Below are 70,500 nucleotides of genomic sequence, written 5' to 3'. Positions count from 1 at the left end.
TGTAATGCTGTATAAAGTCTGTCGTCTTAGTAATGGCTTGATCGTATAGTTTACGCTATGACTCAGGCGTTGGTCTAATCCACGATGATAAGCAACTTTTCTAAAGTCCCGGACGTGATAATCACTCGTGCACACGTGCGTGGACTTAAAAATATTATTTCCCACAATACCGAAATACTATGCATGAATACCACGTTTGTAAATGCCAATTGTTCAATATTCGATCCTACGAAATCCTGGCCGCAAGGGAATTAATTAATTTTCAATGACAGCCACGATGAGTATAATTTATATACACAACTACTGAATACGTAGGTATAATAAATTGGCTTGACTTATAGTAAGTTTACCTGTATAATAATATGTTACATAATTATACATACAGTCTGCTTAATGTATATTCTATATTATATTATAAGTAGAAACACACAAACCTTATAATTATAATTTTGTAAATTGTATGAGGACTGTCGACAGTAAGTTGCGCTCACATCGTATTTAGTGAATACTCCAAATTAATAGAACTATCGATCTGTAATAGAATATTATATTCATATACCATTTAAGGCTACTATTTTGATACCTTAAAAGTTGTACAAAATGCAATATAAGTGTAAAAAATGTGACCGAAAATGTGCCCTAAAATCTCAATAAATTCACTAGATAGATAAGGGTAAAAAGTATTTATATTAATAGTTGTTACATTATCTAATTTTCAGCTAAATTGATATCATGACACATAAGTGACACTATGTACAGTTTATTACCATTCGACGTCAATAAACAACTTAAATTACTATTTATTTTTATCTTCGAAATGTAATATTAATATGGAACTTTATTAAAAAAAAAATTAAGAAATAGGTTTACCTATCTTAAATGGTTTGATATATCTTTATTGTGAAAAAATATATCATTTTAAATATTCCTAGTTCATTTATATTATAGAAGGTAATGGGAAAAATAAATTGGTTACTTTAGCAACAAATCAAACCTTTTAGTTATTTTGAAATGTTATATTTTTTAAATACCCAAGTGAAATGTGATAACTAATAAGAAATAATAAAGCTTTTTTACCGAAAAAAAGTCACATGATATTATTCACTTGATGTATTACTACGATACCATTATTTAGATATCAAGTGAACGTATACCTCAAAACACATTTTTAAGAATATAAGTGTCCGGTATTATGCACTGTTTATAGTATTACCCTATCATGGCCTGTATTCCCTTAATTTTCTTCAATATATATTATACTAAACATTTTTACGCACCATTAAAAAAAGAGTAATAAAAATCTTGCATTTTATTCATATTAGAGTAGGTTAGGTACTTATATTTTATAAAACAACCTATATATTTTAACTTTACGATTGTAAAAATCACGATAAGTTTTTAATTCAATCAATCATCGTTAGGTACCTATTATTATTATTATTAATTATTATAATATAAGTTTTATCAGTACTTGAATATTTTAATTTTATTGAAAAATGCTTTATTGCTTTACAAACTTTAAAAACTGCCTAAATTAAATCACTTACCAATTTAAAAGATACTGTTAAACTAAAAAAAATATGGAATTTATAGAGACCCAATAGAAAAATTAGTAAAATAGAAAATTACTAACCATATTTTTGTTAAAAGTACCTCTATGTATTAAACGCGAGAAATATTATGTACATATATAATTCATTTAATGTATAAATAACTATTGTACAATGACACTAAATAATATGAAGAAAGAGACTATGAATATCGCGATAAAATAATGGCAAAAATTCTTCATTAAGTTCTGATGAAACTAAGAACAGTAATAAAAATGTTTTTAACATGTTTCAGACATTCCAAACCCGAACAAAATAAATTAAAACTCGATACACCAATCTGTCGAAATCATAATATCCAATGTCTGTAATACTAATTCTTTTTCTTTTATATAAAAAATTGATTAATCTAATGGTTCAAAAAATTTAATGAACCAATCGTGGGATAATAAATCATGTTTAAGAGACCATTAGCTCACTATTGATTCATTAAATGTTTAATGATTGTTCATGCAACTTGGGTGTAGAGTATATTAATACAAATATATTAATAAATACTTACCTAATAGCTTTAAAGTTTAAATTTAAGTATTTTTAGGTTTTGAACGAATTTATAAATATATGAATTTTACAATGATGTGTATGTTTTTTTTTGGGATTGTGTACACGATTTATGATAGAAAAAATATTTTGATTGGTCATTATTGAAAGTTCATAGAAGGTTTTAAAATAATCAGGAAAAACAAAAAATACAGTTAAGGAAAAACCACAAAACTAATTAAAATGTCTACTTCTTTTGGTGACTAAGTATAATTTTTACTTGAGAGATATTATAATTTTATGATTGAATTTAATGTATTATTTAAATGAGAATAAAAAAAAATACTTAATAATATACTATACCTATTATGTTTATGAGCATTGTACAAAATGTTATTATAGACTAGGTACTCGTATATAAAATTATAATACTATAAATGTATACTCATGTGAATAGTTTCCATGAATAAAATTGTATAATTTTTAAACATTTGTAATGCATACCAAAAAATAATTTATTTTATATACATTTAAATTTAAACTGATTTAGTGTGGAAAAATTTGTTTTTTTTAACAGTAAAAATAGAGTACTATTATAACATATAAAAGGCAAAAAAAAAAAAATAATTATCATTTATCATCAATATTTTCTTTTAAAAGTATTATAGATATTCAGTAAATATAGAATTTAAAAATCTAAAAATTGACTGTCATTTTATTTTTATTATTACAATTTAAAATGGATTTTTTTTTACATTAAAATAATTTATGAAAATTCATTTTGTGGAAACTTTTAATAGCTGTGTGCATTGGTAGGTCTAGCTAAAATATTAATGTAAAATACAAAAGAATGAATTAACAATAATTACATCATACATTTAATTTTAAAAATTAAACTATATTATAACAACTAACAACTATATAATTATTAATTTAAAGTTAATATAGATGTAAATTAAATATAACACGTGAATATTTGATTTGAATTTATAGATACCTAGGTATGTACTTACTACCTACTTCATATCTTAATAATAATTATTAATATTGTGTGTTATTTAAGATTGATTTGACTTGTCAAAGTCATTAATTAAATGCATTTAGTATTTATCCTATTTATCTTTATATGTATTTATTTCCAAAAAAATGTATTAATGCCATTTTATATAAGCTTAAATTATGTCTAGGTACTTTTACAGATTTTTACTTTTAATTTTTACGGCTACAAGTAAATATTAAAATCAAGTGGCCAGTGGCCACTTGATTATTGAACATTACTTTTACTGATAAGCAAACTTTCATATAAGTACTATTGGAAATTCCAAAAATAAAATAAAACATTTTAATGTGCTTAATATTTTTAACATTATTATCTATATAATAGATGATAGTACTTACTAATTGTAATATAAATAAAATGTATATTGTTCTGGAGTATAAGTATTCTAGAAGTCTAGGTATTACGCTTTCTTTGATCGATGTATATATAAAATAATTAAAAAAATCAAATACTTATATTAAAGAAATACATTTTTTTTTTTAGATAGTTGGAGTAGAGTAGACATAATGATTCAATCAAAATCCATATTTATTTTTTAGAAAGTATATTATACTGTGCTGTGTAAATGCTTCTATTAAGTTTAACTTATGTCTTATACTATGTATTTAAAACACTGAGTTAATATGTTAACTTTAAAAAGTTTTGATTATAAGCCTATATAAACTCTAAATTTAATTTATTGTTTTTAAGTCCCAATTATAAGAGTTAAATCAGAAAAGCAAAATTTATAAATGATCAATTACAAACAAAGAAAATTATATTTAGTTAATAAAACACATAATTTTGAGTATTGTCTGTAATTCATGTATTGCGCTTCTATTTTATTTAATAATTTTGAAAGTTATTAAGTGTTAGTTTTATGGTTTTAAGTTGTATCTATTTTTAAATATCTCTAAATAACAATTCATTTTTTTTTAAAATTATTAATTGAATATTGAATCAATTTGTGTTGACAATAATTATTTATTAATTTATTATATTTTATACTAAGTACCATCATTTTTGTTTATTATTTATTTTTCAAATAATTTTTTTAGTCATTACTCATTATATACCGTCAGTCAATTCTTCATAATATCATAATCTATCCCTTATCTGCCACGAGAATTTTATTTTTACGCTACTGTATCTACTTATATATATATAATATATATAGAAATATTTTACGATCATGAAGTTGACCCACCAATCTTAATATATAAAATTCAAACCAACATAATACATTGCAGACATTTTTTTGTAGGTATTTAAAATTGAGTTTTTAAAATTTACAAGTCAAAACATACCAACTTTCCATAGTATGAATAATTTATATGATGGGTTAAATCCAGGTAATCCACCAATGTTACACTATTGACTCAAAATCAGTATTAAACAAGTTTTTGTAATTCTTAAGTATGGTAAACCAACTTAAGAAATTGAGAATCACTCAGACTATTCAAAAAAAAAAAAAAAAATGTAAAAATTTTAATATTAGTTCATCCAACAGTAAAACTAAAAAACATAGAGACTTGTTGTATTTGCACCAGATAGTTGTATTATTTGTATTTATAACTTTAACCACACTTGAATATTTAAAATAATGTATATTAACCGGTTTCAAATTGAATTCAAAATCAGTAATTATATAGTATGACTACTCAAGTAATATATAAAACGTAACACATACAATTATACAAATCTATATTTATATTATATTTTATAATAAAATAGGTACAATTATTTTAAAGCATGGTAAATGTTTCCCAATCATTGTATTCAACTGTATCACGATTCAGAGAGATTGCAGTTCATGACGTCCCGGATGCTGTGCATTGATCTAGATTGCATTTAAATAGATTTATATTTATTATTAACATAAATTGTCTTTACTTTTTTGGAGGACTCATATTATAACAGACTGTTATTCGCTATATTTACAATAACTTAATATCTGCGAATATTTTTATGTATATAATTCTACTGTACGTGTGTTTGTCACTGAACTCCTCTTAAACGGCTGGACCGATTTTAATGAATTTTTTGTATGCGTAGGGTAACGCCCTGGATGGTTTAGATTCGTAACTATATAAAATAGAGCCCCCTGCTGAAAAGGTCTAAACTCAAGGATTATTATAAGGATTATTATTTTTAAGGATTATACCGGTAACCATGGTAACAATTTTGTTTGTAGAAACATAATAACCGAGTTATTTTAATACATATAGATAACGAAATATTTATCGTTGTCGATGCGTATGGTGCTAGGAACTGCTGTGCGTATGTTTGGACTTTGAACGACGTATAGTAGTGTTATACTGAACAGGCGCATCCAAGCGAAAAGTAGACTGTCACGTTTAGTTTTTGAAGTTGTAGTTACTGTACGTTTGCATATAAATCATGCCTAAGCGAAGGTCTACTATAGGACGTAGTACGGCAAATGCTAAAAGAGTGCACTTAGACGCTTAGTACGTAGCAATGAAAATTCTGTTGAACAAAACAATAGACTTTTACAAAATCGTGAAAGAAATATAAATTTAAGAAATGTTAATACATGGTTTAATAAAGAATTCTCTGAAATGAATTACGATTTTACTATTAATTACAAAAATGATCCAATGGTTTTATTAAATGCAATTTGTATTCTTTGTCAATATTGTTTAGCTCTAAAATGGAATGATGAATCTAAAGGAATGTGTTGTTTAGATGGAAAAATTTAATTAGAAGAGATTTGTCCCCCCCCCTTGAACCATTAAAGTTCTCCATAAGTTTACTCCTTATAGGCGATCATTCTAAATGAGTGTAACATACGTCGTTATAATAATGCTTTTCAAATGATATCATTTAAAAGTCGTAAAATAGTTGAAAGTAATTTTATGCCAACTTTTAAAGTCCAAGGCCAGGTATATTATTTGGCGGCAGTCTACTACCAAATCGATCTGACGAATACAAACTTTTGAAGATTTACTTCAGGGTAAACTCTGAAACAACTTATCAGATCTTCTTGATTTTTCACGAAAGTGTATATCACGGAGAAGGTCTCTATTGCAATATCTTGGAGAAAACCCCAATTTTTATAGGTGTTAAAAGCCTAAAACGAGGTTTTGAGATTTAAGATGGACATTTTTGCTTATAAATTATTACTATCGGTTTTTATAAACCACGTGGTCTTAAAACCACGAAATGGCATATAATTGCATCTAATCCACTGTAGTAAAAAAAAAAAATGATAGAACTTTGAAACATAAGGGTTAGAAATTATAAACTTACGTATACATCTCGCAGAGTCCGCAATCCATAGCAGGTGGATTGCCTACTTGATAATATATTGATTGCGTAATCATAAGAAAGTCTTACGGGCAACGCCAAACGGAATGACTATAATAATATAACCAGACTAACTCACTGACTGATATACTATAAAGCCTGAACAATGATAAATGGAGCTTTGCAATTTACTCGGTACATTCATACCACAAATTAAGTGTGCAATAAGAAAGCATTTTAAAGTGGTGCTTGCTTGCGTTTTTGAGGTTTAAAATGGTTAATTTTTTACCATAATATCAATATGATGTAAGTAGGTAATTAAAATATCTATACTGTTCAATTTTAATATCTGTATCTATCAGTTACATATAGTCGTACTTAATATATTTTTATATTTTATAAGATGTTCAAGTCATTACTCTTCATTAAATTAAAGAAAATTATGTTTTATGGTGCATTGATACATACAATTATTATACTCAAAATTAAAATAATTTTATCTACAAAATCTTTATTCATAATAATTAATACATGCAATATAGACCTGCATAAAGTTACCAAAATATCATAACATAGGTATTTAAATAATAATTTAAGTTTAATTTTTAAATAGTTATAAGATAACTGGTTAATTAATTTTTAATTCTTTCCACATTTCATGTTTATCTATACGTCATTATTAGCAATCAACAAAGAATTATTACTTTAAGCTTAAGGTCTCGGAACTGTACATTTTGGAACTTTGGTATACATTTTGAATAGTTATTTAAATAGTATGGTTGATTCAGAATTGGCTTGATTTCAGAATTTTTTTCTTTTTTATTCATGACCAGTACTTAAATTAGAACCAGTACCTATATAATTTATGGTATTCACATTTGTGACAGAATTGTTATAATGGCTTAATGAACAGTAATTTATTAAATCGATCACTGTGACATTTATAATTAGATATACTTATTCACTCCTGACTATTTTTTTTTAAATTTAGAAAATTATTTATTTTTGTTATAATAGGTTAAAAAGCTGGCACAATTCAACAAATATATCTCAAAACATTTTGTTCTTTAGTTGAACAATTTTACAGACGAGTATATTATGAATATTATCGCATAGGTGATAGGTACATATTACAACAAATTACACAATTATTTGATCACGTTTTAACACATTTTTACACATGTTTAGTTCTGCATACATGATAGTATTATTTTTATAAATAACGTTTAAATTTAAAATACTTTTGTTTGAACATGGACGCTCACAACTTATTTTCTCCGAGCGGCGTGTTGGACGGACAAGTTCATAAAGTTGCTTACGCCCTCTTCTGACGTCCAGCACCAGACTGTTGGCCATTGGCTACTTGCCGCCTTTGATTTTCTTTTCCAAGCGATCGAGCTATACGCACCGTTGCCTTTACCCGCCACCTCGCGCTGTGTTGCGCCTAGACCTCAGGTGCAGACAACGCGTTTTTTAATTGTTAAGTCGTTGTGCCGCCTTCACGTCTTTACATCTCGTGTTTTTTTAACTGTCAGTTGGTTCGTTGTGCATGCCCTGAGTGCCGCCTGTTTCCGTTTTGGCATGCGAATCTGTGCGCCGCACATATACAAAAATGTATAAATTGTATAAATTGCGTGGTCTAAAGCCCTTTTTACCGTATCTACTGTGCGTGGCCGTTGGGTCATCCGCGTTGTCACCTGGAGCGGCTGGAGCTGTTCGTTGAATCTTCCTAGCTATAGCAACGAGGCTGCTGCAGCCAGGTTGTATCATTATTAGTATTATTATTTTGTTTATACGAATTGTTTTATTATATTACGTGTACTTGTGTCACCAATATTTATATCTATGTACATTATTAGATTTAAATTTTTATTGGGCACCCGTATAATTATTATGTTATATCCATTAATCAATATCCATGTATTGATTATTCGTCCAGTTGGCGTTTTATTATATAATTACATGTGGGTACCTTGTACACCACAACTTGTAACTTAATATATAGTCTATGTCTATCATTTTATTATATCTATAAACATATCGGGTAACCTTCCCATCCCCATCATCCTACAAGTCGTTGCCGCTAACCACACCAACCATAGGAGCTTCTTTGGTGCATAAAATTTCATATAAATATATAATCGATGTACATTTTTCAAATTTCTAAAAATATATTTGATATGGAAAAAATATGTTACTTAAAATTAATTATTCATATGTACACAATATTAGCTGACTTATAATAATTCTGCATGATTTATTGTAAATGTTGTAATAATACATTACATTTTTAATCGTTATTCTAATTCATACAGTTTTGAAAAATGAATAGTATATACAGGGTGTTTTAAAAGTTTTCATCCGATTACAAACAGACATAGTTCGGCAACGGTTTATCGCAGGTTAATGAATAATGTTGATAAATTTGGCATCGTAATGGCAATGGAGTGGGCGTAAATGTATGCTGGGGCCATACTAGAAAAGATGCTGATCATATCTGGTGTCATGACATTAACAGCATCTTTAATTATGTTTTTAAGCTCTTCTAAGTTTTTAGGTAATTATGTTACAAACACTTTCTCTTTTACGTAGCTCCATAAAAAAAATCACACACTGTGAGGTCAGGAGAATGTGGGGGCTAGGGATGAATCGTCAAATTTTCATTTTCTTTACGCTTAATCAACCACTATTACGGTGTCAAATTTATTAGCCGTAACCATTTTCCTCCAAAAAACGAAATACCGCTTTCCCTCACTGTCCATTTTCCTACAAAAAAATAAAAAATAATTTTTTGACTTTTTTTTCAAAAATTGTTTCAAATGAACCAATCCAATTTATCAACTAGATAATTTAAAATAAATTTGGTTTATTAACCTTTCCATTAATACATTGGTCATGAACCTGCGATAAACAGTTGACGAACCATATCAGTTCGTTATCGGATGAAGACTTTTGAAACACCCTGTATAATAATATATAATATATTATATTCTGATTTCTTTAATACCTATATACATATTTTTTAAATTCTTCATAAAGTATTGACAAATCCAAATTATTACGTTCGTAGAGAGATGATACATATTATGTTCAATCAATTAAATATACTTAACTGCTTAAGACACGATAGGTCATTTTAATGTTTAACAAAATACAAAATATACAATATAATACAAGTATAACATTATGCTAATGACATACTGACATAACGTGTCAACTAGTGACACTACACGAGATATATTAAGGTTAGGTACACTCAAATATTTACAGCCATGTCTAGCTGTTCATAGAAAAACACTAAAAACACTACAAAGATTAGTATTGAAGTGTATTTTAAGAAAATACTTAAATTTAATTTTGTGTTTTATTTGTTATTATTTTATAACTACTTTATTTCTAATTTATAGAAAGGCAGGATTTATAGGTAAGCACAATTTTAACATTAATATTAGTGATATTACTAATAATTATTATTTTCAATAACTTGTGTGAGCTTAGGACTTTGAAATTTCAAAGGTGGTTTTGGAATGAATAAAATCAAAATAAGGACATGTAATTATATTAAATACTTATAGTAGAATATATAAGTTTTAAGTTTTCTAGTATACTTTTAAGTGTTCAAAATTTAAAACTTTAAATAGTTATTCGTGATTCCTTAGTTGTTCTGACATCTTCCCACCTAACTTCTTGTAGGGCTACGCATTTATTTATATATTTTTCCATTTCTCTTACTAGGTCCAAAGCCTAAATATATACCACAAAACATTTAAAATTTCCGATTTCTAGTCATTTTTCCATTTTTTCCAGTCCAACCTTAGTGTGCGAGTTCTGAACTTATATTTTTTTACAAGACAGAGTTGTTATCCTTATGCTTAACCACCAATCTGGAGGGCCAGGCTACCCCAATAACTTAAGGTCAAGGAAGAGCTATTACAATGTATTTTGGGTACATTAGACGACGGGGGTGCTACTTTCCCGACGCCGAAAGCATTTTAGTACTTAATATTATTTATAGAATACTATTTTTGTACTTTTTTTTCATTTATTACAATAAGTAGTTTAATTATTTATTTAATTCATCACATAGAATTATTAATACTATAAATAAGTAGTAAATATTGTATAAATATAAATAAAGTTGAATATTTTAATGATGTTTTGTTTAGTCTGATAAACTAAGAAGTACAGCTGTAGCTCGTTTAATCCAATAATCTGGGGATTCCGTTCCGCTATCAAGATACATCATGATTATAAAAGATTCTTTTCCTTCACCACATCGTAAGGGATAATAATATATTGGACATTGGTAGAAATCTAAAAATGGGTAAATATATTAAGTAAATTATGTACATTAAAAGAATATGAATACTTAATCATTAGATACTTTTTGATATTCTTGCATTTTCTATGGGTTTAAAATGTATAACTGGCAAATTGGATATAAACTTTAATGGTACTGATTCACACAAACACGATTTTTTAAAATTCCAATCAGCCCCTTCTAAATAAAGATTTCGTACGTAAGCTCCTTCCTAGAATAGTTTTAAATATCATAATTGTGTAAAATAGTTGTTGAAATAATACAATAATACAAATGTATTATTTTATATCTATATTTACTTTTGGAGGTAGTGATTCTTTTTCTGGTTGTATTGGAATAAATTCCCAATTTAGTAAATCTATTGCTATATTTGAACTTCGTGAATGAATCTAAATTATTTTTTATACATACATAAATAATAATTATTGTTAATAATAATAAAAACAATAAATAGTTACCTGCAATACAGCTGTCAAAAAAGTAATTGGGTAAGTATAAGCTCCCAGCCAAAATAAAATAGGTGGATGAGTTTTGTTTGCCCAAGTTTTAAAATGATTGATTCTTTCTATTAAATCTTCAGTCCAGGGTCCCAGAGACAATAAAGACGGATATGCTAAAAGTGCATTTTTTTAATGTTTATAGTAATAAACAATATATTAATTGTAAGTATCGTCATTTTTCATTACTTTTGAGCCATTGACCAGGAACTCTACCTTCGTTTATACACTGGAATATCTTTTCAAGGTCAGATGACATTATTGCTAGCCCCTTGATGCCTTTCATTAGGCCGATTAATGATATTTTAATATCACTTAATAAACTATTATAACGTTGTACCTAAAAGAACAATAATATTAAGTATATAATATAATTTCATTTATTACTTGATTCAATTGAAATCTGTCGTACATAAAAACATAACATTTTTTTATTTTGATTAATAGTTATAATTTTAAGAGGACATTTTATTACAACATGTTGTCACCATCATAAGGTAGCGGTTAACAATGGACATCATTATGAAAATTTTAAATTTATCTACATAATATATATGTATATATATTTATTTATTTAAATACGACGTCCTCTTAATTTAATTTGCGTTTATCTTTTTGTTAACAAATAATGATTTATTATGACTAAAACGAATACCTCTTGTAACAGTACAATATCCAAGGGATTTCTTTTAATGTTTTTCGCGGTAGTAGCATAATCAATCAGATCAGGTAGTTTTTTTAGAATTTTGGAAGATAAATCTAAAACTTTGCCTTCTATATTTTCTTCAGCTACTGTTGATGATTGTCCTTGTAAAATCATGAGGGCATCGCATATTGAACGATTTTCTCCCATCAAAGAAGCCATTTCAGCATTACCATGTTGTCCAAATATTTCGGGACTATCTACAATTGGCAATGTATCAATGTAACTCCTGTACATTTGTAAATCACCATCTCTTGGGATATAATAACTTGATAATGAAGATAACCTTAATAAACCATAAGAATAATTGATTACAATTTTTATTTATAGTTTAAAAAGGATGTCATGACTTCTTAAGTATTTTTTAAGTTTTAGAATTAAATGTTCTTTAATGATATTATGTAAGCATCATCTATTTTTAAGAAATGTTTTAAAATAATGGACAGGTATTCTGAACATATTATTTTATATATCGGATAACTATTTTTTTTTTCTAATAACCTCATAATTAGGAGAGAATATAATTTAGAATTTGTCCACTGTCAAATCATGTCAGTTGTTATTTAAATTTAAAACACGATTAATAAAAAAAAATATAGGTGTACATGAAAAGTTGTTGTTTATCATTCAAAAAACAAATAAACTAAAAAATTGACATAGTTTCAATAATTAAAATTATAACATATAATGTAATGAAAATTATAGGTTTGAAAATATTGAATAAAAGTTCATAATCAAAAAGTTTTTGAATAAATTTCAACTTATAAAAAATGTAATAATAATAAATAAAAAAATTAAATATATATTACAACAGCGATGTTTTAATAGTTAATAGTGTTTATTATTTACATATTATTACATTTTTGGTTTATAATTTTGTAGTTTTATCACCATTTCTAAGCGAGTTTTTTTAAAATTATAATTCATGTAGAATGTACATATTATATAAATTCAAAGTAGCATATGACTGCCAAAATAATTATGGAACATAGGTATTTACAGATAAAACGTTTATGATAGAATGCTAAACATTGTTTTTAATAACTAATAATATTTTTTCGGTATGTATTCATTGAAAATAATGATCATATCTTTATAATTAATATTTATTTGAATGTATTTGTTTATACTTGGAAAAATAAAATAAAATTATTGGTGTACTATACTTGAAATGGGGTATGTTGATTGCATCTTCATTAAAATATTGAGCAATGTAAGTATCTAAAAGTCTTCTGTCCATGTTATCAGTGACATGACCACCATAACAAATTCCAGCAATCAAATATTTTAAAGCTTTCCAAGGAGTTTCTTCATATTCATCTAAATATATGGATAGTAAATTTTCTGATACCTGTAAAAAATTTTTTTTTAAATATACTTAATTACATTAATGTTATTTATAAGTCAATAAAATATTAAAAATATATAAGTATTATTATAAAATTTAGTATAAATTATTTACTTCAAAATCGGAATCACTGAAGCTATAAATCACGTTCCATCCAAGATTCTGAAATTTTTTTCTTTCAATTAATATTGAATGAAAAAAGCAAAGGGAAAATATTAATTTTTTGTATTTTTCTTGTGAATTGCATTTTTCAAATTGTTCATCAGTTAAATTCTGGTATAAACGTTTCATATTTGCTTTTAATCCCTGAGTATAATATATATTTAATATGAAATTATTATAATTATTATTGTTATTTTGAAATTGATATCAATTACTTTTGGTGGTTCGGTTGTCATTTTTATTGCGCTTTGTAGTAGCGCTATAGGAAAATCGGGATTAGGATTTGAACTTAGCCACAGTCTGAAATCTGGGTGAGATTTACCATCTTGCATTACATCAACTATTTTATCTAACTGTGGCATCCATGACAGAGAAAGATGACAATTGGCGAGAAATATCCACTTACCGAATTCTTGACCTTCTTCAATTAATCTATTAAAAAATACAGAAATTATTACAAATTAAGTTTTGATTCTAAGTCATATTACTGTGTTGCAACTAATGATTGTCCTTGACCCAGAGATAGAGATTCATAAGTTACTTTGCTACTTGTAGCCAAAGCAACTAATGTGTTAGTTGGATCTACACCGGGAGATAACAAAAATATCAATGGTGTTTTGCAACTCGAATCTTCCAGTGCACTCTTAACATCCATAACTGGTGGTTCTATGAACCTAGTACCAAGTTTACTAGCAATAAAATTTGTTATTGCAAATGATAATCTGTCTAATCTCAAAGATCTCACGAATAACATTTTTTGAAATGAATTAGTGTTGTCATTCCAATTCCCTATTGGATATAATATTAGTTTTGACTGATACATCTACATTTAATTAATATTTACGAATAAGATTTAATGATTCCGGATTCGAAGACATATACCATTGTTTCCATTCTCGAGAGAACTGTTCAAAAGATTTTTCTACTCCAAGAAAACCCGGTAATTTATTTAATTCGGAAATATTATCCCAATTGGTTGATGACAACCAAGCTTAAAAATAAAATAAAAATATATTTTGTTTTTGTTTTTAAGTTTACATAATTTTAGACATACATGGACAAGGATTTTCTGCCTGTTCTACTTTATTAACTACTATACCACCCTTTAAAAGAAATTCCATTTCATATGTAGGTATTAAGTCATCTGCCATTAATAAGCTTATAATTATTTGAAATGAAAATAATAGTTTGTGAACTTCAAACAGTCCTCGACAAGTATTCTTATAAACGGCATATGTGTGGTAAGAATTCAGATGATTTAATCTTTCAAAGAGTCTTTCACTTTTTTCACTTTTTCTTATGGAATTCTCAAATAGATTCATATATGCATCTAATGAAAATTGATACATAGGATCAATTTGATTGAGTTCGTTAAGAACAAAAAATAAAATAGATGCTCGTTTAGCGCAACTTCTATAACCCTATAAAATAAACATAAACTAAAATTAATTTTTAAGTCAATAAGATTTTAAATAATATGAATAACTACTAACTAGTTATTACTTATATGACTTATTTTATTTTATTCAGTTTAAAATAAGTTTTAAATTATACCTCTCGAGCAACATCAATATCAATCTGAGTTGAAAATGAGGTTTCAAGTTGTTCATTGACTGTTACTGATGTAATTTTTGAAGAAGCCAATGTATGGAAAAGTTCATCGTTTTCTAATAGTGATCCTTCAATCTCATTTAGAAGTCTAAGTAATTCATCTTCCAGTTCAACCAGTGTCTTTTTACCTTTATCAATATTGATTATCAAATTATCTTTAAGTATTTTTAATTCTGGTTTTTCCATTCTGATCACAACATCTAAAAGTTGGTCTTCAAGACCTTCTTCTTTAATTGCAAAATTAACCACCGTGGTTCGTGTAAAAATTTCAGGGGGATAATACGGATTTCTTAATTTTGTTGTTATAAAAAATCTAAAATTATCGTTATATGGTAACATATTATCACCCATTTTAATATAAAGTTGATTTCCTAAAAAAATTAAAAGATAAGTTAATTTATTATTATTTATACTTTTAAAATATATCAGAGACAGTAATTCGATAATTGATTTACCTTTTTCTATAATCGACTTTGATAAAACTGGCATCACTGAAGGATCTAGATGTTCAGAAGCTATTTGCAATAATGTTGGATTTCCATTTTCTAATGCCATTTCTAAAATATTCATAAAATTTGGTAAACAAAAATCAATGGTTTTCAAATCATTTTCAGTTTCCATGCTCTTTATCCATTTCAAAGCTTGACATTGTGGATCTATAATCAATGGCCATCTCGAGCTACGGCTGATAATGATCCCATTTTCTGTACTTAAGTCATCGTTGGGCAAACCATGAATATTCCAGTGTCTTATAGTAGCCGGATCAGATAAAAAATCTTTATTGTCATATGCTGGATTATATGGAATTTTCATATCTTTCACAGAATTTATCCATAATTTCAAAAGTATATCTCTATACTTAAATAAAAATGGACCCATATACGAAACAAATGCTATACTCAGTAGACAATCACCTGGTAAGTAATCAAAATATATATCTAATTGTTTTACAGTTTCCGTCCATCGTATTTTTTCGTCAGATAGTCCTTCAATTAATGAAGCTGCTCTATCAAGATTCCTTTTTAACGTATCTGCCTTTAAATTAATATTAATTATTTATTTATATTAATATTTAGTTTCTTATTAATATATGCGTTTTAATCAAAAATAAATTTACCTTTTTAACCAATTGTTCTTTTTCTTCCATTTTTTTGTCAAAATCAGTTTTTAATTTCAATAAAAGTTTTTGAATCTCTGATAATTTCTGCTGTGCAGTAAGTAATTCAGTTTCCTTTTGCTTAAGATCAGACAATGCAGCATCGGCAGATTCTTTTTTAGGAGCTACAATTCTGATATACGAAAAAAATATAGACAATATTTCTATTTTTTAATATAACACATACATATAATATAATATTGTATATTATATGACATACTTGTAAATGATAGCATATTTTTCTATTGCAATGACCCACTGAGCAAGGGATTTAGCAGCTATTGATTGAGCTCCTACTTTATCAGGTTCAAACTCTGGATTTGATGTAAATGCATTTATTTTTTTTAACACTTTTGGTGTCACATGATCTTTATCAAAATCTTTCAACTAAAAATTTCATTTAATACAATATAATTCTAATAACATTATTTAATTTAGAAACAAACCTGAGTTAAGAAATTTGGATCTCCTAATTGTCTTTTGGCTTCAGTCCAACTAGGTTCAGATTGTTTTAATATCATTACAGCTTCTAAAACTAATTTTACTCTATGTGGAGGTTTTGAAAAAGATTTTACTTCAGCAAGATCTTTTTTATTAAGAGCATTCAAAGCCTAAATAATTGGTACATATTAATAATATTTATTTTAATAAATAACAATTATAATAATTTAGTGTTATTTATTAAACTATTATTTACTTCCATAGCTTCTTCTAGTGCAGGTAAAGCTTTTTCTAGATCAATCATTGCTAATCTATACAATTCTTGGCACACAATCTCTTCTTCTTTGATTGTAATATTTTTTTCGTCAACTTCAGTTTTTTGTTGATCAGCTATTGATGTTTGCTTTAAAATAACTGCTAAAAATTCATCACATTCCATGGTATATGCCTGAACAATTTTTGTAGCTTTTTCTAAATCTACAGTCATTCCAGCTACTTTTTTACTAGTATCATCTATTTTGAACAAACCATTTCTTAATTTATTTGCTTTACTTGCAAGCTCAATTCGTTTGGTACGCAACGTGCTGTTTAAAATAACTTAATTAATTAATACATAAAATATAGATTTATTTTTTTTTAAGTTACTCTTTATATCCAGTTACTAATTCTAAATAATTTGTAGGTGTAACGTAAGTATATCGCTTTAATTCTAAAATCATCAGTCTAGAATATTCTACTACAGAATGGTGAATAGTAGCGAATAAATTTGCTATACTCATTTTCAACTCAACCTATGAAATAAAAATACATAAGAAATTATCTGTGGAAATAATATTTAGTTTGGTATGAATATTACCTCTGATAAAGATATTGAATCCACGTTAAATACCTGAAAAATAAATTTAAATTAAAAATTTTACAACTGATAAAATAAACAAGTTTTATAGACATATCATTTGTATATCCAGAAGTTGTTAATTATTGTTATCTTAGTTAGGTTTATTAATTTATTTCATTGTTAATTTATGTTGGATGGTTTCCCTCTCTACTTATAATGTTAAGTATAAAAAAAAAATTTTGTCCTTTTCACCCAATAATTTAAAAAGTGCATTGCTACTATATTATGTTTATTCGTGTTTATTAGCGTTAAAAAGCTTTTAGAACTAGGTACACACTACACATTAAGTATAAAATTGGCTTTTTGAATTCTCCGTAAAATATTTGTGTTTAAATAAATTTCAATAACAATATTTAGTAAAAAAATGTATGTACCAATCGTTTTTTATTTTTAAATGAAAGATAGAAAAATTTAAAGACAAGTTTTGATTAATAATTTACTTTTTCTTATTTTTAGTAGTTTTGTTCATTATTGATTTTCTTGAAAAATTCTAGTAATTTTTACTTTTGATTTTTGAAAATATACCAACTAATTTTGAGCAATGTAGGTATACTAATTTAAAATTTAAAGTTTTTATTTTTTTTTATAAATATTGTTGAAATTAATTATCGATAATACGAAATTAAAATGTAATGATGTACTTAAATGTAGGTTTTATAATCGTAATAATTATTTATACAGACTTAAAAATTATGAAAAATGTATATTATCATGTATAATACATATACATATACAAGTAAGAATTTGTATTTCAAGTTGTATTTTATAATTGGTTGAACGTGGAATTGAAATATAATTTATTATGCATTTTTAATGGTCTACTTTAGATGGTAGTAGCTTAACAAAAAGCTATATTAATATTTTTTTTATAAGAAATTATTTTCTATTCATGATCCATACTTATGATCAATATTATATATTTTTATTCTTACTCTGGGTGCGCCAGTTATAGTTTCCAAGACCTCTATTGTACTAAGAGAGTTAAATGCCACCTCTAGTAAAGCTTCCTTAGGCCAATCCAAAAACCAGTCAATTGTAGTACAGTTTACCAATGAAGGATACTGACGTAACTGTGTTCTAAGTTTTACAATTAAAAATCAATAGTCAGTAAAATTATTTAACTTAGACTACTTATAAATATTTAACTTAAAATAAAAATAAAAATATCAATAAAGATATTAATTTCGATTACCTATATGGTTATTAATGGCTGTTCATGATTTGGTACTAAACATTTATAAGGTAAAAATAAGTACTACAGAAACAAGAAAATGTTACACTATGTATATCTTGTACCTATCAAATCACACACTAAAGAACGCAGACGGCTTTTATTTCGAAAATATATACGAAATTATGTTCAAATAGTGAATTACAAATATGTTTTACATTTTATAATTGATATAAAAATGAACATGTACATATGTAACAATAATAAAATAATTTTTATCAAACTTTTTATTTATTTAAATTATATGAATATTAGAAGTAAATAATTATAAGAGTTTTAAACTGTATTTAGTACCTAGTGCCTATAATCATCGAATATTTTCAATATTATGTATTATATAAATTAGGTACACGGAGTATTGTATAGAATAATTATATAATATATTTTAATCGTCTTTATTTTTATCTCGTCTAATCTGTAGAATCCATTGGCCCTAGTGTTTAGTAGTGACTCATAAACTCATTAACTAAAAATGGATCTCAGCAAAGCACAAAGATAATCCTAACATTTACATCGGGTTTGGAAAACAATATTTATTTTTTATTTTTGGATAAAGTGATCACGTTATATCATCTAAGCAAGACGCTCACGTTTTCCATTAATAACAATAAACGATACTTGTATGTATGTAAAAGTATTGTATACAATGTATATGTATTGCATTTCGGTATGGAATCTTGATTATTATTTTTAATTAACTTAAAACTAAATTAAACGTACCTAAACTTGACTCCAATTGGACTAAGACATAAAATAACGTGAAGATTGCCCCTAACGCGATCTAAAAAGAATAAATAAATTTCATCTGTTGTTTCTGGAATACCTTCTTTTTTAGCAGCATTCGATAATTGTTCTTTAATCTAAAGAAAGTAAAAATAAATTTAAAATGTACTTTGACTTAAATCAAGTATTCTAACCTCATCAAACTCTTCTTCCTTGTAGAGTTGCGGCACTTCACCAGTACTTAATATGTTATTTATAATCTCCAGAAACATTTCATTTACAATTTGTGTGTCATTAAATAAAAACGATGTTGGTTGATCCCTTACTCCTGTTTGAAAATACAGGCGTTTCAAGTCTTCTCTGAAATCTCCTATCGCATACGTTTTATTTATTTCAATTGTAAACATTTTGTAATCACATAGCCAGTTCGCGACCTTTGAAAGTGAAGATCGCCCGGATCCACCTATAAGAAGGTTTTCATTATATTATTAAAGTAGAACAATAAAAAAGTGACATAGTTGCAAACAATTTACCAATGCCGACCAGCATTATATAGCCTCTTGGTTGGGATATAACTCTAACGATGCGACATATATGGTCGATTGCGTCCCTAAATAATACCAGGTCCATTGGTATAACTCCAAAGCTTAAATTGTAATCTTTTATTGCTTCGTCAATAAATTCACGTAAATATTTTTCATCGGTAACTTCTTCATAATGTGAATTCTTGTTCAAAAAGTCACAGAATATTAAACCTTGTTCTGACGAGCATAGACTTCGATAAGTCATATCGTAATGTTTTCCCAGTTGAACATTGATTTGCTCCAAGAACCATTCTCGATCTCTATTACGTAGTTATTAGAATTAACAAAATCATCTATAAATACTTAAATATTATCATAGGAATAATCAAGTTTATTTACTTTTCTTCGATTAATTTGTCATTAAATACACGGAACACTTCATTACACCAAAGCCGCAACATTGAATTGTCAGTTGTTTGGCAGTCTGTACTACTGCGCAACAGTCCTTGAAATACCTAAAAAATTAAATAACCTATTAAGTACTAGAATTTTACTCGTAAAAATGTGTGGGAAAATCTTCAGCGTATTTATAAATCAAGTAAATAAATATAGAATATGTATGTAATATTAAGCAATGAATGATGTACTTTAGATATATCTCTCAAATTGAATAAATAGTGCATTTTTGCAGGCGTTGGCAGTAAATTAGCTACTACATTTTTGTAAAGATTAATTGTCATATTGGTTAATCCGTTTCCTGCCGTAAAAAAAATGTTATCATAATCATTATATTATCACAGTGTTACATATTTTAATATGCAAATCATACTTAAGTTACGTATATTTTCTACGAATGATTTTAGATGTTGGCTTAACATTGACATGTAAATATTTGATATTTGCGCTTCTTCGGGAAAAGTTAAGTTTATCACGCTAAAGCAACTCAACAGTCTATTACTAATGGTACTCCTACCACTTCCGGGTGGTCCCATGGCACCAATCAGAAGCATATTCTTCACATACTTCAGTAATCGGGTCTGTCGGTCAAACCAAAACTCGTAGTCTATCCATTGTCGAATCAATTCTAGTGGTGCTTGAGCTCCGTAAATTTCTTTTTCAGGCATATTCATGTCATCCAAAAACGTCACTAACGTCTTATCTGCATATCAAAATCATTAAGAAAAAAAATCATGTTAAAAGAGTATATGTAATTTCTATAATGTAGATCTTATAATATATAATAATATTATCATCACAAATTTAAATTTGTATTACTTAATTCAATGTTATTCTATTATGATGAAGTACTTGATAGAGGAACGTAGGTATCCTTTGTTCGTTTTTCCAATCGTCCTTCAATGTTTTCCTGAACATTGTGCACTGTAGTTTGTGCTGACATATTAATTGTTAAATTTAAAAATTTATTTTTATCCATAACTTCTAGCGCTTTTTGAACAGTTAACGTCTTTCCGGTGCCAACAGGACCAACCAATAATACGGGTCGTTTTTTGCTTAAAAATGCTTCTACAAGATAATTGTAACGAACTGTGTCAATTGTAGGAACGATAATTTTGAAAAAAGGTAATCTGAAAATAAAATTATTAAGCGAATGTATACAAACAATGATGAGGTGTATACTCTGTTTTGTATATCCAAGAACTATCACGCAAAAAATTATCCCAATGACAAAATTGGGCAGTTTTCATATCAACATAATAGTGATAAACTGTATCACTAATTGGAAATACTACTTCTTTTTCTCTAAAAAAAGTGTCAATTTTTTTACGGCCGTCTTCATTAACTACTGCACAAATTGACCAAACCACGCTGTAAAATTATTTTTCAATTATATTTTAAAATTTTAATTATTTGTATTAGTTATTACCAAAAAAGAAACCATAATTTAATAAGGTGATCGTATTCATCCGGTTTTAATCCAGTGGGCGTTTTAAGAGCCAAATCATTAAATGTAAAACATTCAAGTAATGTACATAATGTAACAATACCACTCAATTCAGGTAAAGGAACAGTTTCAACGCAGTTTAACTGTTTGAATTCAAGCACTGCAGTTACATATTTATCAAAATTTTTTTCTATCTAAAAATATTTATTTATTATTAGATTACTATGTATACCTAAATCAGTGATTTACTAGGTGCCTACATTAATTTTATATGGTTGATATTCAAATTTGGTCATCCATGATTTAAAATATAATTTCCAACCAAAATCCTTATAATCATTGTACACTATTCCACATCTAGAAACAGTTGCTGGAGATGCAGCAGCTAGGTCTTCTACTTCAAAAAGAAGGGATACCTAATTTAAACAGCCAATACTAAGTATTTACCCAGTATATTTTATATAATTTTTATCGTCAAAATATATTAAAATTACTTACCTGTTCAGGCATTGTAATTCGCTCGCTATTAATAAGCGTTAATACTTTATTGTCGTCCATTACCGAATTCATATTTTCTATCCAAAGTGCATCAACTGGACCATCGAATAGTATCCATTTTTGTTCAATACTAGTATCTGTGATTTAATAATGATACATTTATTTTTTAATAAAATAAAAGAATCAAGAAAACGTTATTTTAAACATTTAAATACAATTTGTTATAAATAATTGAATTGTTGAGATTTTAAAATTTGTATTTTTAAAAATGTAAATAGTTAACCTGAACAAACTGTACGCATCATAGATGATAATACGCCATCCATCCATTCTTGAGAAGAATTATATTCTCCGTATAGTTCACCTAGAGTAAGTGCCTTAGGATTCAAAGGATATTCCTATAAAATAATTTAAACAATGTACAACACAAGAAAAATACATAAATAGTTAACATAAACGCTGAAACTTGACTTAAAATTGTGCTTATTAAAAAATAAGAAATAAATTATAAATTAAAAATTTATTTTGGCAATTTTAGTATGATAAGTTGATTAAATCGTAATTTATGAAGACTTTACTACTAACATTGTATCATATACAAGTAACCTCAGTTGTGACCGGTTACCTATTACCACCACTACGCAAACTGTATAGAAGTAAACGCTGTAGATACTCTTACATGATACAAAGTATACTACAATAACTCATACCATGTTTATTTATAACATATTTTACTTTTTTTTTTTATTCAAAATAATACTTAAAACTTACAGTAGCTGATACATATAGTTCAACTTTTTCTGTCTTTAATAGTGCCATTGCTTCTTTTAGAGTTTTCCATGTAGAGGTTTTCGCCGCTCCAGTGGGTCCCAATATCATGACAGAATGTCTAGAAATTTTGGTTTCGTACAACTGAATGATTTTCGCAATAGCAGCTTCTGATGGTTGATGATTTTTATTTGCCATACATTGCTTTATTGCACGAATTAGTAGGTCGTTTTTAATTTCTGGTAGAGTGATAGTAGGAAATAAATCTTTAGCAATGCCCAAAAATATAGGAAGATCATCTACTGTAAGTTTTGCTAAATTCATGTTATGCATTGCCAATAATAGTACCTACAATTACATATTTAATCATTAAAATTAGTGACTATATGTTAATCTATTTATTTCTTAAATATTTACTAACTAATACACAAAGAAATTTCATACCTCGTCATCTAACATATATGGATTTTGTCGTCTACATTGACCAGCATATCTTATTAACGAGACCAAACCTCGAAGTCCAAATTCGTAATGATCTTGTTTGCTGAGTTTTTGTTTGCACAACACAAATAAAATGTATACTTTGTTGGCTAAGACTCTAGTTTCTCTAAATCCTTCACCAAATAACATAATCTCAGCAATGAGTTTGCTGTCAGGAACCATCATGGATATGGCACGGAACATTGACTTTAAATTATCGGGTAACTCTGTCCTACCAGCATATCCAGGATTCATTGTTATAAAAATACCGCACGTATGTATGAGATTGATATATGCGCCTTCAAACGTAAATTGTTGTTTTCGAGCGGCGAGTGCAGAATATATAGACAGTATTTGTTGTGCCACAACTGACAACACTTCAATGTTTATACGATTAAATTCATCAAAACAACCCCAGGCACCTTGTTGTGCAAGCCCTTTTAATAAAAAAATTAAGATAAACAGTATAAATTATCTAAAATTAGTGGTAGAGTATAAGTAACATGATACAAATGTGGTGTCCATTTACCAGAAAACATACGTCCCATGCTCTTATAATCCAAACCATCCGAGCAATTTATGACAATGACATAATAAGCTAAATTTTTCCCTAAATCTTTTACAGTTTCAGTTTTTCCTGTACCCGCAGGTCCTTTTGGACTACCACCACGAAACAAATTTAGTGCCGTTGTCATTGTTATGTAACATCTATCTGTCAATGGCGTGATGACTAATCTCCCAGAATTACCCAAATACTCATATCCATACTGTTGTTCAGTATTTGTTTGTCGAATGGTTAGTTCATTGTCTTTTTTATTCCAATAAAATCGTAACTGTGACATCCATTCAAAGTCGGTCACGCTCATACATCCTAAATACGATTAAACGAAAAAATCAGATAAGTTAGATTCTTAGTTATTATTAATCAAAAAGATTATCTTAGATTTGTATAATGGATTTCAATTTTTCAATTACTAGAAGTATACATATGATCGACTACATCTCTAGCATGTATTTCGATAGTGACCAATGAAACAATTTTCAAACGATCTATTTTCGACAGATCCCCTCGAATAGCATCCGAAAATTTTGATAACATTTTTTTCTGTCTTTTTCGAAGTTTTTTTAGTGGTTTACTATTTCCAACATTTTTGGATTGTAATAACGCTACTGTACATTGGGCTGTCCAATGAATCTTAAATATCATTATGGCGCAATAAACTAAGCATTTCAAAAATAAAAAGTGTTATTACACATACTTGAGACGCTGTGATACATAATTGTCCCGGCCATTTTAATATCCATTTATCACGAGTCTTAAGGTTTTTCTTCAGTGCTTCTAGTACAAATACTAGTTTATGCTTAAGAGTTTCACGCATTATTGATTCTATAATTAAATAGGACATTTTAATTGTGAATAAATTTAAAACAGTTTATAAAATTTACCAACAGTACTCAGCCAATGTTCTACAGGTCCACTACACTTGACTCTACTAGTGAAAGGTACATATTCTCCATCAGCTGAATACATTCCTATGGCTGAAGTGTCATTATCCTTTAATTTTAATTTATAATAATACCACGATTCATGAGTATGAAACAATTAAATATAATTATTATGATACTTACTGAGAGTTCTAATTTGTTAATATTGTCAAAACATTTTTTGAAATGTGTTTGTAGACGTTTAGGATTATTTGAATGTACTAGTATGTCTAATAAGTCATCGTTGGATATAAAGTAAAACCTAGGAAAGATGTTTCGTTTTGTCTCCATGTATAACTCTAGTGCTCTCTGCGTATCTTCTAACCGTGCGCTCATGGCTTTCAATTGTTTTAGTAGAGCTAAGTATAAATTTAATTTATAATAATAAACATTAATAAGTTTCAATATGCATCACATAAACAAGACATACGCTTTGAACAAGTCGCCTTAAACAGATTACTGTCTACAAACATGTTATACGTAATCTGTTTCCACTCTTTTGTTAATAAATCAAAGTCATCAGCTTCTTTTGGAATTTCAATACGAATATCATCTCCTTTAAATATGTTCTAAGATGTAAAAAGATTTGAATAAATAAATATATAAATTATTAAGAGTTTTTAATGTACCATTGCATACAAAAATTGTCTTTGAATAGAAAGTGTTAGTTCTAAGACCTCTGTGACGAGGGAAATTCCTTTTGACCAATAGTCGGCTTCCTTGAAAAATATGGAAATGTATCTAAAACAAAAATATTTTTAAATAAAAAATACAAAAACTATTAAATAATGACGTGTTTACTTTGATCCTTTCATACCATATAGTTGCACTAAATGGTCTTCCAACATTTGTAATATTTCTTCGGATACTGCAATACGATATATATCTTCATCACTAGAATAACTTATGTTTAAATCCATGTTGGTCCATGTTTCTGCTATTGATTTTATTGCCTAGTAGAAATATAAATAATCGTATATTGTTAATTATATTTAATTAATATATATTGCAAGACTTTTACGTTTTCTATATTTAGTTCCATTGTTGCTTTACTCGAAATTTCACTAATTTGATTTCCATATTTTTGCATTTGCATTTGCATTATTAATTCCAAAGTAAAACCGGGATCAGTTTCATCAAAATATCTATTGGAATTTCATTAAATTTTAAATTTGATGATTTATTACTTTTTCATAATATTAAAATAATCACTAACTTAGTCATCGCCTCTCGTACTTCATCCCAGTGCCGGTTGCGCATTGCTGGATTTTTCAAGTCATTAATAAGTGGTAGAACACGCCTAAAAGCGTCCAAACTATCCCGACTGATTTCTAGCATTTTCCAACTTTCATCTTTTAGCAATTTTAATGAAGAAGTTAGCATTTTGAAAATATTTTGTACAGTTACTTCTATTTCAGATACTTTGATCTCCCAAAAATTGGCAGATTTATATTTATTCCAAGTAATATCCCAATTATAAGCAATTGTAAATGTTTGTCGCAAGAAAATCATTTCCTAAGAGAAGTATACACAGTATATTATATTTTTAATTTAAAAATGAATTTTAAACTATTATGAATTGCGGTTAAATAGTTTTTCCATTTATTATTATTCCTATAAAAGATTTTATCATTGTACACATAATGATATCGTTTAAATAAATTTTAAACATTAAATTAAGTTTAAATATTGAAACATAATAAGTTAACAAATTTTAAGTCATTATTTTATAAATAATAAATTGACTTATTTAATTAATCTATCTATTAAAAATAATAATAATTGATTTTATTTATAGTTTTGTTATATTAAAATTATATTTATCTCACTTTTTTAATATTAAGTTGTGGTGGCTTCACATATTTCAAATTAAATATCGCAAGATTATATTTCAATTGTTTTTCTTCAATTTTTATTTGTTGATATTTGCCCTCCATTAGAGCCATATGAGCTAAAGCAGCTGTAATATAACATACAGTTAATAATTAAAATTAAATGTAAACCTATTTAGTCTGAAACAGACATTTACTAGGTATCTTTGGGTATACAAAAATAAACTTAAAAAAAAAATCTAAGAATGATCTATCTACTAAATATGAATGTACATCGTTATTAAGTAGTCTCTGTAATTTTAAATCAATGATAATTCATTGAATATGATAAAAAAAAAATTAAGTGGATTAATGGTTACTGGGCAGCCTTTATATCTACAAAATAATATATGATTTTGACGAATTTCGTCCACCCTCGAAATTCAAATAGGTAATTTTTTTTTATTACCTATTACCGTAATATTAAATTTTGAAGAACCTTTTGTTATATTTGCAAACTTCTTTACTCAGAAATAATTTTCTAAATGTACGTAATATGTTTTTCATAATTATTTAAAATGCACTTTGAAATTTTTACTTAAAGCATATTAAAAATTATATAAATAGTGAAATACTAGTTGTAGGTATAATTACAAAATAGATCCAATTTTCTACCTACCAATAAGCTCTTTTTAAGTTGAATATTTAAGCATTTGTTCTAATATAAAAAATATTTAACAAGAAGATAAATGAAAAAAACTCTAACAATAGTAAAACCAATAAAAAAAAAAAAAAATACATTCATCCTTTCACTTAAAATCTCAAACTGAGTATGACAACTAACAATACTTTACTGTTTAATTTTTAATTATTTTTAGGTAGGTACTCACCAAGTATAAATTTATGAATTTTATAATTATAATTAATATGACATATACTTGAATACATAATATGTAATATACGATAAATGTAGGTATTTAACAAAAAATAACAATCTGACAGATAACTAATTTTGACAAAAGTGTATTATACGAACCACTTGAAGTTAACTCTACATTTTTGGATTCGGTTTCTTTAAATTCTTCCCAAATCCTCTTAAAATCTTCAATATTTTGTTTGAAGATTTCTTGATCATTTAGTACCATGTCATGGAATTCTTCTTGTTTCTCTTTTAACATCAATTCTGCCTCATTCAATAAGATCGTATAATTATTCCATGAATTATGCAAATTATCATACAAGCTGCGTAATGTATCTGACATTTGTATTTCATGTTTGTCTATAAACGGTAGTTATAATAAAGACGCTCCTTAATAAAATTAAAACAATTTTATATCTATTCGAAAACTCACCTAAAATAACAACGTTTTCCGTAATTAAATTTATTTCTTCTTTTTTAGCATCACATTCTAAATCCACCTTTTTTTTATATTCAATAAATTGGACCATTTCGTCCAAGTTAACTGGTGGTAACATTACACTATTAAATTAAAATCAATTAGGTAACTCATATTTCATTTTTTTAATTATACATATGTAGTAATGTTTCAAACTTACCGTTGGCCGTTCATTTCAATATATTCATAAAATCCTTCGATAAGGCGGGACGTTTCACCTAAAAGTAATAGGGAATAATTTGAAATCCAATCTTGACAGTGTCTTATAACTTGATTTATCATATCACTGATTCTAACAATGGTACAAGATACTGTCGTTTCGGTCTCCATCTCATTTAACTTATTTATATAATTGAGGTATCTGCAAATATATTTAGAACAATTATCATAAGAAATGTATAAATTTAACACTTGGTTTTTCATACAGCATAATTTGTTTATCAATAGAATCCGCATTGTGTGGAGTTGATTCGAATTCATTTAAATGCTCTAATTTGTTCTTGGTCCAAATATCACTGTATTTCATTAAAGTATCCATATATTTATTTATACTTAGCAATATATCTTTCGTCGCTAAATAAAATACAAAAATTAACTAATTTAACAGGTATAATCAATATATAAATGTTACATAACTTTATGCTGAATATACACTGGAATATTGTGTCAAGGATTACATTTCTAATTAATTTTTACTTAATATAGAGTTATAGTAAAGTAATTCTAATTTTGGCTTACTGATATCGATTTCCGTTTGCAAGTCAGAACACACTCGGTCATGAGCGACCGCATAGCTATAAGGCATCAGATTAACGTTTGCGATTTTAAATGTATGACACAACCTGGGTATAACTTTTAATGCTGTTGCCATATCCAAAAGTAATTTCATAGAATATACCACTAGTTGTATTAAAGTTGGATGGTATTGGATCTATCGAAAACCGTATTAATTGATTTGTAGTAGCAAAAAAAGTTAAAGTAACAATGAAGTATCCGTCAATCATACCTTATTGCCGTGTAAACTGACGTTTATCAAAAACACGGTTTCAGATCGTTGTGCTAGAGTGTTTTTCATCGACCATCTCACATTAAGAACTAACGACTCGTGTATGAGAGTATCTATTTTGATTAGGTAGTGTTCCCAATATAACGTCATCTATTTATAGTTTATATTTTTTAAAACAAATTAATTAATTTTTGTGATAAACTAATGTATACTTCAATACATATTTTAAATTTGTAAACAGCTAAAATAATATTTAATTAAAATTGTACATACACGCTTAATATGTTTTTCAAATCTTTCATATACCACTGTTACGTATCTAATGATTTCATTATAATAGCTGATGATTTTCAAGACCGAATTTCTATTACTATTGGAACAAAACTCGTGTATAATTGATGCATTAGATAATAATTATTTAAATAAATAAAAACTTGAAACCAAACCTTAAGTTATCCTTATTATGACTCAAACCTTTTATCATCACAAGTTCAAGTTCATTTCCAAACAATGGCGTATTAGATATTTGTGTACATAATTCAACAATTTCAGTATTGCATTGCTTATAGCAATTTTCAATGACTTGAACCTGGATATTTTTATTTACAACTTAATTAGAAATATGCATTTTAAAAAAAAATTCTGTAATACATATTATTCAAAAAAAAAAACTTAACTGATTCCAGTTGTTCATAACAACTGGGGAGATATTTATTGACATTATCTAATTGAGACCAAGTATATTTAAATACTAGCGGATCTATTATTTTAACGCATGTATTCAATGTTTCATAAAACAGTTGTACTTCTTGTTTCGATAGGCCTGTATTCCATACATACGACATATTATAGTAAATTACCACGGACAATATTATTAACCATAATGTTAAAAAAATACCAGCAATAATATAATTGTAGTCCTTAAGAACCATTCTAGCGTTTTTGTGTAAAATTCTTATTTGTTTAGCAATTTTGGTAAATTCTAAGTACTCATATGGCATTCCTACTTTGATCAACTTCCAGGCAATAATTTCTTCAGTCAAATCATAGATGTGGCTTTATAGGAAGACATTATAATTTTTATCAATTAATTAAAATACTTATGTGCCTATATATACCTTTTTATATCTAAAGTGAATTTGCAACAACGATTCGACAATTGGGTTTTTGTAAAAATATGATTTTCCAGTTGATTTTCGACTTTTGGATCAATCTGATTCCACCAGGCCCTAAATGAATTCTTAAGCATTCGTTGATAAAGGTCTGCATAAGAAGAATACGCCTCCCGTAATTGTTTAGTGAGAGAACATGTTAATAACCAAGGCCGATCAAAGACAGCCTATTTTAAAACGTCAACAGTTAATTATAGGCAGCGTTATAAAATATGATTTGGAAATGTATTTAAAAAATACTTTTCCATTGTTTAATGTAAATAACTAATGCACGAGTATATCATATAATCGTATGATAATAATAAGTGCATAAATTTACATTTTTTAATTCTGTTATATTGTTGAACTGGATGATGGCCATAATGCAAACACCCGAGTATTTTGGCATATAATGAGGTATATAATACTTATTGTTATAAAACATTTCCATCACCGATGCAATATATTCAATTAAAAATGTAAACACTAATTTAGTCCGTATACGGAAATAGTTCTTAAGTGGCCGCCATTCGATGAAATATCGTAAACCCTGTAATATTTTAACACAGTCTGCTGCATTGCAGGCTGTTTTTAAGGCCATATCCGTTATTTTTACGATTTGTGAACATAATTGTTTGATTTCATTCTGAAATCTATAATCAAATAATCAAATAATTAATACTCAAGTTAAGTTCGTTGTTTTTTTTTTTTTTAAACAATTATGTCGAAATCTATTTCACAAATGATTCATTTCAGTTAAAATATAGTTTATCATTAATGGTTACTGTTTATAAAAAGGTAAATAAGTGGGTATCGCTGGGCAATGTACATTAGTTGTCGAGTGGGTCACTATTTCAATTTAAATTTAAATGATATATCTATTAAACAATTCTGAGCGTAGACAATCTGTTAGACTATATCATGAAGTATATTTTCGTGGTGTATATTTTTATTATAGGTACAGTTCTTAAAGTACCTAATTTATATTACTAATTTAGATTAGTATAATTTTTTTCTGAAAACATTGCATTTATTGTATTATTAGTATTTATTTATAGTAATAATAAATATTTATACCTTAATACCTTATAACATTAACTTGTATAACTAATAAGTGAGTAACGCTCTGCTGTATATAGTAGGTCACTATAATTAATGTATTAAATTTGAATCCGAAGAGAGGTATTAATTACTGTACACGAAAAACGATTCTGAACGAAGATGATTTGTCAGCCTAGGATATAATTTAGGTGGTTTATGTTTTAATGGCCTGAATACACAAAAATATTTTTGTCAATATTTGAACTTCAATTGCTAATAAAAAAAAATTGTGACCATGTATTCTTATAATTTCTAAATCACTATAAGAATAACTTATGATGAATTTTGAATTAAATTTTCAAGTATTCATTGAGATCAGTAAAATATTTTGAAAATTAAATCATATAAAGAAAATGATAATAAAAACAACTGGTGAAATTTTCAAGTATCTACAACTTATACTTTTTAAATTATAACAAATATTTAATTTCGTTTGAAGATAAATCGTTATCGTTACTCGATTTCGTAAACATTTAAAATTCAAACACACATAACATTTTTTCTATTATAATGTTTTGAGTTTCTGTAAAGCTATTTTCAGGAACATTTATGAAAAAATTAGAGTTGAATTACTAACAATTTCATGATTTTTCAACTACAAAATTATTTGTAAATTTTCCTGATTTTGTCATATTTCATAAAAATTAAACTATAAATGCTTAAAAAAAAATTGTGATAAACGATTTTTTAAAAAAAAAATTTCAGTTGCCTATATAAATAGCTCAAAAAATGTTAAAATATTTTGAAAATTTAACTCTATATAGATAACATTAATATAAAAATTTAGTAAAATTTCAAGTATTTACAGGGATTAGTTTTTGAATTAGAAACATATAAAAAAAAAAGTTTTAGTCAAAAACTGGCTTTGAGTAAAAATTCCCGTTTTCCGGCAATTTTTTTTTGTTTTTCTCAATTTATATGAAAACTGTTGGAAAATGTTTACTTTTGATCTCTATAATACAATAAGGATATTCATTTTTCTACCGAAAACTTTCCCTGAAGTTTGCAATTGAAGCATTATACGACAAGTTATGCTGTACACAGAAACAAAAAAACAAAAAAATAAAATAAAACACACACCATTATAAAATCAATGCCTTCATAACTTCGTTCAGAATCTAAACTTGAATAATATATTTCTGTAAATATCGTAAAAGAATGAAAATAGATTCATATTATAAATAGATAATATAATAAAATAATTTTCTTTATATATTTTTTAGATTTCAAAATTTAAATTTTCAAAATTTCATAACTTAAGTGTATAAAAAATTTTTGTATGAATTTATAATTAGGTAAAAATAGTTTGCAATTTTTGCCATTTTTGACAAATTTTATCAAAATTCTAAATTTCAGTCAAAGTTATTGCAAGTATAAATTGTTTATATTTTTAATTAGAAAATAAGGCATTTATTAGAAATCTTGAATAACATTTTCAAAAAATTGAATATTTTTCATGCACATAAATAACTTAAAAAGAGAAAAAATATTTGAAAATGTTTTCGTAAATAAATAATAAATTTAACATTTGGTCGCAATTTCAGTATAATATAAGATAATTTGTTTTCGAAATACACAAAAAAAAAAACAAAATTAATTTTGTTTAAAATTAGATTTGCACCCGAATCTCCATTTTTTTCTTCAATTTTTTTTTTTTTGTGATTACCCAATTTATAAATAAGTAGTGAAAATATTTTTAATTTTGACCACACAAAATACCAATTAAATTAAATTTCCTACCAGAAACCACGCTCAATTTTAAAAATCAAAGCATTTTTACTGTCACAAAGTGATGATATATAGAAAAAATGAATTTAAAAAACCCTACATCGTTGTAATATCAATACATTCATCACTCTGCTCTGTGCTGCCTATAATGACGCAATTAAATCGATGTCTATTTTCATCAAAAAATGGGTCTCGACAATAAAACCGTATAAAATATTAAAAGCATTATGTAATATTACAACAATACTTTAATGCAAATTGTTACACCATACATATAACTTATCAAACGTTAATTACTTTGTGATATGGTGATTCCAAACGTTGTCGAGCACATTGAATATCCTAATTACAGGAACTTTCAAGTCGTTGAAAACAACATCGAAATGTTGTTCATTTATATCCAAATACTTAACGAAATATTGTCCCGGACTGAACGAAAAATTTGGTTTCGGTACATCTAAATTGTATACGTTTAACCTGGTAAAATGTTTTGTCAAAATTAATCACTAAGTAATTTATGTATGCATCAATTGCTATTATTAGTCCAATAATTTACATTTGTCATACAGTTATTATAGAAAATTGATACCTTTTAAATACTATTTTTGATTTCAAAATATATTTTAAATCTTTGCAACGTTCCATAAATTTGTATACTGGCTTAGCTTTTACCCATAACTTTTCTTTATCTTGATTATTATATATTTTTAATACCTGAATACACGTGAAAAAAATATTACCTCAAAACTATCGGTTGTAAATAGATTAACTGTTACTTCATTATACACAGATAGTAAATTTTGACAACACAGTAAACATTTGTGAAGAGAGTCCATTAACATCTTTACATCACTGTCAAATATAGTGACAGTGTCTATAGTTTGTCGGCATAAAAATATTACTTGATTACACAGACATCCGCACAAATGGTCAAAATCGGATCTTGAATAAATAAAAGATTGATTACATTAGTATATAAATAATATATTAAGTATCTGATTGGAAATTAGATGTATGAAATGCGCATTACGTTTTGTTGTAATAAAGGGATTCTTCAAGTATAAAAATAAATTGCACGAATAAAGTTGGTAACATGGGTAAGATTTTGCTCAGTGATTTGATGTTGTACATTTTCATACATGTATCTTTAACGATTTGTAAGTAGTTCAAGTTAGATTTCGTCTCGGTTAACGATCTCTGTAACATTTACGACAAAAAATGTAAAAATGTATGTCAAAGAGTTGACGAAAACTTCTTATGAGACAAATTTATACTATATTATACTACATAGTAACAAGTTATAGTTGATAAAAAAAACCAAACAAAAATAAAAAATATTACAAAGGGGAGGGGGAGATGGGATAAAGAAAAAAAATCAGTTTTGGTTTTTTTTACACTGTTTTTCATAAAATCCACTCAAAAAGTTACGAATTTAAATTAAAATATTAATGAAATTAGGTACCTAATTATTTTATAATTATTTTTTTGAATCGGAACAATAAATTTAATAATATATATGGTGTATTTAACATATTTTAGCACTCTAAAATCATAATTTATTATGTGAGCTTATACTTATAAGACATAACAATTATTATATTATATAGATATAGAGTAATAATTAGGTTTGTTATTAAGACCAAATTGTACACCACGAATGCGCACTTCCGGTCTTCCGGTATTGTACATTTGGAAACAATATTATGTGGTCCGATATGTAGATAATAATTGGATCGATGCGATATGAGAAATAGTGTATCGATTCACTGTTAGTAGCACAGATACGGTGGCGTAATATTTCGAAAAATTGCAATACATACGAAGCGCAGGAATTAGATTTATTGAATTCCGCTGTTCAGTTCGAGAGAGCTATATTACAATACATATTTTACTCAAAATAATATTATATCATATTATAGACATCTCCTACTATACACAGTTTCATAAAATACACCAGTTACCCCGGCCGCACGATATTAAGTTAACCGAAGTACGAAAATTGCTCCTAATGTTATCGCCGCACAGGTATATATTAACACGTGAAGATCACTTTATAAATACACCCTCGACAGTTTGTAGCCTATCCAAGCAGAATGATGAACGTCAAATATAGTAGAAGTTTTAATATCATTATTGTAATATTATTTGAACGTCAGTCGGTTGTTCGTTAGTATTATTTACATTACCCCACTAAACCATATTATAGTTAACGGCTGTGAATAGTGAGAAAAATATACCCACGATAACGGTAAACTGTTTTGAATTTTACATACTTCCAAGAATACTATATCATGTAACCAAAGTTTCATATATGAGTGAATATGAACAATATTATTTTAACACGAAAATATTTATTCTTTACAAACGATTTATTATCCGTTTTTTTTTTCATTATTATTTAATTATTTATCTCATTTTAAATTCGAATAAGGACCCTTTTGCTTGGTATTAGAAAATAATTAATACTAAAAAGTCATTCGTCTATGATTTATGTGATTTAAAAATAATAATGGAAAGGTATCTACTCAAAAACAGTACGCGTTTAGCTGGATAGTAAAAACAATAAATACCTATTTGGTATGTACGTATTTTAAAAAAAGCCAATATCGTTTCAATTAAACGAAACCAAAATATTAAATTGTTCAAATAAAAAGTGTCTATCTAGTATCTATACCCGTTTTCCACACATTTTCTAAACAAATGAGCACCGTGTAACATTAATACTTATATAACATGATATGTGAACAAATTACAAGTTAACAAACACTATTTTTTTTTCTTTAAAAAAAACCATTAGGTAGCTTAAGCAAGACGCAGTTCTTGCAGTCCCGTACTGACCAGTAGGTATACTGATATGAAAAATAGAAAAAAAAAATGCGTTACAAGAACCCGCTAATAACAGCAACGCGTGACTTGTATCACCGTGACATAGACGTATACGATGTATTTACGAGTTGTTTATTGTATATAATTACTTCCAGACTATAAGTCATGTTCTCGTAGAGTTTCACGAACCCAGACTGCGCTTTCCTCAGACGTTCTACCGTTTCGGACACCCGGACGCGTTTTAATACAGCCGTTATGAACTCCAAATCCACGACTAAGGGGATAAAAAAACATACGATTAGTGCTCCGGTAAGTCCCCAGGGGGGAGGGGTGTAATTCCTTTATTAACCAAAATAGTAATACAACCAATACTGTTGTGATGATGAGGAGGGAGTATCTTAATCCTCCTCATCAAACAGTATTTGTGTATCACATATTATCGAGTGATAAGTAAGTTTTAATTTATTATAATGTCAATTGAAACAATAATATCATTATAATATATGTTTTACATAACAAGCGAAGGAGGACCTCGGAAAAATTTTGCTTAAACTATTATACTAAACGGCGTAAATCACTAACGTCTTTCTTCCCAGTATGTGAGTTCGTCAACGATGTGAATCATCCCGTAATCACATCTGCTCGGAATCCGCTGATCGTTTTCCAGGTGTGCATGTACGTCCGTGTACCATCGGACTAATTCGGCTACGATCGTTCACGAATGGCATCACATATCGGACAATAAGTAAATGTTATAATATTATAATGTTATGGACATATAAGTAATATAAGCATTATTAATTGATAATGTGTAATACGAAATAAAGCCACACGTCATCCGTGAAAAACGGACGGTCGTATTTGGATGTAAAATCAAAATGGAGCATGACATAACGTTATTTTTATTGTATCGAAAAAAAACATACCTAATAATTGCAAATGGTTCGACGTACGATTAAACTTGTAAAGGTGCATCACAACGACGTTAGTGTGAAGTTTTTATACGCGCGTTTTTTTAAATTGAAATTTTACATGTGTACCTAATCAATATCATAGGTAGATTCAAAATCACAGATAGCAGATATTAACCATTTTAATTATAACAACTTCATTTAGTTTTAACTCTAGTATTTTTAAAATTATTTTACGTTTTTTGATTGTTTTTTTTTTTCATAATCATTAATATTATACCATTATTATTACTACATTTATTTTTTTTTATTCAATTCACTATACAGGTGAATTATAGGTTTGTTATATGTTAGATATTATGATATTATAATATCATTTATTATGTCGCTTTTCCTCTTTTGTCGTGCAGTCATTGACATTTAAAGCTTGTATTGGGCTGTTATTAACAATAAATAAACAAATAACTAAAAAATATATAATTGAATAAAATATAATTATACCTAACTTTTAGTTATGTTTTTTCAAATCTTATCTATTCATCTATTCAGTTGTTCTTAGGTTTTGTTCAGTGCAAAATATAGAAAAGTCTTGTATATAATATTTAAACATAAGACATATTATATTCTAGCGTTTTAGTTTGAAAACAAAAGTTGTACGATGCATAACAAATTACAAATTGTTAATAAGATACTTATTACTCACACTATTATAGTATTATAAGAAATGAGAGAAATGAGATCTTTTTTTGTATTAATGTCTACAAATAAACTGATTTTAAGGTTTAATAACTCAAAAACAATAAACTAAATACCTATTATTTTAAATATTTAAATTGCATATTATATAAGTGTTGAAAAGTTGATTAAACCAAAAAAAAACAGAATCTCTTATGTGATATAGAATTGTCTGTACCTACCACTGACAATGTTAGTTCACTTGATATGATAAGATGTGCGTGTGTGTCTACAAATTAATATTAATACCGGTTTTTATGTTCTCGACGATATAAGCACAAAATTCGATTTAAATTGCTAATTTTAAATACCATATTGTGATATTCAGTAAAGAAGAACATTTCTGTGTTGTGATGTTAGACAGTAAAGTAAAATAAATAAGATTGATGCACAGATCGAGAAACGAATTCGTTAAAAAAAAAAAAGAAAATTATTAACAGTTGAATTAAGGCAATTAATCGAAGCGACTTCTCTGCGGACGCGCTGACAGCAACAGAAAGACATACAACCATGTCTAGCGCCAAATAACATAAGTGAACAGTGATTTTATACACCGATAGATAGTCGTATTTTTTCTTCTCAGACGTTTGTAGACATTTTTTTTTCTTGGGGCTTATATTGTCTCATATGCAGTGAGTAATACATTTAATGGTAATAGGTATACGGTCGCGTAAAATGCGTTTCGGCCGATGGCTTTACACATTATACGCCGTTCGTATAACTGCGGGGTCGTCACTCGGGGGACACATTTACTAAGAAAAATGCACCCACTCTTGGTGGACGGCAATTCGCCCCAGTGTATAGTTCAAACGTTATCTCTAAAAGAAGGTTTGCAATTTGCATTTATTTCATTTTTTTTTTTTATTTTTCTATTCGACAGTAGACAAAACGTCCTACACTGCAATCGGTCGAAATGACGTACCCGCATAACGAGGTTCGTAGGATTTCATTGTAAGCTTTTCAAAGACTTTTTTCTCGGTGTCAGGACATCACTCTGATCTGTGCACAAGAATTGCACACTTCTCATCACCCCCTTGGAGTCATATCAGATTTCCGTTCTTTAAAAAGGGTTTTTGGGTACGGAGAATTTTTAAGATCAATAAAATATAATTAGGTATAGTCACTGTTATATGTAAACCACTGGGGTCTAAATCGAATGTCTCAATCGTTTTTGCTCGGTTTTGTTTCTCCGTTACGATCAGACTATAAAACGGACGCTGAACGATAGTATAAATTCGTTCGACCTTTAACGATTTCCCCATTTGAATTTCATGTTGAAAATAATCACCAAGAATGTAAAGAATTAAATATGTCCCGTACTTGGTTTGATAACGATCGACGCAAACATACATTTAAAATAAAATCACGTTCACCGGTTTATTTGAAACAATAAGGTATTCAGATCATATACGCAAGACAGTGGTATTGCAGAAAATCATCTATTTACTCATTGGTTGAAGGAACTGAATATTTTTCGCCACGATTTATGTGATTCAAATTGAAAATATATCTCAACAATTTTAATAATTTTAAAAAAGTAGCAGAACAAATTACCGGTTAAAAAAAAATCCAAACATTTCTGCATAACTCCCTTTTATAACATATTGTAATACATTTTCAATTCAGGTTATTATTAAATTTATGAAAATTAATTATGATACAAGTGGCAACTATTGACCCTACAGTTTGGGTGTCGATTTTTTCACACATTTTTCCGTAAAAATATATCATGTTAAAGATAAAAAAAAATATTTAAATGTTAATATTATTATAATATTTAATTATATTTTTATTAAGCACTTAAAAACCGTAAATACATTTAGGTATAAATTGTATTTAGCTGATAATTGTCACTCTCATCTATACGTATACACATTATTATGGAGTACTAAAGGGTTTTCGTTAGATGTAAAATAATTATTTTCATGCGTCTTGTTGAATTTATATCAAGTTATAATATACCCTTCATTCGATGTTAATGTAAAGTATATACTAAGTCGTTTTTGTTATTTTCATATTATTAAGTGAATTAACCGAAGGAATTTCTCAATAATTTATTTAGAAATATCACGTAATAAACATATATACAAATCTTATTACAAATAAAAATAATAATAATAATAATAACAATAATAATAATAATAATATGGTTCAGTACTGGGTTATTATTATTATTATTATTATTATTATATTTATCTGCATTAAAGTTTAAGTCTAACCTTCCTGTTGCCTTATGATGTGTTCTTCTTCTTCCTCCTCTAACATCTTGTAAACCTTTTAGAGTAACCAGTATGATTATAAGATCAATAACATGACTAAGTTTGCAAAATGTTGTAAAAAAAACAGAAACAAGAAAAATTATAATACGTAAACAAATGCAAACATTCTGTTGTGTTGCCGTAGATACTTGTTACATAGCTTGTAAAAAATCGATTGGTTATTTTTTATTTAAATAGCATATTATAGCGTATTAAAATAGAAAGAACAATAAATAATAATATAGGAAACTTAATTAGTCATAAACTCATTACTGTGAATCACGCAATGCACAAGTCACGACTTTCGTGCGACTTTTATTACCGGCATTTTAAGCTCACCAATCGTCTTGACGAGTTTGTCAATTCTTGAAAATTCGTTAAAAGTTAAATGATTTACCATTATCGAATATTTGAATAAACTATTATTTACAAATTGAAAAATACATAGGAACTTAAAGGAACCTTTCAACTTTACGAATTAGGTATAATAGATTATTAGTATATTTTTGGTATTTATATTTTATTTTTATAAAATTTAGATACAGTTTATAAGTAATTCATAAAAATAATATTATTATTGAACGTATCATTTTTAAACGAACATCTAATTATAGCTTAAAAACTAAAATGTTAAAAAATAATACTTTAGCAAATCAATTTTCACCCATATTGATTTTAAAATTCAATGATTTATAAATTATTATAATTTATTTAAATTTAAACAAAGATACAATATGAACTACATATAATTATTAGTTATTTGCTCAAAATCTAGTAATATTTTGATTTCGTGTCAACATTTTTAAATATTAATTCATAAAATGGATAGCTAATAAAAGTTTGTATCAGTAACGTTACAGTTAAGGTGTAGTAACCCTATAGTTTTCTTGTATACATCACAACTATCCACTTGCCACTAAAAACCAATATTCGAGTCAACATACTACTAGGTAATATGCAATTTTAATAAATATTTGTTTAAATGTTTTGAATCTATTTTTCAATTTTTTTTTCAACGATGTTAATATAAGAATTTCGTGGTTAGAAGTACCTAAAACAGTTCAATAACTGTAATAGTAATTTATACATATTTTCCTTTAACATAATGTATTGCATAAAATAATTTATTCATGTTTTATCAACATTGATATTATCTCATTAACCCTGTGTTTGATATTTAATTTAATTTTAAATTTACTTGCAATAATGCATAACAAAAATGTTTTTTTCAAGTACCTACATATTTTTATGATTACAGTTTTTTTAAAATTTTTTCAAACTTTGTTTTGTCTTCATTAACTAAATATAAAATATATTTATGGTAAAATTTAAATTTAAAATGTGAATAAGTTATTTGCAGTTCTTTCTACAACTTCACATTTCATAAGAACATTATTATTCTGATCAAGTTTGGTACATAACTATACATGAGTATCAGAGATGCAAAATAATATAAATAAATTAGTTTGTTTTTAAATATTAATATTGAATTTTATCATTGAATATGATTATTACGTCTGAGAACCTAATAAATAATAATATTTTACTATTTCAATATTAGGTAATCGTAATAATAAGTAATAACTAGTATAAGATATTCTTGTTTCAGTCGATTTTTATAAGTTTTGAATTTCTCTATAAAAGTGGACTTAAAATTTATTTCATAGACCTGATTAGTAAAAGTATTTTTGTATATTTTTCAAATATGCATATTATATATGTATGTATTATTTTTATAAAAACAATACTTCGATAGTTGGTTTTTACTTGCTTTTTTTTCAGCGATGTCCAGTATTTCTCAGTATATAGACTTCAAATTATTCGAATTGAATAAATAAACAAATAAAATAAGTCAAAAGCAACAGAGGTATATTAAAATATTAAAATATCGTCCTTGTCATCTTCTAGTGCATTTTTTGTTGTTGAGAAGTTTTGTGATTTATAATTTTAGAAATATTTTAAACTATTATCTTTTTTTTAGCGATAAATTTAACATATTTTTTTTTATTAATTGCATTACCATTTGTATTGTTATGATTTTTTTAGATTTGAATGATTTGTAAATATAATAGAATGGCAATCATGCAAAAATTTACAATCAACAATTTGTGATCGTTTCAAACATGAAAAATGTTCTAAAAAGTAAAATATAATTAAAATTGACAAAAATTTTTAAAAAAACTACAAAATAGATATAAAAAGAAAATAATCAGAATTTTTTAATGACTAATAAATATTTTCAATAAGGGAGCTGCATTTTAAAATACCAGAAAACAATCTGCTTTTGTATAAAAATCCCACGGGATCACTGTTTGAGATGACTATACCCAACGAAGGGATATTTATTTTTTTTAAATTTAAATTAGTTTTTGTAAATTAAAAAAATAATTTAATAATTAAGAGAGATTATAAAGCGTATAGTTAAATTATTATATGAATTCTAATACTGTCAAAGTTGATTAAATACATTGATAATTCAATGTCTAGGGAAAAATTTCAAAATAGAAATACATAATAAATTTTGTATATTATTTATATAATGCATTCAGATAAATACGTATTACTATTATGCTATTAATTTATATTCATTCATAATTTCGTTAATTTGTTTATTCTGAAAAATCAATTAAGCAAGTAGATTACGAAGAAAATTGAAACACTAGGGTTTGCTTTGTTTTACAGTAATAATCAATTATTTCATTTAAATTTTAAACCTACGTTTTTATTCATGGTTATGTTTTTTATTCAGCTTTAAAACTTAAAATTATAATTGTTGATTGGCATATTTGGAATCGCTGTTGGATTGCATTACCAATGGGTAGTCGAATAATAATAGAATAGTTAATCTAACATCATAACCTAGCATATTTAGTGTAGTAATTACTATTACTACTCATTAATATAAAACTAATTCTATTATACATAATACATTATACATAATAATATATAAATATGATCGAAAATCGAAATTAATGAATTAAACCAATTATTAGAAATCAATCAAAATATTATTTCAGATAAAAATAATATGTATTTATTATTGGCTGTTCCAGTTATTATGAGAAAATTGTAGGCGTGACAGATTTTCATTTTTAATTATTATTATTATTATGTATATCATACTAGTACTATATACTTTGTAATAAAGTTTATTATTATATTTTATGTTATTTTTTTTTTTTATATTATTATACTTATTTTTTGTTCATTTCATTTTTTTAAGAATAATTTCAATATTTTTTTTGTTAATTTATCCTAAAAACTAATATCTATTTATCATTATTGATAATATCAATATTTTCTTTTTATATGTTACCAATTTATATTTTAACATTAACAAAATGAATATCCTTAAATAAAATGAATAGTAGTTTTATATAAAAGATTCAATTTGATATAATCCTTGTTACTTATTTTATGTATTATACAATACATGATGTTACGTAGTCTCTTAATGAGCAGTTACTAAACCAATTTACCCCGACTTTGGTTCTATTTCATTATTGCTCATAATATGTAATTTGATTTGACCAAAGTTTGTTCTCATCTATTCAATTTACGATGATATTAAATAGATAGATAATTTACAATAACCTATTTCTTAATGTACATTATTTTGTTTTCCATGCATTTTTAAAAGACTTTATTTTTTTTTTTTAAATTACGTAACAAATAACATAGGTAAATTAAATACCGAACATTATATTTATTATTTATAAGTATAAAATTTCTCTAAATTAATCATTTTACAATAACGACTAAGTATTTTTAATATTAAAGAATATTTTAAATACCTAGTACAATATTATTTTGTTATATAATAAAATATTTTAATACAAATATTTTTTTATATACGCATGCCATGTAAATTACGAAAGGTTGTGCTAACCAAAGACAGATGGTAAAAATGAGTAAACGTACGGATTCCTTTATGTGTTGACGTAAAATACTACAATATAATATATACGCGTTATATTTGAAAAGGCTTAAGATTTAACGATAATTAATTTAATATATTTGATCGATTTTTATTCATCCTACAACATAACACATGACATAATAATAATTCTACTGCCTTTGTATTATTCGATCATTGGCAAAAGCTCTAGTGATTTTTCCCCTAAATGGATAGTCAATCATCAATTCTTGGAGCACGTTATTCTAGAAATTTAATAAAGGAAAAGTGTGATAGAAAAAAAATCAACAGAACAGCTTGAAGCAAATATTAATCAAGTAAAACAATGCCCTACTACTCTCCGTGTTAAAATTCTAACAAGAATGATAGATGAAAAAAAATGTAGATAAACTATACTCTTTATTTATAATTATACATTTTATTTTAATATATTTTTAACAGCTATTCAAGTTTTCTTATAAGATTTACTTTGATATATAATATATATATATATATCAAGTACGCCAATCGTAAATTCGTAATATATTTTTCTGTTCATTGGTTCCAAAGCCAGTTTTTTTTCTACTTCGAAACAATATATATTACTTGACACGTTAATGGTATGAATATATTACTTTTTGTATTTTATTTTAAAATGATTTTAAAATTTGTAAAAACGATTTACTTTGACAGTAGTTTTTTGTTATATTAATTTATACATATCAGTTATATATCGAGTTATTAAGATATAATAGTAATGACTAAACACATAGAATATAAAATAATCTAATACTTCTTAATATTTAAGAATTACAAGTATAAAATAAAAATACCAGAAAATGTGAAAATTACACCACCTCTAAATGTTTAAATTTAAACGGTATTTAAAAAAATTTAAATTTCTAACTTAAATATCAGTACACCATAACGCTGAAAAATAGTGTTTAATTAAACCAAGTTTAAGATATAGCTTTTAATTACTAATTTAAGCGATTTCAATTTAAAACGGATATTGCCCATTATTTTGTTCATTTGCATCATAATACATATTTTGTACCCTCAACAAATAGCTATTGAAGTGTCAATAGTAATATGTAGGTGTTTCAAAAGATATATTTTCCAACAAATACTTTGTTAAATGGCAACTTCAACTCCTTCATAATGGGTTTATCAGTTGATTCGATTAATTTTTGACGTATATTATATAAATGAGGGTCATTGAACTATAATCTATATTTCTTAGAGTAATTTGTCACAGACATTTCTGGAACATTAAAATTGAATACAAACATAATTTGATTGTTTCAATATCAAATGTTTTATTATTTTTGAAAAAATTAATATTCTAATTTACTGATATGTCACTGTAAAATAAAATATTAAATTTATTGTTTAATGTTAAAAAATTGTTAACTAAATTATTAAACAATAAAATATACCAAAAGTGTTTTTTTTTTTTTAATTCAATATTTTGGGTCCATATTTTACTTTTCTTGGTATAAAATGTTAATGCATCTCGTAAAATAAAGTTAAAAAAAGGATTGATTATTTAGATACCAATGATTTTGGAGGGTATTTTATATTTATTGCATATTCATATTATATTTATCTGTATCAATCTGACTACCTATCACCTAAAAAATATATTGACATACTTGATTTTTCACATAACTATACTACAAACTGTGTTTTTCGATAGGTAACCATATTAATGTACGGAATTCAAACATAAGTTATAAATATTTTTTAGTAACCATTTTATGTTCTGAGTGTTAGTAAAGAAAATATAGATTTTAAAAATAAAGAGATTTTATTTATTTTTCTACAGAAAACATTTGTGTTGTATGAATGTGATTATTTTCCAACATAATTTATAAATAATTATATATTTTATTTCTATAGTACTTAGAATAATGTTTAATACAAAAGTCTTATAACATATTTTGCGATTAGTACTTGGTAGTCACATTAAATTAAAATATATTTGCATACTATTTTAATTAAACTCTTTGTGTGAATTTGACTATCCCTACAAGACTTAATATGTAATTTAGATATTTAAACGTCTTATGAATCAGAATAGAACTATCTGATTTACATAAACTCCTAGTACTATATTAAATTAATAAAATACTATTGTTGAATACTTCAAATAGGTTTTATTACTTTTTTTACTTTATATTCCACATAAAAAAAAAAAAAACATATATTCAATTAAACTGATACTACCACAAAACTTATCTTGTTAGTATCAATGACCAAATTATTTTCCACAAACTACCATCAATGATGTCGAAGATGGAGTATATATTTTCTATTCTAAAGCGTAATAACAGGAAAAAGCACATATACTTGTAAAACTAATTGGAACATAGTTTGAATGAAAAATCAATTCATACAAGAACCTAGAAAATAAGATAATTCAAATGAAATTTTTAGAGTCAGGCTTGGAGTGTGTAATTAGAAATAGTATAGGTATTTTATAATTTTGTATAATTATAATATATGTTATATTAGCTCGAAAATCATTAGCGAGTGTTACACGTTGATTCACATACACACATATTAAGTAGGTACAGTATCATAAATAATAAACGATCGAATTCCTAAACAAATAATAATATTGTAATATAAAAATTTAAACGGTAATAGTTGTCAGAATATTACGTATATATGCTTACACTCAGTTTATATTTCGATAAAATAAAATATAAGTTTTAAAAGTATTCAATAAAATTACACCTTTGCGTAAATATTACGGTTTTTTTTTTAAATTATATATTCGATTGAAAAACGTAAATACATTTATTTTTGTTCAACGTTTAACTTTAGTCAACATAATATATTTATATTGTATAATCAACGACTACGAAGGCATATATTTTACGATTTAATCGAAAAAACTGTAATTTACAATGTCTACATTAAATTACTTTCGTACCTATCCTAAAAATCATACTTTATGTCGTTGTATAATAATAACCATGGTAATAGTTATACTTTGTGGCTCAGTACACATTTCCAATCATTAATATAAGCGTAAATATTAATAAAATATTTGTAAATGATGAAATGGAAATGATCGAAAATGGGTTTTATTCAAGTGCATAAAATACACTACAAATTAATGATTTCGGAAATTAATTGTGATTTCTGGTAGTCATAAACTAATTATCAATTCGTTTTTTTTTTAGTTTACAGAATACAAAACTAATATATATATATCAGATATGTATTTAAACGTCAATGATATGGAAAAATTGTTTATTGTAAAATAATAAAGCCTTATTTAGATAGTTTGAAATGAAAGTATTATAAAATAATACTGTGGTATGAAAAAAAATAATTGAATTTATGTTAAGTAGTTATGAGATTATAAGTTATAACGATGAAGTATAGATACATCTAAAATTTGAATTATCTCCTGAATGATATGATAATATCAAGATAGAGACCTGAAATAATGTATTTTCAACATTAAACGAAACTGATTATTTTTCAATTTACTAGTGAATCGGATAAATTACAACAGAATAAAATATATTTTTATATTTTATTGTATACAGGTACTACATTCACATTTAGCTGGCCGGTTAACTGAGTCTTAATAATAAGTTATAAATATTAATATTTTATATAATGTGCAGTATATTTAGAAATAAGGCCTGGAATTAAAAAACTTCAACTGTCGAAAAAATTCTCTAAAAATACCCTAAAATGCCTTTTCAATGAAATAATACTCTTTAAAATTGACTAAAATTATTTATAAAATATGCACACAACTATATAAGCGATAGAAAAATAACATTTAACTTTCGTAATTTTTCTTTTTTCTTTATCTGAACTAAAACAAAATATCAAACTTCAATATGCACAATATTTAGACAATATCACATCATTCAAAAAAACACGATCGCTATGTAGTACAACTGTACAATTAGTTTTTATTCATTTGAGTCCCATTTTGTAAGACAACAATATGATAATCACTAAACAAAGATAAACAAATTATCTAGATCATATTATATAGAACTTTTGACATTTAGTAAAAATAAAAAATATGCAAACACTATTAAAACAAATACCAGAAAAACAATATTTCTTAATAATACTCACGCTAATTTAAGCTAAAAGCTCATAAAACCTATGTCTATACATTGAGTATTAATAAAATGATTTGAAAATGCTAAAAAATACTTAACAAAAGTTTCGTTTTTAAAGTATCCGTTGTACGTGAAACAAATTATTTAGGTAACTGGAATGCATTATTATAGAGAACTAAAATAATAATGCATTTTGTGTTAAAATTTGGACTCCATTAATTATAAGTTGTTTATTATATTGTTATTTACTGTTTACCATAGTAGAAAAAAAATATATACATAAAATATATGCCATGCTTCGTGCAACAGTTCCAAAAAAATTCTCAACATTCAAAACCCTAAAAGAACAAATATGCTACCTATCAAATCTGATTTTTATTTTGTACAGTTGAATTTTTATATTAGATTTTGAACTTTGTAAAGACTAGGTAATATCGTCATACCTAGACTATTATGGTCATTTAAACGTATTTCTAAGCCTAACTATTTCATTTTTTTCCCAAAAATTTGTGACTTTTTAAAGTTAATAATGTTGTTGTTGATAGTTAGCAGTAGTTACCTAACAAACATTTCAAATAAATATTTTTGGGTTGAAAACTTAATATGAAATCATGAGATTATTTAAGTATAAAATATTATAGTAAATATACTCATAGAAATGAAATATATTTAAATAGTTAGGTAGTGTTAATTTTACGTTATCAGTTTAAGATCGGTTAGTTTGACAACAGCTTATTGTTTTAATAGTTTAGACAAGACAAAATAAGAGTAAACTTGAGTTCAAGTTTAAAAAACGATAGAGGAATTGTAGAGTCTCGTAAATTTATAACTAATATGAAAAGTTTTTAGCTAAATTTTTAATGATCAATTACTATTTTACCATTTATTATAAATACAAATTATTTAAACTGATGTACAGCGTAATATTAACTGTCTCTAAAATAACAAGAATATTAATTTATGTCCTTCAATCGATTTTTATTTAAAGTAAGAGTTTACAGAAGAAACTAAGCTTTTGTAGATATTTTTACTGTTGCATTTATTTTTAAATTGTTATTTAATAATTATCATCTTATCACTATAATAGTTTTTTTTCTAATTTATCGTGATGTAACACGACTGACGCGTTATTCCGCTCAACGGGCAACGGATCAACAACCACTACCCTATCGTAATTTATAAGTAAGCATTCTAAATACATTACTACAAAAACTATACTCAGCATATACTCCATTTCTGCAAGAAATTGTATTACTGTAGTACCGAATTTAGTTCATGGTTATACTGGACATAAATACGGTTTGTGAAAAGATACCTACGTTCTTTCAAAATAGGATCCTTGTTTTGGTAAAGAACAATTGAAATGCTTGTATAATATTTAAGTATACTGAAAGTCAATTGAATATGAATATTGAGCACACATTTAATATAATGGTAGATAGTTAGAAAATTAAAAGACAGAATATAGTAGCCAATGTATAAGAATTTTAATTATTAATAATTATTTTTATTAGGGAATATTATTTATTTCAAACAAAAAATGATTACAATTTTCACAAACTATGTATTTACTTTTTAGTGATCAAATAATTAATTTTTTAATAATTTACTAAAAAAACTTATTAAAGCAAACAAATAATATTTATAGAGTTGTATTTAAACGTTACGTATCGCGAATTAAAAATATTATTAGTTTTGTTTAACTATCTTTAATACCTATGTAGAGTAAATTGTATTTTAAAATATTAATGTAAATTTAAATTTAATAATTAGAATTCAAGATAAAATACAAATTTATGATACTATGGGGATTCTTAGTATACACGATAGAAGTGTATAATTTATTTTTAACAAATAGCTATGATATGTAAATCATTGATTTAAACAAAAAATATACCTATGGGAGTTCGTTAATGATATCTACCATATACCTAACGATTTAGATATTAAATTAATAACTGAAAAGAAATATTATATTTTTTAAACTATGTTATTACCACAAAAATTGTAGGAACATACATTTTTTAATATTTTATAGTTTATTCTATAATTTAAACTATTAAAAATTAAAAATTACCTGAATAATTGTTTTATTATTACGTCTATGTAAATTTTTTAAAATAAAAAAAAAACGTTAATGCCGTAAACGTTGCCATTAAGTGTTTAGGTGATTCGACCGTTTTCATAACTTTCTGGAATTTAGAGTATTCGCGAGAATTTCCCAGAAGCTATACAGTAAATATGTTGTGGAATATTTCTGCAAACCATATTTTAGATAAAATAAACAATTTACGATCATTAAAATATTTTTCGATTTAAATATTTATTTACGCACGGAAAATTAGTTGCCATTAATTTAATGTTATAAAAAATCCATGGATAAAAACCGTCGTGTATAATACCTCTGATTGAAAAACGGTTTTATTGGTCTCACACTAACCTAGGTTGTTTGAGTCTCCATGTTAATAATATATATATGTACCGGATATGGTGTAGTTGATGGAGCCATTTTAATATGTATTTTATTGGTCGTAAAGGTAACTTTCAGTGGATATAGGTAACTAAGAGGTTTTCAACGATATAACCTCGTTAATAATTGTCATAGATTTTAATTACATGTTCACGATACAGGACTAGGCTCTTTAGGCGACTACGAAAAATAAATAATTAAACAATTGAATCATGGTATGTTTAGACAACAACATCATATTGGTATATTTATAGATACAATAGTAAAATATTATCAATTTATTTTCGTTTATTATTATTATAAAATGTATAACAATCTGTTTAATAAAATGGTGAAGTGGCCTAGAAGAATGTGATTACTGATTATGTATTAATTTTCCTTTGTACAGCAAATAATAATTATTATTTATTATGGTTTCGTATAGATAATATTATAGTTGCTATATATTTATTATTCTTACAAACATTTTTACATAAGGTAAAATAATAATTCTTGAACAAATTACAACTTATTTCTTTCAAAAATATACACACAACTTTGCTGAAATAATTTTAGAAAAAAATTATACGTGTTGTTTAAGAAAAAAAAAATAAACTAAAATACAATGTTACATATGTTACATAACAGGAAGTATATATATTTTTTTAATTACCCACTTGTACATAATACACATAAGATCAATAAATAACTTTTATTACATAATATAGATATTTATTAGATTATTATTTATTGAAATCTCATTTTAATGTGAATAAAAAAGATTGATACATTAATTATGATATGTTCAAAGTATATTATTCATTAAATTTGTTTTTGTACATTTTTGGATATTATAAAAAAAAATATATTTGAATGTTATATGAGCGAACCCGACAATTATTAATGTTTAAAATCATTAATATTTGATTTAGTTCCCTCGAGTTTTTCACGTTTTCACGTATATGAGCTATAACGTTAAAATATATTTTTAAGGTTTTAATAAATGTAATTTAAACATATACAATTTGTATAGTTGTTTAATTTAATAAACACATACTGTTCCCAAAATAATATATGTTAATAATTTAAAGCGTCATAATGTTTGTATTACATTTAATATGAATATCGTGTATTAGGTCATATTATATTACATTAAATTATTCACTACGATATGCTAGAACGTGCCTTTTTAATAACATTTTGTATAAAACTACAAATTTTAATTAAATTTAGCATAATATGGTTGGGTGATACTCGTGTAGCCTTTCTTCACATGTACGGAGTAATAATCTCTAAATCATGAAACATTACACTAGATACCTATCTAATACCACTATCAAGGTGGTGTTACCAGGCTTTTAATACGTCAATAAAACAATCAATATCTTAATTTATCGTACTCGTATTATTTTAATGTCCTTAGAATTTGTTTAACAAATAATTTATTACTAGTAAGAATTTAAAGAATTTCCAAGTTTGAACATTTTTACAAACTATTCAAAAGTAAAGTTCGGTGATATTTATCTTTATCAAGTGCAAAGGACTTCCATGACATCAAGTGGTCACTATTGTTCTTATTACCTTAAATAAAACAATGTATTTTATGTACATATAACTTATATGTAAGTGTATTTTGACAATATTCTGATATTTTTACATATTCAACTCCCATGTTTATTATGATTATTCCTTGGCTATTAGCATTTATTAACAAAACAAACACAAAATATGATAATAATGTATGTTTACATTTTATATCACTTATAGTACAGTCATCTATAATAATATTGATATTTGGACATTCAAATTAGTTAATATGTTAGTGTGAAATTAATGCAATGTTGAGACTAGGTATAAGTATAGTTTTGTCTGAAGATAAAGCTAAAGATAATAATAATAAATTATAAACTATGTAGAGATAAAAAAAAATAAAATGTAAAATGTAACTATGCTTATGGTTTTATTATTTTTAAATATCAATGAATCTCATGTAATCTCGAGTAATCCTTTACTAGAAATTATATTTCGATAAATTAAGCTAAATCCAAAACATTAGGATTTATTTAAGTTTTAGCAGTTGGAATTATTAATAAAATTATTCGCTATCATAATGGTATTGTTTATTTCTCGATTTTACGTTTGAGTGGATGAATACTGGTGAGATCAGAGAAATACCTGAAACAAAACGTATGATAAATAATTAAATAATTATAAATTATTTAAAATTATTATTTTTATACTCAAAGTAGGACTTTACCACAAGTGAACATACCTTTTTTCTTTGTCATAAAACCACTAGATTGTCATAAAAAATATGTATTTAGAATATACTCGTATTAACTACAGTCTATTAATGTGTATTAAGCACAGTAAACATTCCACGTGTGGACGATTAAAGTTTAAGATCAATATTATGATTTTGTCTAAAATAAATTTTTTGTTAAAATGTGTTTAGTAATAATTATACGTATTACTAACCATCGCGTAATTGTAATAATGTTGCTTGATCCACTCTAAAAATTAAGAGTTTTCAACACGTTCAATACGTTTTAAACATTACACTATCTCCAAGTAGTCGACTCCAACAGCTTTGGTCTGATTCCTCCGTGGCAATACCGACTAGTATCTGCTCTTTATACGATTAATAATACGGTAACTACGGTAAAACGATGAACTTCATCTAAAACAACCCTACCATGCAATATACACCCGCACAATTCGAACCCATTCGATTAAATCGGTAATCGGTTGTTCAGTCCATTTAATTCTGTTCTATACCTATAATGTGTTATAGATACCGTACACGGGTCAGACATAGCAGTGTATTATATTACAGTACGAGCGACCCTCGCCGACACTTGCATATTACTATAATGTATAGGTGCACTGTGACGATTGGTCGTCATTCTGACGGGTTTTGAACCTCAACAAAAATGCTCCAGTTTTTTAACTGCATTGTATGTACTGGTACTTAAAAGACTTAAAGAAAAATGTAAATAAATTCCTTTGAAAAAAACTTTGGTATGAGGTTTTGCTGCATAGTAGATTTCGAGTGTATTTTGAGTGTACTTGTCATTATATGTGTAAAGTGTGAATGGGTCCGTATTATAATTGCTATTAATAGCGGAAAATTAGTCGAAATATTTTGAAATTGTGTGGCATATATACTATTATATTATAAAAAATGCGAATATTTTCAATTCTGAAATTAATGACACATAATTGCACATCCTTATCTATAGTATATTTAATTACATATTAAATTATATATATCTTTTGTAACACAATATTTTTTTACAGTCATGCTTATAACAATTTGACATTATAGTTACAATGTAATAGAATCACTACAATATCGTAATGCTAAAGAAATAATATATTAATCGTATACGCGCACCACTAAATTTTACTTATAATATTTGGATCAGAAAATTGTTTCGTGAATTGTATATACATTACTCGGTTAGTATTTAAAACTGAAATAAAGATAGGTTTTAATTTGTACATATTTGAGTAGTGCTTTCATCTTAATTTTTCCTCACATTATTTTCAATCTCAAAATCCCGTGTAACTCATAAGAGGGAAGAAAAGTTTGTTTTGTTTTTGTTTTTGCTTTATTAATGAAGTATGATTAAATGGACTTAAGGTTTAAAAATATTTTACTTCAAAGAGTCAAGGAAATCTAAAGACTTATGTGCTTCATTAAAACGAAGTTGTAGTTTAAAAGTTCCGATTTTTGTTTCATAACTTACTATTAATTAATTATTATTAAAAATATTGTGAAATAATCTTAGTTATTTCCGTATACAGTATCGATCAACACCGAATCGTAATTTTCGGGTACATATAATATCATAAATTTAATATATTTTTATGGGTATAATGATAATATACGAATTTTATATTATAACTATAGATTTATATTATTATTTAATCTTATTAAGGATAAGCTTCGTGTTTTGTCAAGTCGATTAGCGAATGATCAGTTTTGTGAACATAATTTTCATTACTTAGTACACCTTTAGAATAAGACTGCTGTAGCGTCACAGCTTAAAAAGTATATTTTTTGACAAGAAATAAAGTTTGAATTTTAATATCAATAATAAATATTAATAAATATTTAAAAATGATTGCTTATGTATTTGAAATTAAAAAATACTTACAATAATGTTTAATAATATTACATATTCATAATATACTATGAAATAATAAATAATCTTTAAAGCCTAATTACTTAAATTTGTTAAATTTTATTATTAAAAAAAAAATATTTTTACATATTATACATAAATGTAATTATCTTAAACAACGCCACGTTTAAAAATAGAAGACTAACCATATTTCATATTATTATAACTACAAATTGACTCAAAAAATAATAAAATTTAATACGGCTTAAAGTCTACGAGATACGGTGCCTTTTATTAATAAACGTATTAGATGAATTTTTATTCAATGTAATAACGGCAAAAAGTAAAATACGGAAGTTTTAGTTTTTTCTCTTAGGTGATCATTTGTAGAATAAATTTTATTAAAAATGAGTTATATCACTATAAAGTATCTAAATAATAAATATGGCTCTGTTACATTATAGTTGGCAAAACTTTAAAATTTCAAAATTAACACGTATTTTTGCTGCTCAAATTAAAAATTATATTTTTTTATATGGTTTTTACATTATATATATTACATTATGTGTAGACCTCAACGTCGGAACAACTGAATGCAATAATATATACAATATAAAAATTAGTTTATTTTGAATAGTGGTGGTCTTGTTCTAAGTTAAACTGGAACGATTCAATAACACTCAATAACAGTATACACTTGTATAATAATAATAATGCTGACAATGATTCATTTATTTAATAATTTCTGTAAAAACCGATTTCTCCAGTGAAAAATGAAAAAATATAAAACATGGCACTTTATGGATGTATCTCGGTTTTAGTGTACCTCAGTTCATGGCCAAATCGGTGTCTTTGTACTTCGCTCTGAGAACTAATACGACCGGGGCGCTCGAATATAGCACTTGGTATATTTGCTAACGTGGTTCATACTACTCTCTAAACTTTTCCGATGTCTCCAAGAATATACATATAAGAATACATACATATTATATAGGTACTATATAAGGATAATGCATAATGTTATGTACATTATACACTTATTTTTCGTATATTATAGTAACCGAAATAATTACGCGAACGCCAATTATACCTGTAATAATATTTTATTATCCGTCAAGCCGAGGTCGGTGTCCGGAAACGATAGGTACCACAGACGAACCTGTCGTCCTGTGGTCGCATTGTAGCTATATTATTATGTTAATACGTAACACCGACGTGTGTCACCGGGCTTATTCAGTGATTTTGAATATTAATCCGGTCGCTACGCGATAAGGCTCGTTCAGGAATAAATTAATACTACGTATTATAAATGTATTATTTAATACTTTGTTGGCTGCGGTCCGGCCGGATTTGACGGAAGGTTTAAAGGGAATCCACGCTGCAGGGCTCTCTTCCAGAGCATTTTTTAATTTATTATTTTCAATAGAAGTCTCGTTTTTTTTCAGTAATCGATACGAATTTCAGAATAAAATAACAGAATATTACTAAAATATCCAAAACAGCAATGGGGGTGTGTAAAAATTTCGACGTATAAGCTACCAACCAATCTCTGTAATATAATCTATTATAATCTATGTATGTGCAGGCAAAGTGAATCTTTAGACCATTGTATTGTAACGGACCGTTCCGTGCGAAATTATTTTTAATACAGGTAATGGTGTGAACAGGATATTAGTATGCTGCTTTATAAAAAACAAAACCATTTTGAAATGTGTTAATGATTTTTTTCTCTGTCCATTAACAGACACTATAACAACTAGAAAATATTCACTTAATTCAATTATTATTTGTTACAAAAAGATCCTATTGTGAAAACAGTATTTAGATTAACATTATATGCTATTGCTGCTCTAGCGATTTTCTGTGTTTACTATGCAGTCATAGGCGTGCATAACCACGCCCATGTATTCACCTATGATATCATTAGACACACCTTTTACCACATTTTTATTTTTTTATTTTTTAGTGAGACGTATTAGATTTTTAATTTATTAATTTTTGAAAAATTCCAACATACACCTCTATTCAGTGCGTATTTTTCTAAGTGAACTATAGTACTATGGTAGTTACTGAATCCAGTACCGACTAGATTGGAGAAGAATAAGGCATATGTGTGGCATGAATAGATATAGCATAATACTGACTGTGCAGGGAAAATTATCAAAAATTACATTAACCCCTCCCATTTTCAAATTTGAATATTTCGAAATGGAATTCAGCTCTACCTAAGAAATTGAGTACAAATAAATAATTCAAGTTTGGTCTAGAAAATGTAAAGGGGGCTAAGCATTTCCCTAGCCACAGCCTCATCACTAGTTTCAAAGTTGAATGCATCTGGGAGGCATTATGCACAAACAAAAGGATTAAAAGTACAAACAACGAATTGAGTAAGTTTAGTTTCGAAAATTAAAAGTGTAGGGTGGTGGGGACACAGAGTTCATAATATTTTGTTTAAGTAAGAATGATGATGTATAATAAAATACTAGTCTTAAATTATTTACACATAATATATTATAAAATTCCATAAACTAGAAAAACAATTTTTTGTGACTTCCCTTTTATCAAAATATGTATATATTTGGGTAGAGCTATGAAAGTATTTATGGGGATAACTACCTTTCTACCTAAGCTACTATATAGCTGTGCCTTTGAACATAGCGTTGACTTTGTTATTAAATCTTTGTTACATATTTTGGTTAGAAAACTCAGTCACGAGACACGAAATTCCTATTTTTTTTAAATATATTAACTATAACAACAATACCACATATAATAATTATATAAAATCTGTCATCACATTTTTCTTATAAAATAAACTATACTAAAGAATTTTGAAAAATATATAAAAGTTTATTTATCGTTTTTTTTCTTCAAAATTGTTCCATGTTATTTTCCATTTCATATTTACTTTCTTGTTCATATGTTTATTTATTAAACATATTTAATAATATTTTATCTTATAATTGTTGATAATATAACAGTATTATGTTTTATAAATATCATGCTAAACTAATATTCGTCTAGACAGAAAAACATTTTCGAATAAAAATCTATGTATTGTATAGTATTGACTTTTTTATTAAATGAAACGATTAAGTACTCATGTCGGAAGACTTAAGGAATAATATGCGATTGGTAGGATTACTACTGTGGGTAACAATCGAGTTAGATATTCATAATATGTATTTCATGATGTGATATATACAATAAAGTTTTAATTCTGCTCTTAAATGTAAACCCGTTTCTACGAGTGCTTAAAATGGTATCAAATATCGCTTTTAAATTATAATATATAAATAGGAATTGAAAAATGTAAATTCACTGAAGAAACTGGAGCAAAACCAGTTACTCACATAAGACGTATGCAGTGAATAGTTTGGTCTGCAAAATAATATCATATGCAGTTATTTAATATAAGAGTCATGCAAGCGGAAACTATAAAAAGAGAAAACCCTTATATCGCATTGGACGCAATAGATCGTTTTGTCTAGAACAATAACAGTATAGGTACCACGATACGAGGGAATGCGCGTTCGTGTGTGTTAAATCTGCAATACATATTTTATTTGTAATAAAAAAAAAAAAAATCACACATTTATATCATATAATATTTAATCTTAAGTAATCGAACAAGGCATATCAAATGTTATAATACGTACGATATGTACGCGAGAGAAGGACTTTATTATGAAACACTATATAGTATTGTCCGCATGGTAAACGGTACAATAATAATAATAATAGTTAACTGAAAAAGTACGTTGCACGCGGATACGCATCATCGAAGATTCTCGAACACGATACTTTGATAGACAAATGATGTAATAAGTGTTAGTTGTGGATATTCTTCTTGGAGAATGCAGAACTTGGGTATATATTTTTACAATTACAACGTAGCTAATATAAATATTTTTTTGTTCGCAGGTACGCGATAATTATTTAGACGTTATTAATAAATATTGTGTGTTAAAAGAGTGCAACAGTTTTGTCACGATGTGGTGGTGTGAAGCCATGCAATTGTTCGAGTTCAATTTTAATGAATTCCTAAACTGACTTAAAAAAAGAATAGTGGTTTTTGAGACATTTTCAAAATCATTAGTTAGTTGGTTTCACCAAATAAATTTTTACTTTAATTTTTTTTTTTTATGTCATGTATTTGGCTAAACAACCATCGCAATACTCAGAAAATGTCCATGTAACGAGATCAAAGGAGACTTTTGACTAGATGACTCTAGTTTAGTGCTATCGTCTCCTTCTTTTTCTACATAGTATAACATAAACGAGATTATGTATATAATATTACAATACTTGTAATACCAATGACAAAATATGGCAACGTAATTCTGTTTCAAAAGGTCAAAAAAAAAAAACTATTGTGACCACTTGACTTTTTTTCTTATTTAATTCACATACGAACATGAAATTATATTATGTTGAATAATATACATTTAACGATTCTCAAGTACCTACGTGTAAAAGGTTTTTATATACAAAAACTTTGGTTTCTGTTATATTATATTTGCTTTTAGTATAATTTGTCCAGTTTAAAGTTAAAACGTTGCACGTGTTCATGCTACATCAAAAACATACATAATATTTTAAAGTGCAAGAATTAAGAGCTTTAAGCTCGAATGTGAACTACAAATCCATTGTGAATTTTTAGCTTTGCCCTCAATAAAACAATCTATTTCAGCTTATCATTTAATGAACGTATTTAATTAAATATTTTATAAATATATAGTGATATCGTAATCGATAAATTATGCGGTGAATAAATTCAATTAGTCAAAACCGTCAGGAAGAGTAGGTAAACGAAATATACATATAAATATATACGTTAGACTGTATTCCAATAAGTATTATACGTTTTACATAATATATATGTGAAAATCGTGAAATTTTCCAACAGTAAAAACAATAATTATATTAAATACTTTATTTTAATTTTTTATAAAGATTTGTATTATGTTCTTCAAAATCATGACCTACATTTACCAATATTAAAACTTTCCTAATGATAATTACAAATAGGGGTAATGTTTTATAAAAGTAAGTTTTTTTCGTTATTAAAATATTTTTATGAAATTAATATTTATATAATATCAAATAGTTATTTTACATTCAATTGCTTATTGTTAGGTAATTATCTTCATTACCTCATTTAGCATTCATTGTTTTAGAATTAATTATATTTATATTTAATCTATAATTTAATACTGAGTGTTTTGATCGCCGAAAATGGTCTTGCATAAAACCTTTGCGTTTTATCGATAATGTGCTCACCAAATTATATTTTAAAGTAGGTATATGCCGTGTACACTGTACATACGAGTACTTAGGGAAGTACCAGAGAACATAACCTTTCTCGAGAAACTTGTTGGTTCAGGTTTAACCAGTAAATCTAAATTTAAAAAAATACTAAATTATGATTTTTTGTCGGTTGAAGACTATAAATAGTGCAGGAATAGTAACATGGTATTGTAATACCTATAATATAATATATTATAAATTATAATCAAATATTATACTAGAATCTAAATCGTTAGATTGATCAGAACTTTTAATTTATCGTATTTGACACAAAGTTATATAAATATCCATTTTTTAAAAATATAATTCTATTTTTTTTTCTTTGAACGTATTTCATAATTCATGTTATTAGTTTATAAGTTTAAATATTTAACATGACATAACATAACAATTTGGATATGAGAGATACAACATGCACTATATACGATTATTGATTTGATAATGATTAAACCATTTACCTTTATTATGCGATCGTAAAATATGACATTGAAGAAATTGAGAATATTACATTATTTAGATATAGAAAACAGTTACCTATACGTACCGTAGATTTAATTTAATATTATTAATATTATTTAATATCTACACAACAGGGGTTACTACTATTTGATATTTTTATGATTGCTGGTTCACCAATTCACTATTTTTATTTTCTTTGTTACCTAATTTTTTATGATTTCGACTGTTGCGATTTTAACTAGTACTCATATACATTTATATTTTATACTCCTGAGAAATATGTTTACAGAGCTTGTATTTTGCACGAAACAGCTAAATTATATTCGTTCCATTAATATGACTAAAAAAAAATCAATAATTTATACAACGCTGTAACAGTAACATTTGTTTTATTTTATTATTAACCTAACTATTCTAACCAAATGTTTTTTTTTTTATTAATATAACTTGTTTTTTGTGTGTGTTAGGTAGTTGTGTTACTATTTCACTATCAAATAAAATATTAAAAAACTTTAAACGTATTAAAACAATTATAAACTATGGTCTCAAGTCTTTTCGTACGTCGTGTTAAAGTGTAATAAAATAACAATATAATAGAACCGTCAATATTTTAGTTTAAATTATTGTATATTTTAATGTATAGTACAACATTATAGTATCTTTACGTAAAAACTGTGTTAAAATAAAATGTTTTTGACTTATAATAATATGCAGAATACAGAATAAAGTTAAGAATGATTGTTAAAAGTAAATTATACAGGTATGATATAAATAATACATAGTATTTTTATTTTTTTTTTAAATACCGGAAGTAGTATTAGCTTGGACTTTACACTGGAAATTAAATGAAATCAAGCACAACGCTAAGCAGTTAGTCTAGAAAAAGCTAAGCTCGATTAAAATATTGAATACGATAAAATAAAAAAAATAAAAAGACAAATTTTGAGTGTCAACCAAAGTATATTCACCATTAAAAAGTTTACTACAAAAGAATATATTTATTAAAATTGTCACTTTAAGTTGTTTCTAGTGATTTTCATACTTAAATAGGTGAAAAAAATATTCTGGTTAATGCAATTATAACTTTATACCAAACGTGGTATATCAAAAGAAAAATGTATTATTTCTTGAGTCTAAAAAAACAGATTGGTGTCGAGTATTAAATTAAATTTAGTTACAACACCTTGGAGATTACAGTTTACTGTATACTTTTTTTGAACTAAAGCTATTAGGATTAAATAATTAAATAATTAATCATGATTATATGTCTATATATCTATGCTTCAATTTTTAAGTTTATTGGAAAAACTTAAGTAAATATATAGGACATAGGTACTTAAGTTCTTACTATTAAATCAGTATCACCTTCTAAATACTGTAATATGTCTCTGTTGTATATACTCTGAAATTAAAAAAAAATGTTTACAATAAACGGTAATCAATAATTGACAGAAAAAAATGCATTATAATATAATATAATATTATGTTTATCTAGGAAAAGTAGTTACTACAACATTTAACAGGATAAATGTATTTATCAATAAACTATAATATACTAGTAACATAATTGATGCATATTTTGTACTATTAATATCCATGGTAGTTCATTTATACAATCTATAGTGAATGTATATTTACAGTTTATTAATTTTTACGGGCTATAGATGAGAACAATGTTCCAACATATTTAAATGGACAACCATTGCTGCTCAGACTATTTAGACAACAAGTTAGCAGAATTTCCTTTTAGTGGAAGGCAAAATAAAAACACTTTTAATACTTATAATATTGTATACAAAATAATATTGCTTAATAGTTAGAACAGTGACAAAATATTTACTTATAGAAATCTTTTTATTTTAAGATACTAAATATAGTAATTTATTCCATAAAAATATATTTACATGAATTAGTTTACAATTATTGACTAACATCTACACTAAAGGGATTATGTGTGTAATCTGATCGTGTAGTTAACATTAATCCGCAGTACTGTCTGGGGCAACTGTGTCCGTCTTAAATTTTATCCGAAGGATTACAGTTGACAATTCGCTGTCATGCGGTAAATCAACAATGAAGATATGAACATAGTTTGAAAAAATATGTTTCAAAATTAATAGCTCAGACTGCTCTTGCTTGTTAAACGATTTTTGAAAACATTATAAGTCTTATTGTCTAGTCACTAATTATTGAATTTTAATTTCTAGATGCATGTCCCGATCTTAATCATTAGTGTAATTTTTCTCGAGGTAACAAGATACGAGTATTAGAATATTACACTATATATTCAAATTTTCATCAAAAATAAACAAGATTAAACTTTTTCGATATATTTTAACCCGCAAAAACTATTTCAATTATTTTAAAACAGCATAAAATATGTTTAAAAATACTCTTGATGTTTTTCCTTTGTTCTATCCCCTAGAAATAACGTTATGTTTAACAATGTTTGTAGTTTCGTTAAAGACAGATGAAAACATAATATCTACGTGTTAAATTATTGTTACACAATTCAAAATAGACTACCATCAGAGTTATTTATAAAAATAATTTATAACTTTTCATATGTGTAGGCATGTAGACATGTAGTAGGTACTGAGTAGTATACTGGTGTAGTAACGATATTATAAAAACGGACATTTAAGTATTTTATGATATTGTTATTATTTATTTTACCACGTTTCAACTACTAGATATAGCACTCACCAAATGACATTATTAATTATAAACAAAATAATGATTGATAATGAGTGATAACAATTTAACTTTAGTTATGTATAGTTTGTCTTTTAGGATTAACTTTAAACTTGGATACAAGTCGCACACAGTCAAGAATATCAAGTTTACCTATAAAACAATGGCGTATAATTTCAATACCTACTTTGATTTCATAATTTATAAAAACAAATATGAAATAACTGAAAATACATCCAATTAGGAACGACAGGTGTTAAAATTTATATCAATGCGGTGGTTTGGTCTACGAACAATATTGGATTATTAGTGAGGTTGAGCGTTTACAAACCGTTTACAATATATAATAATAATAATAATTACGGTGATATAAAATGATAGAAATGATAGCTTGTTTACCACGGCACAACTATAACTAATGAATAAGTACAACGTTAGTTGTCATTTGTGACAGGCTTGTGTATGCCTCCTGGCTACGTGTAAGGTTGTGGTGTGGGTATTTTCATGTATTCCATCACAAAAATAATTAAAAAAATAATTAGACAAATTCAATTAGATACCTATATGATGTAAAAAATGACAATATCACAATATTTGGGTTATAATAAAACATATTTTTAATGAATCACTGCAGTATAATAATGTAGGTATCTAGTTTTTTTTATTCTTTTAACGTCGTTGCTTATTAGCTGTTTCTTTGTTCGAATGTTGTCAAAATTAATGATATTGATACTTAATATATCAAATAGTTATAAGAACCGTAAGTATACATGACGTTATTGTCATATTCGTTACATCGAACTCGTTGTAGGTCGAATCTATAGTATTTGTGTCCTGTGTGAGGTATAATAAAAGAAACAATTTTCATTATCAATTTATATCAATATAGTCAGATTAATTATAAAAATCGTTAGTTTTGTAATATGTTCAACAATTTATTACCAAAATTACTTATATAATAATTATACAAATGTATCATCACTATCCGTTGGAAGATGTCGTGGTAGTCGATCAATTTTAATGCAAAATAATTTGTGTAACTAATAATAGGTAACTAAAATAATTTAATGCGAACAAATTGACTGGTAAAATAATTATCTTTATAACCGTTTATTAATTAATAATATGAGATTGTTCCCCAAATTAGGTAATAAAGTAGATAAGCAATGAGAATAAAATAAAAAATAAATATATCGGGTCTATCAATATATATTAATATACTATATTATTTTTATATTAACACATAGTATAAAGCAGAAACACTGTATACGATCAAATATCAATACACATTGTTGAAAGTACACCGTATCCCATAATAATAATAAAACATTGTGTTACCCGTTATAAAAATAATTCAACTGTAAACTCATAGTTATGAGTACAATATCATATTTTTAATATGTATAATATATTATAATGGCCAAAGTATAATTTTGAATGCATACAAATTACCTTGATTACGCACAAAGAGGTTGTGCTACAATGATTATTAAAAATACGGAAAAACCACCACATTCAACAGCCTTTTTCATTGTGTATCTCTTTATCAAAAATGCAGCGCCATAAAGACTGTGTATTCGTTTAAAAAAATCTGCATAGAAAATATAAGATATCACAATAATAGACTCTAGGCATAAATGAATGTATTTTTTTTTTTGTCCATTTTGTTAAGATATTTTATATTTATTTTATATAGACACTCACGAGGGTGTTGTTTGGCATTGGCCCTAGGTCTTGATGTAGATTATTTAGAGACACCCAAGGGCCTATTTTTATGATTTCATTTCTTATTTTTCATGAATAGAAATATAATATTGTAAAATATGTCATAATAAAAATAAAAATGATAAAGTTTAAATTAATATAGTTATACACAGAACGGAACGAGTAATACATAATATCCGTTTTAAAATGATGTATGTTTAAATTCATTTTCAATATACATTTTAGTACAGTAAAATTACTTAAGTCTTTTACTTAAGGATGTTTCGAGAAGAAAATTCGATAATGTTTGGTACTTTGAGAGGTCAAACAAAAACCAACAAAAACTACCAGGAAAATGGAAATATTTAAGCAAAACACGTTTTCGACCTCAAATCGATATTTTTCAAACAAATAGCTTGAACATTTAATACTTATAGGATTTTTCATAAATGGTTTTTATCGCTTTTAAAAATATTAAAAGTGTATAGTTTTATTCATTTTAGCATTTTTCTAAAAATAATGTTTCAGTAAATTTGAATATGGCATGTTCCTTTAACAATTATTTTTTTTGTCCAAGTGATACCGTAACGTAAAATAATTGAAAAATACGTAGAACGTTGAAATAATAAATTAAGGCTTATGAAAAATCATTCTAGATGGTAGTATAATAATATAACAGATAAGTTCTATATTACGTTTGCTATGTGCACTGAAAGATACGTATTTTTCAGCTAGTTTTTTGAAATTACAAAGTAATTTTTTCTCAACCAACAAATCTTTACCAACCAATGAAAATAAATTTATGACACTAGGTACTTAAACACACATTTAAACTCATACAACTAATTAAAACTTCACACAAATCGTACAGAAGCCCTTTCGTTTTAACTGAGCCACCAAAGTCATCACACGTGTTAGGCATGATCCGGTTAAGAAGTCTCTGCAAATACTATGAGCTACTGTGAGTAGTTACTTCAAAGAGATACATTTTATAAGATGAACATTAAAGGTAAATCAAGAGTAATCTCAGCAGACAAATTGAAACCTGCTGCTTTCATCACTGGTGATAAAAGTGTACGAAATGACAATTATTATGCACGCGAAGTTCAAACATCTACAATAAAGAAAGAATTACGCTCAGTAGCTTTCAGATTTTAAAGTATATAATTTCTATGCAACTATATGATGATTATTATTATTATTTATAGTTATTAGATTTTAAGGAAAACAATAAATATATTGAGTTTACAATAATGTGTTTTTTTTTTTACACAAGATATACGTTGTCGAAAAGAATAATTCATCTACCTTTAACTCCGAGGAATTGCTCTTGATGGCAAATTTAATATAGTTGACATTTTTAATAGGTCAATATTTAAAAATTGTAGTTGTCTTCAAAATAGTATCCAGTTAAAAAATAAATAAAAAAATAAAAATTAAGCTTTTAAATTGTGCTAATTATTTATTTTGACCAATATTTCTCATTAAAAATAATGACTCCAAATTAAATCAAGTTAAATAAAATCATAAATGCGTCTTTATTACAATGTCAATTTAAAATAACGTTATGAAGTTTGATGATGAATATTAAATATACTTAAACATATTATATAGTTGTATAATTAAATGTAGAAAATCTTACCTTTGAATAAAATTAATTTTGTTTAAACGCCAATATTTGTTTTGTATGTCTGAATCACATGTAATACCTGTATAGCAATGAAAATGTTGTACTTCCAAAAACTATTTATTTATTTAAACAAATATGATCGAAAATGATATGGTGACATCTACGGTATTCTCATGTATTGATTTCGCATAATAGCAAATGTGTACATTCGAAACAATTCATTTTACTATGTTATTGTAAATGTTACATAGAACTGATCAATGTTATGAAACTGAAAGTTTAGAATATTAAGTATGGTTTATAGCTTTTGTATGTTTGAGTTTTCTGTGTTTTATTTTCTATATATACTAAATAGCCAACCAGTATTAGTTGGAATTGTTGAAAATAATAATAAATTATTGAGATATAAATACATTTTTTGTAGGAACTTCGGTTTTAAAATGTTAAAAACACCTACTTAATACTTCCTTGTAATTCCCAATGCCTTAGTAGGTATATTCTTAGATGCACTATATATAATCTAGAATCTAGATGAACATGTCTAGTCATTATGGATAAGTAACTGGAAGATCTGGAAGTTAACAATGGTACCAAAAGGTAAAAACTTACTAGTTAAAATTATCACCTTAATAATATTAGGAAATTTGATAACTATAATATTATAATATAAATATATTTATGTGATTACACAGGCAACACAATGTTTGTACACAGCTCTGTGATCAATAAATCGGAATAAGTTTAATAAAATATGTCCTTTGTTTCAACCCCTAAATGCACCGTCTTGGTTTCATAATATAATCTGAGATTAAATTTAACACAGTTTGCACTCGTGTTGTTTATCGTCTTATGCAAATATAATATATTAGTTTATGTAATATTAAATATATATTTTTATATCGTTTAGTTGCATTATACAAATTCAAAATGCGGGACTAGAAAATCTCCGGTATTTGAAATCACCACAATTTTTTATTTCTCTTATTCCATTCGGATTTACCCGGGGCCCGTGTTTGTACAACGATAAGATTGCTGTGTCACAAGAGGTTACGGTTAACCACCCGGAATATTCAAATGTATCACTCAGTCGAGTGAATTTTTCACATTATCAGATATTAGTAAACCTATATACCTACTGATTAAACCACATGAAACCATTCGTTAAATAATAATCCAACTTAAATTGCGAGAAAACAAACGAATATAATATAAGTTTACTTTTTTTTTTAAAAAAACAAGCTGCACATACGTTTCCAAATAGTTTTTTTGACGAATGTACTATTGTATAATATGTACTTTTCAAATATTATTTTCATTACTGAATTATCAATATTTTTTTTCCTGTTTATTTTTAGAAAACACCATTATTTTAACATAAAAAAATCAGCGAGAATAATCATATTTTATTTGAATCGAATTAACTTGAATCAAAAATAATGTGAGGTAGATTTTTATCATACATATAAATGATATTACGTCGAAAAATTCGATATAGTTGTGATCGTCAATGAATAAACAAACGTTGCAGAGTTTTCAATGGGCTGGCTTCGGGCACATGATCGGTAAGACAAAGTTTGCTGACTTCACCCTCATATCTTAATCATCGAATCCCTGAGGATTAAAGGTATATAAGTCCCTATTCCGGTCAGAGTTTTGTGTGCTTAGAGACTGTCATTAAACAATTTAACCGTGGGTGGTACTACAATACGTTAACGGTATGCATCTACACTCAAAATCATTGAGTATTGATAAACTATTTTATTTTCTATGTTTATCGTCCTGGAAAATGAAATGGCTAATTTTTGAGACGAATTGGAATGGCAGTGTTAATTATTTTACAAACAAATACAATTTCAAATTGCAGAGCTTGGAAATCAGTTCAGTAAAAGTAACAACAATTTATAAAAACTATTTCTTCATTCCACTAAAATGCTACCGCACTATTTTTTTAAAAAGTAATATAGTGTACATTACATAATAGTATACAATTAAAGGAGTACATACGATGTTATGTGGTATATGATACCATTATAAACTTTAATTATTATAATATAATTGTTTATTACTCTTTTAAATTTTAAAAATGTTTTATTACGAAAGTTGCTATTTCAGTGTCCAACGACTTCAACACGTATCTAATTATTTTATCGTCTTATATACGTAGGTACTTATATTGTAACATATTTTGGTAAATGGTAATACTCAACTATAAATTTATAATTTATATAAACATAGATATTTATTTAATTGATATTGTAAATTGTTATTAGTTATTGTAATCAGTCATATTATTAATAATTACAACTCTAAGCATAAACCATATTTTTAATACCTAGTAATATAGTAATATGATTTACTTTATACAGTAGTCCAGACTCCAGGGTTAGAAAGTGTTTTAAACATTTTGAAAGATTGGTTTTATTTTAAACTTTCTCTATATAAATATTTAAAATAACGAGAATTTAAAAGTGAATTTAATTCTGATAAACAAATATATTTTAATTTTGTATTTGTATGAAATTTAATTTTAAAATTTACAATGTTTTAAACAAAGCAACTTTAACAATTTAAAAACAAAATTGTTTTAAAAACATGTTTTTAATTTGTTCAAAATATTAAAAAAAAGTTTTAAAATGGCAGTTTTGTTTAGCGAAAAAAAAACTGTTGTTTTGACAATAGCACAATACATTCAGAATTACAGAGTACCTATTAAAGTTAGGTATATTTCATTATTTTCGCTTAGTCGTTAATAATATTTTAAAACAATACAATAAATTTACTATTGTTTAAAATAATATATTATATAATTGTTACCTAATCAGTTATAAGACAATTTACTGATTGCAACCAATACAAAGCTATAGTAATAATTTTCTTTAAGTTAGTTTAACAAATTATGTCAGTAATCATTGTTTTTTACCTACGATTCTAGAGTAACTAAACATTTTTGTTCAACAGCACCAATTTCGTGGTATTATGTTTAATATTAGACTGAAATAATCTATCTTAAAACGTTAAAGCTAAACGCACATTGTCTGTATTTACACATTTCATTTTTTCAAGATATTTTAATGTTTGCGGTATAAATTATGAGCATTTTAAAGTTTTAATATTTTACTTAGGTACTCATAAAAATAAGTGAAGTTTATCCAAGTAAACTGTGATCGTAAAAAACATATCAATCAACTATAAAAGTCTCGCTTCTATAATTTTGTTCCTTGCGGTTCTACACCTCTAAAAAAATATTATGAACTACATGAGTTCTATTAGGCCACCATTTCGGTCGTTCTAAAATTGGTCAGTATCAAAATGTAACCCATCATTCATTAAGATCTATATATCAGAAAATTGTTCCAACCTAGTCTTCTCAAATGACGACTATTTCACAATTTTAATTTTAATAACGGTATATTAGTCAAATCAGCTGTGAAAAGATAATAATTGTTTAATCAATATATTTTAGTCTAATCAAAGCATATAGTACGTGAAAACAAGAAAACTATACACACATAGAATACGTTAGTTGTTTAAATCTATTCCATTTAATTAAACGTTAAAATTTAAGTTAACTGCATATTATAATATCGCTGACAACAGTGTTATTGTTATTACGATTGCTTGTTGATTCATCCTGAAATTAAAATTAATAGTGACGTAAAAATATGAAAAAAGTTCACAAATGGATACCGCTTTGCTGTAGATTAGGTGTCCAGTAGGTCACTTTTATGGGTGAGTTATACTTGAATTCAACGATATATCATTGTGTACAAAAACCGATCCTGAGCGTAAATGCGGCCTGTCAGCTTACCATACCGCAAAGACGACATGGTATTTTTCGTATTATGTTTTTTTTGATACCCATTACTATTGAAATAATATATTTTACTTTTAGTAATACAATAGGTCGATATATTTTTTTAATATTATTAGTACCTATTTAATTATTATAATATGACGTTCTTATAAGATATCATACCAACTTATGACTATAATTCAAAATTTAATAATATGCATCTATGAATACCGTAAAACAATAAAAATAAGTAGGTACATTGCA

The 70,500-nt window shown here is 26.1% G+C and overlaps 1 protein-coding gene across 1 annotated transcript; it reads right to left on the bottom strand.

The window, feature by feature from the left end:
- Positions 1-10,459: 10,459 nt before the first annotated feature.
- On the bottom strand, positions 10,460-40,182 carry LOC114132094 (dynein axonemal heavy chain 2). Its single transcript, XM_050207450.1, has 65 exons — positions 40,031-40,182; positions 36,748-36,870; positions 36,315-36,439; positions 34,370-34,536; positions 34,116-34,281; positions 33,929-34,053; positions 33,637-33,816; positions 30,851-31,163; positions 30,478-30,698; positions 30,258-30,415; positions 30,037-30,182; positions 29,806-29,948; positions 29,633-29,729; positions 29,360-29,509; positions 29,092-29,284; positions 28,779-28,926; positions 28,514-28,714; positions 28,309-28,436; positions 27,993-28,235; positions 26,975-27,105; positions 26,362-26,660; positions 26,167-26,290; positions 25,947-26,098; positions 25,775-25,886; positions 25,576-25,714; positions 25,290-25,504; positions 25,107-25,215; positions 24,920-25,047; positions 24,636-24,855; positions 24,190-24,531; positions 23,625-24,097; positions 23,184-23,528; positions 22,696-22,810; positions 22,413-22,549; positions 22,175-22,330; positions 21,897-22,108; positions 21,650-21,838; positions 21,320-21,597; positions 20,841-21,170; positions 20,659-20,768; positions 20,411-20,526; positions 20,021-20,331; positions 19,682-19,950; positions 19,485-19,624; positions 18,466-18,610; positions 17,492-17,524; positions 17,281-17,426; positions 16,892-17,219; positions 16,641-16,805; positions 16,415-16,581; positions 16,156-16,327; positions 15,494-16,073; positions 14,982-15,409; positions 14,482-14,848; positions 14,272-14,418; positions 13,916-14,216; positions 13,643-13,859; positions 13,380-13,571; positions 13,084-13,268; positions 11,870-12,203; positions 11,404-11,554; positions 11,176-11,330; positions 11,017-11,106; positions 10,781-10,928; positions 10,460-10,710 (listed from the first exon to the last, which is right to left on the bottom strand). Exons 1-65 carry the CDS (start codon positions 40,074-40,076, stop codon positions 10,559-10,561), a joined length of 12,828 nt encoding a protein of 4,275 aa, XP_050063407.1. The 5' UTR covers positions 40,077-40,182; the 3' UTR covers positions 10,460-10,558.
- Between the last annotated feature and the right edge of the window lie 30,318 nt (positions 40,183-70,500).

This window comes from Aphis gossypii, chromosome X (genome assembly GCF_020184175.1).
Source record: "Aphis gossypii isolate Hap1 chromosome X, ASM2018417v2, whole genome shotgun sequence".
Taxonomy (NCBI): Eukaryota; Metazoa; Arthropoda; class Insecta; order Hemiptera; family Aphididae; genus Aphis; species Aphis gossypii.
The sequence above is the reverse complement of the archived record's forward strand: the minus strand, read 5'-3'. Positions and strand labels throughout refer to the sequence as shown.

Bases quoted from the DNA above. Each gene is read 5' to 3' on its own strand.
- LOC114132094 (XM_050207450.1), bottom strand. From the start codon at position 40,076: ATGTTAGAGGAGGAAGAAGAAGAACACATCATAAGGCAACAGGAAG. The intron at 26,291-26,361 runs GTTAGTGATTAT...AAATTCCAATAG, and splicing joins GTACGAGAGGCGATGACTAA to ATATTTTGATGAAACTGATC. The intron at 10,711-10,780 runs GTATCTAATGAT...ACCCATTTTTAG, and splicing joins AAATGCAAGAATATCAAAAA to ATTTCTACCAATGTCCAATA.